The 69,954-nt window shown below is 36.9% G+C and overlaps 8 protein-coding genes across 9 annotated transcripts in view; 2 read left to right on the top strand and 6 right to left on the bottom strand.

The window, feature by feature from the left end:
- The first annotated feature begins 6,322 nt into the window (after nt 1-6,322).
- LOC145638157 (uncharacterized) lies at nt 6,323-7,335 on the top strand. The gene is made up of 2 exons (XM_081689117.1): nt 6,323-6,679; nt 6,830-7,335. The coding sequence occupies exons 1-2, from the start codon at nt 6,410-6,412 to the stop codon at nt 7,280-7,282; spliced, it is 723 nt and encodes a 240-aa protein (XP_081545243.1). The 5' UTR covers nt 6,323-6,409; the 3' UTR covers nt 7,283-7,335.
- Nucleotides 7,336-8,757: 1,422 nt separating this feature from the next.
- LOC145638158 (carbon catabolite repressor protein 4 homolog 2-like) lies at nt 8,758-16,369 on the bottom strand. The gene is made up of 12 exons (XM_081689118.1): nt 16,284-16,369; nt 14,884-15,464; nt 14,609-14,695; nt 14,284-14,376; nt 14,113-14,196; nt 13,918-14,022; nt 13,752-13,805; nt 13,572-13,669; nt 12,564-12,663; nt 12,219-12,375; nt 11,456-11,616; nt 8,758-9,061 (listed from the first exon to the last, which is right to left on the bottom strand). The coding sequence occupies exons 2-11, from the start codon at nt 15,259-15,261 to the stop codon at nt 11,477-11,479; spliced, it is 1,296 nt and encodes a 431-aa protein (XP_081545244.1). The 5' UTR covers nt 15,262-15,464; nt 16,284-16,369; the 3' UTR covers nt 8,758-9,061; nt 11,456-11,476.
- A 2,783-nt stretch (nt 16,370-19,152) lies between these two features.
- Nucleotides 19,153-20,945, top strand: LOC145640553 (uncharacterized). The gene is made up of 2 exons (XM_081691806.1): nt 19,153-20,157; nt 20,289-20,945. Exons 1-2 carry the CDS (start codon nt 19,567-19,569, stop codon nt 20,943-20,945), a joined length of 1,248 nt encoding a protein of 415 aa, XP_081547932.1. The 5' UTR covers nt 19,153-19,566.
- A 10,619-nt stretch (nt 20,946-31,564) lies between these two features.
- Nucleotides 31,565-36,300, bottom strand: LOC145640554 (carbon catabolite repressor protein 4 homolog 1-like). The gene is made up of 11 exons (XM_081691808.1): nt 36,203-36,300; nt 35,469-36,063; nt 35,281-35,367; nt 35,035-35,118; nt 34,865-34,948; nt 34,700-34,780; nt 34,544-34,597; nt 34,374-34,462; nt 33,261-33,369; nt 32,008-32,120; nt 31,565-31,571 (listed from the first exon to the last, which is right to left on the bottom strand). The coding sequence occupies exons 1-11, from the start codon at nt 36,298-36,300 to the stop codon at nt 31,565-31,567; spliced, it is 1,401 nt and encodes a 466-aa protein (XP_081547934.1).
- Nucleotides 36,301-37,864: 1,564 nt separating this feature from the next.
- On the bottom strand, nt 37,865-48,274 carry LOC145638159 (carbon catabolite repressor protein 4 homolog 1-like). Of its 2 annotated transcripts, XM_081689120.1 has the most exons (12): nt 47,920-48,274; nt 46,717-47,425; nt 46,450-46,536; nt 46,112-46,195; nt 45,950-46,033; nt 45,787-45,867; nt 45,611-45,664; nt 45,440-45,528; nt 39,604-39,712; nt 39,269-39,416; nt 38,519-38,679; nt 37,865-38,203 (listed from the first exon to the last, which is right to left on the bottom strand). In XM_081689120.1, the coding sequence occupies exons 1-11, from the start codon at nt 48,012-48,014 to the stop codon at nt 38,540-38,542; spliced, it is 1,680 nt and encodes a 559-aa protein (XP_081545246.1). In that variant the 5' UTR covers nt 48,015-48,274; the 3' UTR covers nt 37,865-38,203; nt 38,519-38,539. The 2 variants fall into 2 exon arrangements, with proteins under 2 accessions (XP_081545246.1, XP_081545247.1); XM_081689121.1 differs by lacking the exons at nt 37,865-38,203; nt 38,519-38,679 and having other exon boundaries at nt 39,279-39,433.
- A 7,487-nt stretch (nt 48,275-55,761) lies between these two features.
- Nucleotides 55,762-59,824, bottom strand: LOC145640555 (pre-mRNA-splicing factor SLU7-like). Its single transcript, XM_081691809.1, has 4 exons — nt 59,665-59,824; nt 57,747-57,910; nt 57,558-57,646; nt 55,762-56,967 (listed from the first exon to the last, which is right to left on the bottom strand). Exons 1-4 carry the CDS (start codon nt 59,822-59,824, stop codon nt 55,770-55,772), a joined length of 1,611 nt encoding a protein of 536 aa, XP_081547935.1. The 3' UTR covers nt 55,762-55,769.
- On the bottom strand, nt 59,558-65,883 carry LOC145638160 (synaptonemal complex protein 1-like). Its single transcript, XM_081689122.1, has 19 exons — nt 65,616-65,883; nt 65,483-65,532; nt 65,174-65,381; nt 64,961-65,086; nt 64,773-64,871; nt 63,656-64,332; nt 63,314-63,574; nt 63,107-63,223; nt 62,935-63,003; nt 62,697-62,807; nt 61,858-61,965; nt 61,660-61,770; nt 61,499-61,585; nt 61,197-61,262; nt 60,980-61,099; nt 60,646-60,732; nt 60,481-60,543; nt 60,092-60,201; nt 59,558-59,824 (listed from the first exon to the last, which is right to left on the bottom strand). Exons 1-18 carry the CDS (start codon nt 65,770-65,772, stop codon nt 60,094-60,096), a joined length of 2,625 nt encoding a protein of 874 aa, XP_081545248.1. The 5' UTR covers nt 65,773-65,883; the 3' UTR covers nt 59,558-59,824; nt 60,092-60,093.
- A 1,416-nt stretch (nt 65,884-67,299) lies between these two features.
- LOC145638161 (monothiol glutaredoxin-S15, mitochondrial-like) overlaps nt 67,300-69,954 on the bottom strand; it is a 5,533-nt gene continuing 2,878 nt past the window's right edge. Inside the window, exons 5-7 of the mRNA XM_081689123.1 lie at nt 69,847-69,913; nt 67,647-67,725; nt 67,300-67,570 (exon numbers count right to left, since the gene is read on the bottom strand). Coding sequence (XP_081545249.1) covers nt 67,511-67,570; nt 67,647-67,725; nt 69,847-69,913 — 206 coding nt within the window. The 3' untranslated portion in view covers nt 67,300-67,510. The remainder of the gene's footprint in view (nt 67,571-67,646; nt 67,726-69,846; nt 69,914-69,954) is intronic.

The raw sequence follows: 69,954 nt of genomic DNA on the forward strand, positions 1-69,954 counted from the left end.
TATGTAAATTGAAATTTTCACCATTTATTAGGCACCTTTTATTACAATATTTTTTCATCAGGTAGTTTCTCATCACAAATTAGAGTTTTATTAGGTAGCTTTTGACAAAAAAAATCCTAATCTTTATTTAGGACATTGCATTGTAATACAATGGCATCTAGGCCGCCAAAATAGATGCTAATCAAACCATGCTTATATACGTAATATCCTGTTAGGTCAAGTGGTTAAGTATATTTTTGCATTAAAGTACAGCTAATATACTGAAGATGCCATACGTATGAATTCCATATATCATTAATGAAAACAACTTATTAATTTGATCTTAAGAATAATAGTTGTCATTCATGGACCAGTACATAGGCCATTGTATGACTAGATAAGATTTCCTTCCCTATCTGGACTTGGGTCACGAACTCATGATTTATGGGGCTTTTTTTTTAATTTTTTTTTTAATATAATTTTTTTTAAGGTAAGGAAAATAACATTAAGAGCCCTCCTCACGAGGGAAATTTCATCCTAACGTATCAGAAGAAAGAATAGAGAATAAGCTATGGCTATTACAAATATTAATATATATCCACATTATTAGACACTAAATGACCTATATTAGCGATCCAATCTGCATACTTGTCTTCAACTTTTTAAACTATGTGATATAATGAGGAGTACATACATATATATACATGATATATACTTCAATTCTTGGGTGCATGATTACTTGGGAACCACAAGATATCTTTCGTCCACCACCTTGTGGTGTGCTCGGATCGGAGCTGGTGGTGGTCCGTGGTCCGTGCTCCTTGCCGAGTTGCATGCTGACATGCAAGCAGCTAGACAAGGTTAGAGTGATTAATAATAGGTCGTGTCTAGCTGCATTCTTATAAATCAGCGAGAGCCAGGACACAGCCGGGCTTGGAGAATTATGAGCTGCATTTTTTTTTTGGCTTCATTTGACTTTCATGGTTTCCAAAACGCGTCTTAAAACGCATATAAATCTTTATTTTCATGCACGTAAAATTAAATTATAAAAACGTGATATTATTAAAATATGCAATGAGCCAATTCTAACAAGATCACTTATGATTATATTATCTTTTACAGATTAATGATAATTTACGGTCAAAATTTACAAAGTTTGATCCAAAAAATGACAATGAGGCATAACTAAAGGGACAAATGAAGTAATTAGTATACGTAGTAGTTATAATAAGTAATAGATTTATACTATTTTTTTTAAAGTACTAATAAGTTTAACAAGCAGAAAGACTTTCTACTACAACATACTCTATTTGTCCCATAATACATGACACAGTCAAACATTGCACACATGCTAATGTATTAGTTTGACTTTATTTTTATATAATTAAATATTAATAAAAGTTATTTTTAAAATTATATTATGAAATTTTATATCAAAACCTATCTAACAACATATTTTATGATATTTTATTATGTTAGTAAAAAATTATGCTCAAACCTAATGCATGAATATTGAAAAAAAGTCCAACGTCTCATGTATTATGGGACAGAAGGAGTATAGTTGATTGCCTCTATAGATGTTGAAATTATTTGAAATTGTTTTTTACAAACACTCTTCAAATATGCAATAAAAGCCTTTCAATTAGAGGAAAGAACATGACAGCTTTAAACAATTATATATGAGTAATATGACTACTCTCTTCCAATTGATTTATAACCAACCACACATGACATAAGAGATGATCCACCAATATTAAGTTGCCAACTATAACATTAAGATATTATTATCAACCAATCACTTTACAAATAAATTGCATTAATCAATTCTATGCTTTTGGTTTCATTAATCAATACATTATACATAATAAGTAGTTAACATACCTTCTAACCAACATACCTTCTAATCCCGTTACAACTTTGGAGTATTTATATCTCACAAATAATACCCCAAAGTTGCAACTAATATAAAACGGAGGCAGTATGTATTATATCGTGAAAGGATGGTGTACATGAGCTCAAACATGAGGTGCCCCTAAACCCGTCAGCAATTTGTAGGATAGTACATGATAAAGAGTAATTTTTTTTTTTTTTAAAAAAGGAAAAAAAAATAAAATCCGGTCTATATCATTTGTTTAATTTAACAATCAATATTCGCAGCTACTACTCCATGAAATATACAATCTCTTGGTTTCTTAAAATTCTTAACACAATATTATCTATTACAAAAGTCTTTAATTAACTATCAAGTTTCTAAATTTTAGATGAATTGGTTGGCTGCTGCTCTTGCATAATTAATTACTGTCTTAATCATGCATTTAATTTTAAAAACGTCGTTATTATATAGTTAGTGTACGAGGGGAATGATCTACTTGAACATTGCTACATTTACTTAAGGAATAATTTATCCGCACAAAATAAAATTCTACGTATTAGGTGTAAAAAATAAAAGATACTCATAAAATAACCCTTGAGTGGCATACAAAAATACAAAAAAAAAAAAAAAAATACAGATTAGATTATTTAAATATTTCCAATCAACGTATGATTTTGTCATGTATTCATGATTAACGTCATATCAGATAGGTACCTATCTATCTACGGACGGGTAAAGAAAGATATTTTGCATGCAGTTACTCACTAACGTAGGAAAGAAAAGAGAGAAGGGGAGAGGGACATGGGAGCAGTACGTATAGGTGGATGTAGTTGTTAATAAAAGCAAAGGGGTGTTGAAAACGAATTAAAGTTTATAGGATGGATGGATATATCATAGATGTTTATTGTGTGTTGAACTAATAAGTATTTAAAGTGTTTGGATTCATAGGTCATGGGGATGTGGTTGTTATAATAGCTGACGATCAAATTTATTAAATTGAAGGCTGTTGAATGCTTTTATTATTAGAAACATTTTTTATTTTTTTCTATTCTATTTATTTATAAATTCTCGCCTTGTATTAAATACATACTTCCTCCGTTTTTAAAAAAGTCGTAAAATAATTGTTAAAATTGGTTAGCTTATTCAGCTAATACAATATATGTTTTTTTTTTATCAACCTGTCATCTGATGTTGCAATTGAAAGAGAACAAATCGATGCTTTATATTTGGCAAATATTCTCTCTATTTTTTTTTTCCTACTTCTCTTATCTCATTACAAACTACACACTCCGCCTGATGACCTTCTATGTTGCAATTAAAAGAGAATAGACTTATGAGTTATGTATGCGCCACCATCCGATTGCGGAAGTTGTATTGATGTTGCTCAATATGAATGTGATAATAATAATAACAATAACAATAATAAAGAAGGAAGTCCTTAATATTGGAATTGAATCCGGCCATTAAAAATGATCAGTAAGGCATTGAAGACACTAGCTCCTTCAACTGTACAACAGACCCTCTATTTAATGACTCTCTCTTTCTCTCTCCTATAACGTCACCGCCTCTATTTACTAAGCTACGTACTATTATTAATTAATATGATCATATTATTAATATTATTATTAATATTATTATTTTCTCTCTCCTAAATTTAGGATGATCCATGATCAATTTTACCTAGGTTCTTAAATCTTAATATACATATTGAACCCAGTCCAGCTACCCCAGTATATTGATATGTGATGGATAGTAAAGTGCTCCTCAAGATATCTATCTGATTTTTTTTTATGAATTGAGTTATTAGAGTAGTTATATGTATTTATGTATTGTTGGATTTAGTAGGCTACATTATTAGCCATATTTATTGTTCGAACAAGTTTCATTCTATTTTTTCCGTTTTATATTAGTTGTAAACTTGTACGAGTAATACTTTACTTTTGTGCATATTGGATTTAAAAAAAAATATATATATATATATTTTCCTTGTTATACACACCAAATTGTTGTAATTTGATAAGTCGTGGCTTATTATTATAATTTGAAGTGAACATAGCCTTAAACACAAAAAAAAAAAAACTCTTACTACAAAGCAGAGGTAGTAATATTTTTAAAGTATATTTCTTCACAATTTGAATTGAGATTTTGTAGGATGGGTGACTTTATTTATTTTGGATCATACCACGTCCACCAACCAAATTCATCTACCATTAAAAAGACATTTTTTTTAAAAATAAAGAGATATGTTTGGAAATTGACACGCATCCATACTGTATAAGATCAATAAACAAGGTCTCATAGTCAAAGTCGTGATAGATGAATGAAATTGACTTTTTAAAATTTAAAGTCAAAGGGACTAACCGATCAAGAAATGCAAAGACTTTTACATTAGGGTTTTTCAAATATACTTATTATTAGTGTGTTAGTTATTACTCCTCCATCCCTAAATTAAAAGCCTATTTCTCTTTATCAAGTGCGTAATAAATGCTTAAAAGAGGTTTTGTATTAAGGGACGGAGGGAGTAAGTCTTTAACACAACAATTACAATCGAGTAAAAATTGAGTATTCGCATGATTAAAAAGTCAGTTCAATAGTCAAAAAACATATACAAGTACTAAAGTTGGGATACATGGTATAAAATTTAAACACTACATCAACTATTTTAATGTCCTTTGCAGTTGTTATACATAAGCGATCGACAACACTAATAATCCATGGAAGATGGGTATAGAGTCTAAATCATCTTAAATAGTATATTGTACAATCGGATATGACACAATTACTTATTGTCTGAATGAATTTTCACATTAGATATATAATAGTTGGTTCGTGGAGGCGGATGCACGATCCACATGGTGCATCCGCTCCAAAATACAAAAAGGCGGAACGAGCATTCAGGTATATACTAATGAACATGGTCATATAAAAGAATATAGTAGTCATTTATAATGTACATGGGCATATACATAAAAGAACATAGTGTTCATTTGTAATGTACATCAGTTTTTTATGCAACAATTTTGTATATATATTTTTTTTAAAAGAAATTTTGTATAATGAAATAGATAAATAGTACTATAATTAATTTTTTTTACCATTACAAATCATTTCAATTTTTTTTTTTACCAAAAGTTCACTTTCTCTCTCCAAACAAAACTTCAAACCCATTCAAATTCCTCAAACCTCAAACAAAATTTCAAGAAATTCGAAATTTTGAGCCCAAGATTGTTCAAGATGACAAATAAAAACGAAAGGTAAGACCAAATTCGACATTTATACTTGTTTATTTGACATTCATACTTGTTTATTTTGAGTTTGAGGGTTTGTTTTTTTATAAATTTGATTGAAAATTGTAATATTTGATTTTATTGAAAATTAATTGCGATTTTGATATAATTTTGTTGTTGCAATGAGAAATAAAATGAAATTCTTGAAGAAGATCAACCGATTAATATATTTTGGAAGAAGAAAGCAAGCAAATAGACAAATTTAGAAAAAGTTGTAGATCCAAATAATACAATGTACATTAAAATACAGTAAAATGTTCTTTTTTCATATACTTATATGATGCAAATAATACAATGTACATAAAACATGTAACCAACATTATAACATATATGTTCATTAGAATATTTTACAATCTACATTATAATACAGTAAAATGTACATTTTCATATACATACATGATCATTTATACCAAATGTACATTTACTATATTAATAATGTTCTTTAATATTATCATGTTCTTTACTAATATTACAAATGTTCTTTAGATTTACAAAAAAAACATATAAAACTAGATGTTCTTTATAAAATAGCTATATGTTCTTTACAAAACAACTATATGTTCTTTATTGAATAGCTAAATGTTCATTCCTCCTTTTTTAAAGAACACTGGATGCACCAAGCATGGTGCATCCGCCTCCACAGAAAAATTTTTATTAGATATAGACAAAATCTTGTATAAAACTAACATACAACATACTAATTCATCACAATACCAAAATATTGAAGTGGGGACTCCGTAGTTCATACTTGGTACTCAATATTATTTAGTGGTAAGTTCAAATGTTTCACAAGAAGTTATTCGAATGTAAGTCCATCTCATCTAAGACTTATCGACACACAAAGTGGCGAGTCATGACTACTAAATAGAGACCGCTAGATAGGTCAGCGGGATCAGGTAATGCAATTTAGTGAGGAGGAATCAATAAATATTGACTAGGAAGAGGAGAAGAGGGAGTTGGTTAGGACTACGCCATCCAAGCTTTAAAAGATGAGCAGCTCCCAAAATACAGTGCAGTAAATTGAATTAAAAACACAACTTCAACTTCAACTTCAATTTGGTTGAGCACGCCAAACGTTTTAAGACTACAGAAAATCGTAGTATTAATATTTAATAAATGTGGGCCACCCAAAATCCACCTTTATATTTGCCCTCTTAGATTCTTCCTTTGCCCTATTTAAACCCCAAATACATTTTCTCACCCCCACTTTATCTCACACCAACACACCCACATAAACTGATTTTGAATACAGAAGAAAAACATCTTAACGATGGTATCATTTCAAACATCTTTCCTTCAACTAAATGATCAACGAAACCCGATTTCGGAAACGACTGATGACTCCAACTCCAAGAGTAATATGAAAAGGAAATGGAATGACACAGAAGATGAAGAGGAGGTCATCCTTCCTTACAAACATTGGAGGAATCCCAAGGCCGCCACCGCAGTTGCGGCCTTTGCCTCTAAATCTTTCTCTGATATTGAGCTTCACCTCGAGACACCGTTGCCATCTGAATGGCAACGGTGCCTCGATATGCAGGTAAATTTTCCCGTGATAAGGCTATTTGGCTAACTGTTAGTTTTATTTTTCGTGCTTATTCTAAATATTTAAATGGTTCATCTATTAGAAAATAATTCATCAATTTTTTTTAAAAAAAAAAATTCTAAACATATTTTATATTGCATGCAGTCAGGGGAAATACACTTCTACAACACAAGAACACAAAAAAGAACACAGAGAGATCCAAGGGAAAGCTCAGAACCATCAAGTCCTAAAGACTGTCACATGAGCTTAGACCTTGAGCTAAACCTGCCTTGTGGTTCACTCAACCATAATATCTCAAAATCAACATCAGAAAAGAACACAACAACTACGATGATCAAGAAGAAATCTAGCCACTCACCACCACCGTCGGCCTCTCCTAACCTATTCAGGAGTCTGAGTACTGCCGGAAAGACGAACACTATCGATGTCGAAACAGCAGATGATGCAGAGGAGATGGTTGCAACCGCTTGCAAACGGTGCCATATGCTCGTGATGCTGTGCAAATCCTCACCTACATGTCCCAACTGCAAATATGTGCACCCTCCATGCCAGAGCCCTCTTGACCTGTTCAAGCCAAGACTTAGCCTCTCTTGTTAATTTTTATTAGTCACAACAACATATGAATTAATGATCATAAGGTTGAGTGTTAATAGCTATTTAGGCCAAAAATAATAATAATAATAATATCAATAATATTGTTTAGTATGTTGCAAAAAAAAAAAAAAAAAAAAAAAAAAATGAAGATCATTAGCAACAATCATGTCAAATTTACTAGTTAGTTGGTTACTTAATCATCATTCTTTCTACTCTAAATGGTCAAACTAAGAGTTTAATTTGTGTAAATAATATGAAGGATACCAAAAATAAATATGCAAATAAATTTAGGATAGTTAAAGCATAAAAATATAATTACTATTGCATTGATAATAAGAATGTAATTATACAAAGGGATGGGCTACCAATAGTCTTACTAGTCTTGTCTTATGGTACTTTCTCATCATAAAAAATAAATGATGTACTACATATCAACCGTAATGGTTTCTTCCCTAAAAAAGGGAAAAATAGTAATCGACGTTTATTAATACACCCAACTTCCACCTAGCTAACAACATTCATGACATTAGATGTAAACATTCACCAAACACTTACCTGAAAACTGAATGAATGAGAGTGAAAGTTTATATGCATGTCCCTCTTAAAGAAAACAGAGCGTAAATTTAATTAAATAATTAAAACTACGCTCTGATTTTCGCCTCGAGGCCGGTGAGTGTATGATCAAGTGAAGGTACATGTTCAAGTGTCAAACTTAAAGATTTCTAACTACTTACAAGTTACAGAAATTTACTCGTACGTTTTTACTGGCTAAGTTATTATATCAGTGATCTAGAATCACAGTTCTTCTTGCACTAATATTTGCAAACTGAACATTCATGCTTTGAACTGTAGACCTATTCATTACTAAGGGGCAGGGTTAATAATAATAGCAGCTTATGATCAAATTTATACCTAAATGAAATAAATGCATGATTTATGGAGGGAATTTATGACCTATATTCATCGTAGCAACTTAGCGGTCTTTTGGTTGACATAAATTTAAACTTAATGAATTATTTTGTTGACAAGAACACATGAAGTGCAACTTCTTCTCTGCTTCACACAAAGCAGGGGAAGTTACTCACCTAGTCGCCTCTAGGTAATTAAAACTTACTCGTAGTATTCTACTCTTTAAAGGAAGTAGAACTCCCTAGAAATTGCAAATGTGAAAACAATATTACTTCCTACATCTAAACAAAAAACCCACTTAGCATTCGCTAACGATAATTAAAACCAGGGAAATTGTGTAGCATGAGTCCTAGCCAAATCAGACACTAATTCAGGTGCTGGGGAGGTCTATTTGTGATGGAGGGTTCTACACTAGTCTTCAAAACTCAAAAGCCTACAAGACAACCTAGCCTTAGGCCCTTAACAAGTAAAACAAACATGGTTAATAGAAAAATAAAGGGTTCAACATTTGAATAAGAGCACTGTAAACACAACAAATGGACAAGCCTAAAATGATCTTGCTTATAACAACAAATAATCATGCTGAAGTTATCTGATCTGAAATCGAATAGCTTACGAAAAGTCCGAGGTTGGATCTTTCACTTGCTATTCCGAAGTATTAGATATTTGAACAGAGTTTTACAAAGTGGCAGGGTGTTCATCTGCTCAATGACTCATAATGAAGTTGAAGTTAGGGTTTGTACAGCATCATGCAAGTCTAAGTCAATAGGATGGTGTTTGAGCAAAGACACTCCCATTAGCTAACGCCAAACAATCGCAACTAGTCCAGAACTCCATTTGCTAGCCTTAAAAGCCATGCCAAACACAGCATCCCTGTCAATATAGAAGATTAGTACTATTAGCATTTTATCATCAAAAGTACTTTCCTGTAAGTATCTTCAGTAAAAATTGTCCCAAAATAAAACAAGAGATAATAGTCATCAAAACTTATTTTTGAAGACTGAGATTTCCAATAGGAATATGGAAAACATGTTTGAGAGGGCATGCACTCCTGTAGTCATGCCTCATACTTCGTATAGTATAACACAACAACCAAAGCCTCAATACTTCCTCTGTTCACTTTTTGCTGCAAACAGTTTGACTAAAAATGTTACGGGTTTTTGGTCATATTGTTGCAACTAAACGTGAATGAAGGAAGTATCATGAAGTATAATATAGCAATATAATATTTTGCACGAGAAAACGAGACTAAGCCACAAAGAGATAGAGATTGCGACAATTGCGTGCATCATGCAAATTAAATAAATTATTAATACCTAAATGGGACAGGAAAGAGATGATAAGCTTAATTGAATAAATATAGTCATAGATTCAATTTTAATTCCCACTTGTCACTTAAAAAAAGAAAAAAAAAAAAAAAAAAAAAAAAGATAAGGAGAGCTACCCACAAATAAAGGCTGGGTCACTACCAGGTAGGAGGGAAGTTCATTTACTATTGGATACGCAGACAAGGTTTTCATTTAAAGCCCAGACTCCAGACTAGTTATTCAATTTAATGACCTCTAACATTTTGCTTGCTTGGAATACTAATACTCATCAGTATTTTCTGCAAAAAACTTATATCAAGCTACTCTTGCATTTATGTCTCAACAATCAAGCCATCTAGGATATGCACGTTTTTCCATAAATGCCGATCCTTCTTTGGATAAAATAGGACTTCTAATTACCATAATCCATTTACCTTGCTTGAAGTGGTCTCTATAAGTAAAATGCTCGAGTAATAAGATTTGGAGTCAAAGCTCGTCTACATCAACTAACTGTTATAACGTAATGTCTATAAGTTATGCACTATATGTTCTCGACTAATTCCCAAGATCCAGGCCTCAAGCACAACCACAAAGGCTATAGGTTATGCACTATGTGTTCTCAACAAAATCATGGCTGATTGAGGAAGAATTAACTACTTAGATTTTCAAAATCAAGACTTTTTCAAACAGAAATACAATGCATCAAATTCAGGTAAAAGTACATAAAATACTGCTAAAAAATATCACTCTTGAGTTAAAAATAATTGCATAAGGTAATGTCTTGAACAACCAGAAAAGAAAATGCCTATTTAAAGGATAAAATTTATTCTGATCCCAACATCTTTGACTGAATTGGCATATAAATCTACTATACTTCATATTCAATTATTGAAAATTTAGTCTAGGTTTTCATAGCTAAAGGTCCACCAAAACACAACTGAGTGGTTCATTCCAAGTATATCTTTATAAAAAAAAAAAAAAAAAAAAAAAAATCTTTCAAACTTTCTCGTACTAAATCAAAATATGGCTCTCCAAATAAGTAATATGAAGAAGAAATTAGTTTGATAGAAACTATTCAACAATATAAATACATAACTAAAGAGGGGGTTTTATGTAGTATTATCTGGATCATAAATTATATTATGACAATCCTATTTAACCTTATCATCTGACATGTTAAGGTATCAACAATACATCACCTAATAGACTTTTATTTATTTATTTATTTTTTTTTGAAAGAAACCTAATGGACTTGAGCACTCATTTGTGAATTGCTCAAACTGGCTTCAAGATATATACAAGTATAATTTTTTCAAATCCAACAAGAAAGCCTGGAAAATGAATATAATACAGCAAATGGTTATATCACCTCATAGCATCAATTAATGTTATTAACTTTTTTTTTTACACAAACGTTATTAACTGAAATAGCCTTTCGACTGAAATTTTTTTCCTCTCAAATTTCACCCTTACTTTCCTTTCTTGATTCCCCTTTGTAACATGTCTTTGTACTTACTTTTTAATGTTCTAGGTTAAATACGTGTTGTCATACTTTAATTCTTATGTAACCTCTAATAAACAGAGATCACTTTTTTAATCAGACAATTGGGAAACATCACAGACACAAGACAGTTATGTGGCTTATTTAGAATATTGCCAATGTTCTAAGATCACAAGTCCATCACTAATTCACTAGGCTAGTGGGCAGCACTACAAAAGCCTTAAATGTTGAGAGTGAGGGATAGCTCAAGTGGTTAGAGCTCCCTCCCGGTTCCAGGAGATTATGAGATCGATTCTCACCCCCGCCCTTGTGGCTCTCTAAACACCAAAAAAAAAAAGCCTTAAATGTTGAAACACATGTAATAATAACACAATCATAACACAACTTCCACGATGAGATCTTTACTAGATGTTTTAGTGCAATTTTATGAACCAGGATATATAATATCTCTAGACATACCATCATATGAACCTTGCGATTTCACCCAAGAAATGGTCTTGTAATTCTAAAACTTCCCATGAGTGCAACATGGTCTGATGTCCAAAAAGGGAAGGGAAGCGATCTACCCACACTCCCAAAGTGAGGGGGCTCCAAGAGGCCTTCAATTTCCAAGCTACCCGCTGTAAAAACAATCAAAATTAGAATTGAAACTATTTTTTCAAGCATAAGTAAATGCAAGTTGATGAATAAATCAGACAGCCATGGCATTTAATTACAATTTAAAACATGATGACTTAACAATATAAAATTTACATAAATATGGTGCTTAACTGCTAGGCATAAGAAAAGAGTAATAAGAAAAGAGTAGCTAGGCTAGCACATGACATGCATATGATAGAGCGAGTTTACAAATCAATGAATAACTATTGAACAAACATATAGGTGAAACAAATCATTCAGCAGGAAATTTTTTTACTAGCAACTACCAATCAACATAACCACATAGCAACAACATTCCTCAGGTACAGAATTATGATTATCTACTCCAAAATGTCACGTGCAGTCTAAAGTAAGGTGATCTTTATAAGAAAGCAGATTCGAGGTTGAGAAACCCACAATTTTATTTATTTATTTTTTTATTTTTTTGACGGGAACAATGTAGAAGATAATTACTATCTATACCATCAACCCATTGGATAAGGCTCCTCCATGGAAGATTGGCAGGGTCTGGAATATTAGATCTTGGCGAACAATGTGACAAAGGCATAATTTGAAACAATACCTGTGTAAAAGATATAATCCAAAGTAGTACCACCAAAAAGTGACGGATAGATGAAAGCACGTGACAAATTGGTGAAAAAAGGTTCCCCTGTTTCTGAATGCTTCATTTTCATCCTTCGTCCTTCGTCCTTTGGTATCATTGACACATATGCACTTGCCTGCAATTAAGTACCCACTAACAGTATAATTATAGGAGAGAATTTGGGATAGAAGAGAAATGCAACAGCTAATCAGTACCATACTACCTTCAGAAGCATCACAACTACTACACATATGTTGTCCATACAAAAATTAAGTATTACGTCAAAAGTCATTAAAAATGTAAGGACTTCGAATATGAAGTTACCAAATTCATGGTATGTTGAAGTTTGAGGTGCTGAAGTTGGTCTAGTGCCTGTGCACATACAACATTTACCCCATGCTTTGTGAGTGGAACGTAAGGATCACTGCAAAAACAGATATTTTCCTAAGAAACAGATCATGAGAATAAATTGTTTCTAAATAGAACTTCTTCTATTCAATTTGATTATAGCTGTTAAGTCTATAATAAGAGCATGGTAAGAAGCTATATTTGCTAAGATCTGCTGAGAACGCTTATTCACAAGTAAATCTTTCTTTCACTTTTTTTTAATGGTCCGGTGTTTGATTCAGGGTGCCTATCCTCAGTTAACTTTAAAATTCACTCCCATTTACACTATATACTGCCAATGAGCCAAGCACCCAAGAAAAACTAATTATTTTATCTATCTTTTGCTCAATGTAGAGCAGTAACGATTCAGAAACAATCACTGTAACAGTGTAACTAAGCCCTTTTTCTCCTTGTCGGAGTATGCAGTCTTTTACAAGCTAACAAAAATCATAAAGGTCCCATCAAAACTCACAACTACTTCTGCCAATTAACTCATCAGTTGAGGTCTGAAAGATAGCAGGAAGGGCAACTATATAGGCTTGCAAGGAAGAGATTCTATAACAATCCACTTTAAAATTGGAAGCAAGAAGTTCAGTAAATACCCACTCATGTACAGCAACTCATAACTATCACATCTTCAGGGACTGGTGGCAGACTAGTTGTATCATACAAGCATTTTTTAAGCACAATAGAAAATAAGATATAGTGCAAAAGATGTTGGATTGTTAAAAGCATGGATCATATTAATAGTAGTTCAACATGAGATTCAAGACTAAATATTCTCCATGAACAAACTTAACAACTGCTGGAATAGGCACCATTAGATATATCGACAAGTATTGTCAGCTAAGACTAATATACAAACAAGAAAGCCCAGTATACACCATGAAATTCATGTCAACAAAATTCAAAATCTAGTCCTCGTGCTGAATTTAGGTGGCTCACCTTCCAGGAATAGAGTTCATATCCCCACAGATAAAGAGAGGCATTCTTGGGTCAATAGTCTTTTGGCTCAATTCTATCGCATTGACAAGATCAGAAACCTTTGCATACAAAAAGATCCCAAAGTCAAGGTTCTGTATCCCAACATCAAAATATAGATATAATGCCAAAATCTAAATCTACCTGGAGCAACTTCACTTCAGCGAAATTCACATCAGCAAATATGTGAGTATTAACCTGCATATTAAGAAAGTAATCTGTTGGAAACATGATCATTAGCCTACATTGGGCATCTAATAATCAAACAGCATCTAACACAAACAATGAGTAATATAAATTTAAACAGCACCACACAGAGTCTAGAAGAGGATGCAGCACAGAGTCTAGAAGAAGATGCAGCACTCTTAGCAAAATTGCCCACCACCTCCAATATGACAACAAGAGCTACATTGCCCTGCCAAAGAAAAATTCAAAAGGAAACAATGATTACGAGGAAAAAAAATCCAGCTCCACACAATTTAGCAAACAAAATATGAATATAGACCTTTATCAGACGCTTTTCAGCATATCTCCTCAAACCCGGTTCTAGTTTGTTGATCAGCGATAATGTAGATTGACTGAACTCAGGCTATAACCAAGAGAAAAATATCATATAAAAAAAATGTATAAACATCCTTATAAATCAAGAAAAGCCCCTGGAACATCTTTACGTTACCTCATATGATTTAACCTCCTTAAATATATCATTGCGATAAAACGTGGCACATCCATCAAATGTATAATCACTACCCAACGTATGCGTGTATAGCTGGGCAACATTCATAAAATAAAAGACATGAGAATAGCATTAGTATATTATTGACCAGTTGATTCATCTATCTTCCCCAAAGCCTATACATATTCTCATTCAAACTGATGAATGAATAGTTGCACACAAGAGTAAGAGTGGTCCAATTATTTTCTCATGTTGCCAGCCAGAAGCAGAAAAGACCAGAGTCTTTAGCATGCAAAGAAGAAAAACAACAAAATTGGAAATATACCCCTGTAGTCTTTTTCTTGTAGGCAACAGAATAGCCAACTTTCTCTAGCTCTGGCTTGAAGAAATCCTCAAAGTGATCGCTCTGAACCTGTTAAAGACACAATATATAAATTCAATGATCTTAGTTTATGATAAGATAAATAAATAAAAATATTCACCGTAGCAATTATTCACTTCATATATGACAAATTTTGCTATACGACTAATAGGGTAACAGGTATATCAAGCATAAACAAGAAGGATGACAAATGTCCATGACAATCTGTGAGCCATTACCTCTTGAAGGCACATAATATCTGCATCATATTGTTTCAATTCATGAAGCAGATTTTTCCGGCGGTATTCCCATTTTAGAGCCCATTCAGGACAGTAAAAAGGTGTGTTCATATTAACACAGAGGTGGGACAAAATGTTACAAGTTAGAACAGTAAAATTGCCAACTTTAGAAACCTTATCAGTAAGGCCATGCTTCTCAGTATTCAGTGAATCTGGTAGCCAAATAAGAGAACAATACGGAAAGTTTAGCCTCTGAATGGTAGGGTCTTTCACAAAGGTCTCTTCTGCACACACTGCAGTTTGTACATGGTGTGGGCTAGTAGATTGGAGCTTAAAACTAAAGCCAACACCATCAGTTGATGGCATTAAAGCCCACATCCTCCCAGTTGGTACAGCATTATGATGACGCAAATTATGATACTTCCATGCATTTAGGAAACACTTATTTGAGCAATGATAACTGTGTTCGAAAGGCAGTATTTTTTTTTTTTACACATTCTTTACACTGTACAGTTGCTACATCATTGCTGTGTATAGAACAATAAGGTATGTTATCGGTATCAGTACCTTCTCCTGGAAGCCTGTGTATAGTTAATTGCAGCTTTAGTGACAATAGCAATTAAATTTCAGAATAAAACAAGATGGAGGGAATAAAGAAAATTTGAAAAACTAGCCCAACTAAAATATGAAACAAAGGGCAGTTAATTTTTTGCCCATTCATATAATATTCACAATCACATACTTCGTATTCCTATAAAAATAAATAAAGAAAACTGTCCAAAATTCATATGAATGATTATATCCTAACTGTATATACAATAAATATTGGTTTTGTGTAATATTAATAAACTCATACTTTTAATTTAATTTCCTCCATGTTTAACAAACTGTTTGCAGTAATCCTATTCCACAATCTTTGAGGAACTCAGAAAAATTACTACCTCCATTTTCTTGAATATTTACCACTTCGTACCTACCTTTTAAATTCGTACGTTACACGGAATATTTAATAAATCTCACTTCTTGAGTTCTCTACGGTTTCTATTGCTAGTTCATGAAAACGGAAGTAGTACATTGTTAATTTAATCACAGTACTCCATCAAACAGAAAGTTATAGTATAATTCAAATACCTTAATTCCAAAAAATTCAGAAGTTACAACTCAAATTCTTGAAGTATTTAACACAAAATTTAATCAAATTTACCGAAAATTGCAGCATACATTATAATAATAAACGCAAATAAACTAATCAAAAAACTTCAGAAGTTAGAACTCAAATTCTTTAACCATATAACACAATATTTAATCAAATTCACTTAAAACTACAGCATACATTATAAAATAAACTGATCAAAATTGCTCAAAAACAAAGAAGTGAGGATTATTTAAAGGGAACTAACCCATTAAAGAATTTAGCCATTTTGATGATTGAATTGAAGGAAAATTGATGTTTGATGATTGAATTGAAGGAAAATTAATGTTTGATTGTTTCCAACTGATCCCGACTCCACAGAGAACTTGGACTTGAGATCCTGATACTCCTATCGGCAAGCTGAGAACCTACACAATGAGAAGAAGTTAGCTAACCCCGGGGAGATCCGGGGATAACCACTCCGATGATAAAGTCAGAAAGGTGTTTAAGAAAAAGAAAGTAAGAGAGAGAGAAAGTAGAGAGAGATTAGAGAGATAAAGAGTGTAATTAATGTCCTCATTAATGAGGTCTTACCTACTATTTATAATGGTTTATCTTGACAGGTGGCTCTCATCCATGCAGAGCCTTTTGTGCCAAGTGTCGAGCTTCTGTTGCCACGTGTTACATTTCGGTGGGCCGACATGTCTTCAATCTGTGACATATCAGCATCTTCTCCATGATTACTAAAACCTGATCATGTTTTCATAAGATATCGGTCATGCCAGATATCATCCCATACAATTAGCCCCCCAAGTGAGGACGTATGATTACTCATCGTCGTGCTCAGTTTATACCAATAACAAGCTGATTCCGACGAAACAAACTTTGGGTTCCACATCTCATTCTTTAGAGTTTTCCTTGTGGTGTAAATTCTACTGTAGCAACGTTTCTTGTACTCTGTCAAGCACCACTTGTTAACAAAGTTTTACTACTGATGTTGTTGTCTTGGCTTCGTCACAATTCATCTTACTTGCTTGCTTGATTTATATTCAGATAAATTAGCTTGCACATATGTATTGTAGGTCTATATTTAAGCTCTATGTTCTTTTGCTGAGAAGTTTTATACTTGTATAAACTCCATTTCCCCCCCAAGTGACCTTGTGTGCTGATAGCAGACAAGGTCTACTTTCTGTAAACTATCTGGGAGCGAAAAACTCCGTTTTCCCCCCCAAGTGACCTTGTGTGCTGATAGCATACAAGGTCTACTTGCTGTAAACTATCTGGGAGCGAAAAACTCCGTTTTCCCCCCCAAGTGACCTTGTGTGCTGATAGCAGACAAGGTCTACTTGCAATAAAATTGAAGTGTAACCGTTCCTAAAAATATATTTTACTAATTTTTTTTTAGGCGGGAAAATATTTACACGTGTCACAAATCCTGCCGTTGCTTTTTGAAAGGGCTTGTTAATTAACAGCCGTAGGATTCCTGAACCGCCTTTCATTTCAATTGGCGATTCAGTTTTTCCTTTTTAGATCAAAAATCCACCATTTTTACCATTTCACACCTCTTCTCCTTCTTAATTTTCTCCCGAAAGAAATTCTTATCAATCTTGCGCTTAGTTTGTGCATTTCGTCTCGTCGGGCGTTCCTTCTCTTTCTTCGTCGCTTTCATCTGTAAAAGGCGTTCCTTCTTTTTGCGATTTTCTTCGAAGGTATTTTCGTACCCTAACCCTTGATTTTTATGCTGTTTTATGTGCTTATATTCAATTAAATGTCTGAGGATAGTGTTGAAGAGAACTTTCCTAACCTTAGTACTGCTAGGCGTCGTTTAATTAGGCAGTCTTTAGGTAAAGAAACTGGTAGTAATAGGGGCAATTCATCTTCCCTTTCTGACAATATCGACTATCCCTTTGAGACGTTAACTTCTGAAGAAGAAAAACGTGCTTTTATGATACATAGGACTATTGCTCACCGTGAAAGTGCCTTTCACCCCTTTAACCCTGATATTCCTGCCGATACTGAAATTCTTGACGTTGAGCCTGTTAGTGTCCGTTATCACTTACGCAACTTTACTGGGAGACGCTATTTTAACCAATACGGCACTAACGTTGGCAATATAGGTATTAACACTATGCCAAGGGTAAGGAGTACCAGTTATCAGCCTGAAGTTGCTGCTCGTGAAGCCGCCGAGGCTGCCAAAGCAGCTAAGGCAGCTGAGGCCGCTAAGGTGGCGGAATCTAGTAAAAGACCTGGTCAAGGTCAGGTTATAAGTTCTTCTTCAGAAGAACTTGGGGACGACATCCCACCAAACCCCCAGGAAGGTCAGGTATCTCCTGTGCATGATTCTGCCGTCAACTCAGTTTTAGGAGATGACGAAGCTCAGGAAGATAGTGTAAATAACGAGAGTAGGGATAACATTGTTGATTTAACGGCTGAGGTTATCCAAGAGGAGAGTTTGGACGAAGGATACAATTCCGAGACTGACAGGGCTGAATTCCGACAACCCATAGTCCTTGCCAACGATGGAAAAGTTGCGAAGGAAACAATAAGTGAAGCTTTTAGGAAAACGGCAATTACAAAAGATTACTGCCGTCGTGCGAAGAGGTTTTTTAATCTTCCTGACGGCTATGAGTTGTCTCTTCCTCCATCTGGTGCTTCAGTATTGGATTGCCCAGCCGGGTCCGTGGCCGTTTATCTGAGACATCTAGACTTCGGTCTCCGTTTTCCCCTACACCCATTTGTAGCCAAAATTTTGAAGGCCTGGAACGTTTGCTTAGTTCAGCTAACCCCTCAAACTATTCGTGCCGTTATTGCCACAGTTTGGGTTATGCTTTATCGGAACTACCCTTTGACCCTTAATGTATTTCGGCGGCTAATTACCCTGAAGAGAGATGGACAGTCTGATGGGTGGTGGTCTTTGTACACTCAACCTCACAAATATACCGTCCATCCAAAACTTTCTAGCTGCAAAAACTGGAAGGACAAGTTTTTCTTCATGTCTGTTCCAGATGATTATCCCTTGAGAAGGACTTTTTTCAAGCCTCATCCTCATTTTGACTCAATCCCCGAGAGAGATCTCGGGAAACATGAAGAGAGGGCCGTCAACCATTTTGACGTTTCCGAATTCGACGAAGGTGACGGCAAAGTCCGTCTCATTCCTGCGGTGTGGGTGCCGAATGTGAGTTACATTCTGGGCAACGCGCCGCTATCACGCGTCGGTCTCTGTTGGACTGACCAGCATGGTATAACTTACTTTTCCTTTTACTCCTATGCACTCTCTTATTTCTATGACGAAGACGGCATAGCTTACATGCTACTTTCCTCGTCCTTTCTTTATTGTCATTTGTATCTCTCTCCTTTTTTTTTTGCATTTTACCGATTTTTTTTTATTTCTTTTTCTAGGTACCGATAAGTTGGATAATAGGCTACTCGGCCTATCTGCTGACGGGACTAGGGTTATCAGGCGGTGTCCCAAAGCTTGCGATCCGTACGACACCCTTGCTACTGTTTGCGGTCGCGCTCCAGCCATCAGTGCTAAAAGAAGAGCTGAGATCATGGCCGATGAGAATGCTAAGAAAAGAAAACTTACACCTCTTGCCAATCGGCGGGGTGGGATCGTGATCTCAAGCCCTCGGCAACCTGAAGGGCGTGCCGAGAAGAGAAGGGATCAACCGGCGCCCGAGAAAAATAAAGAGCAGTCGGTTCCTGAGAAGACCCCGACTGCCAGCCAAGTTAAAAGCCCCGAGGCCATTGTGAAGAAGGTCATTCAGGGTATTGAGATTGAAGATCTCACCTCTGCCGAGTCTCCCCCTCAGCCTCAGGTTACAACCGTAATCGCTCCTATGACAGTTGGGTCGGACTCCAGCATTCCGGCCTTGACTTATCGATCCAATCAGTGGATCGAACGAGTGTCTGGACGGTTTCCAGAGGAAGTTTTAAGGGGGTTTTCTGTCCCTCCTGGCCATTCCGGCGACCGCTGGCAACCAGCCATGGATGTCGGCCGGAATGAATCCATGATAACCGACGACCCTATGCAAGGTGGGAATCTCGGTTACCGGCTGCTGAGTAACCTGACGCTGCCAATGGACAGACCCGCTGGTCCAATCGGCCCCCTTGCTGCGTCTCATATGCATAATTTGATGAAGGTTAGTGTATTACTTACGCGTATATACTTATCGTCTTTATCTCTTATTACTATTGGTATTTCTATATATATATTTCAAGTACTGATATCGGTTTTTTTTTTTTTTTTTTTTTTTTTGTATGTATCGTACAGGCCGTCATGTCTGGCACAGAATTGGTTGAGATGTACCGCTATTACCAGGAAAAACATCATCAAGCATCTGCCAACGAAAGCGCCATGCAGGAGGCCATCAAGAATGCTGAAAAGGCCCTCAGTGATCTGAGGAAGATAAAAGAAAATGACGACAAGGAGATGTCGGCCTTGAAGATCAAGGCTGAGAAAGTTGCTGGGTTAGAGTCGGAAGTGCAGAGTCTGAAGACTCAAATTGCCAAAAAAGATGAAGCCATCCAACGTCTTCCTTCCGTCGAGAAGAACCTCGAAGATGCCAAAACCAAAATTAAGAGCCTTGAAGAGAAGGTTCAAAAAATGGAGGCTGACAAACCTGGTATTCGTCAGCGTGCGGTTGGCCGTTATCTAGCGTCCGATGAGTTCTGCTCCAAACTCCAGGACCGTTTCGATGGGGGTTGGACTGCTGCTCAGAGGTGTATTGCCCACGCCGCCGGTTGGAAGAAGGATGATTGGGCAAAAGTTGAGAAGGCTTTCAGCGAGGAAGCCTATAAGATTCCTTCCGGCTTTGAGGCGCAGCAATTCTCCGAAGAAGACTTATATAACTTGGCGCCAACTGCTGATGACGGCCCCAGCAACCCCAGTATTCTGGACTCCCCGGTGCCTGAAAACGGTCAATCTTGAAGGGGCGGGCAGTCATCACCGACATCTTCTTGTGGGTCTTGTATCATTGGGCCTTATCAGCTATAACTTTACTTGTTTTTGGTATGTATGGACATTTCTTTTGACAGTGCTGTTTTATCGGCATATACCCTTTTTTTGTGGTGATGCCTGTCGATTGTTATTTTTATCTATTATGTATTAACTGTGTATAAATTTGTACACTTTTCGCTATAACTGTATTGCTCTCTATCTGCTATTTTCTAACTTGTTTACAATTATTCCAGTATGATAACTGCATAATCTTGCAAATTAAGCATATATATAGAGAAGAACTTGTAAAAAATAAAACTTACTTGGTAGTTTGCTTGAAATCTGCCACTGAAAGCTCTCTAAAGAATGTCGGCCTCTGTAGATACCAGACTTCGAAACTTCATCCTTGGTGGACACTTTATCAAGACTGCATTTTAAAAGGTGCCGACATACTATGGATACCATTATTGTACTGAAAACTTTAAACATTTTTTGAAATTTTAAATATTCTTCAAATAACATATCATCATGCAAGCAACATACCATACAACCTCCAATAGCATATAATATATCCAAATAACATATCCAAATAACATATCATCATGCAAGCAACATAATATATCATTATGGTACTCCTTGCCCCCCTTAGTATACATAGTTCTTCTCGGAGCTATGTATACTGATTCGTAACCGGCTGTTGGTGGTTCAGATTATAACAACGGTCACCCACTGCTTTGATATTACAGTCAGTTAGGTACCCTCTCGGCGATCACATTCTGAGCTATGCCTCATGTCGGCATATACTCGAATTGATTTGGCCGGTATTTATACTTTGAACCAGCAACCTCATGAGTTAACGTATACAACTGATCAGGTTGTACAACTGTTAACTGCATGGAAGCGGTTTTGAGCTGTCCGTCCCATTTAACGATGTTTTGTTAAATGGAGGATGCCTATTGAAATGCACATTGTCTGAATACTTCTTCATTCATCACCGATATCTTTGTCCGATATCAGCTTCAAAAAGTGAGGTTTATTCTCTACACATAATATTTTTTCAATACAGCTGAATTCCATACATTCTTTAGAGGAGTCCCATCCAAAGTTTCCAAGTAGAATGACCCTTGGACGATGATAGCTTTAATCCGATAAGGTCCTTCCCAGTTTGCAGTCAGTTTCCCGTCTTCATTTCCCTTACCGGTTGCGGCGGTTCTTCGTAGCACCAGATCCCCTATCTGTAACGGCCGATGGGATACCCTTCTATTATATGCCCTAGACATTCTTTCCTTGAATGCAGCTGACTTAACGGCTGCTTTTTCTCTTAGTTCTGGCAAGAAATCCAGTTGTTGTCGTAGGAGTAAATCATTTTGATCTTCACAGTAATGCTGAACTCTGAATGTCGGCAGTCCAACTTCTGCCGGTATGACTGCTTCTGTCCCAAAAACCAGGTTATATGGTGACTCTCCTGTGGCCTCTCTTATTGTTGTCCTATTTGCCCACAATATCTCCGGTATCAAATCTGCCCACAAACCCTTTGCATCTTCGATTTTCTTCTTTATGGCCGTTATGATCTGCTTGTTTGCTGCTTCTGCCTGGCCGTTTGATTGTGGATGGCATACTGCTGCATATGCAAACTTCACTTTATACATCATCAGAAGATCTTTGACTGGCTTGCAATCAAATTGAGTTCCATGATCAAAAACCATCGCCATCGGCAACCCAAACCTTGTAAAGATATTTTTCCATATAAACTTCTTCACTTCTGCTGCCGTGATCTTTGCTACCGGCTCTGCTTCTATCCACTTTGTGAAGTAGTCAATTCCTACTATCAGATATTTTCTGCCTCCTGTGGCTGATGGGAACGGCCCTACTATATCCATTCCCCACTGGGCAAATGGAACTGGGTTTAATATCGGCGTAAGGTCATTTGGGGGGAGGTTGATAACTGGGGCATACTTTTGGCACTTCTCACATTTTCTAACATAAGCCAAAGCATCGGCGTTCATTGTCGGCCAATAGTATCCCCTTCTCATAGCTTCTCTGGACAGGGCTCTTGCCCCAAGATGATTTCCACAACTTCCTTCATGCAATTCTTCCATTAACTTTACCGATTCAGATCCTGTTATGCATCTCTGTAACGGCAGTGAAAACCCTCTTTTATATAACTGGCCTTGATACATAACAAACCACACACTATCCTTCTGTAACTTCTTTAACTCCCCCTTGTCTGTCGGCCCTACACCATGAACAATGTATGCCAGTATTTTATCATACCACTGATCCCCTATCTCAACAGAACAGACAGTTGCCGGTATCTCATCTATGCTTCTCTGCCTGAGTATCTCAACCATTACTGTTCTCTCCAAGTCATTAAAACTTGAACTTGCCAATCTTGCCAGTGCGTCTGCTTGAGCATTTTTCAATCTGGGAACCAATTTAATCTCAAAGTATTGCAGCTGAGCCGCTAACTGCTTCATTTTCTCCAAATACTTCACCATTGCCGGCTCTCGAGTTTCATATTCCCCACTGAACTGGCTTGACACCAGCTGTGAGTCAGTTGTCAGAACTAGCCGTTTTGCCTCTGCCGCTATCGATAGCTGCATTCCAGCCACTGCAGCTTCGTACTCGGCCTCATTATTTGTTGCCTTGAACTTGAATTTCATGGCGTATTCAAATATTTTTCCGTCTGGGGCTGTTATCACAATTCCAGCGCCTGCCCCCGTTGCTGTGGCTGACCCATCAACGGATACCTGCCACGTCCCCAACTCTTCTTCTTCATCTGTGTATGTGGTTTCTACAATGAAATCTGATAGTGCTTGAGCCTTAATTGATGTTCTAGGCTTGTAACTTATCTCATACTCCGACAACTCTACTGCCCATGCAAGTAACCTTCCAGACGTATCCATTTTTCGCAATGATTTCTCCAAGGGATGGTTGGTGAGGACTTCTATCGGATGTGCGTCAAAGTAAGGTCTTAACTTCCTGGCCGCTATTAATACAGATAAAGCCATCTTCTCTATAACTGGATATCTTCGTTCTGCCGCATTCAGAACATGGCTGACAAAGTAAATCGGTTGTTGACGTCTCTTCCTTTCAACCAACAAAACGGCTGCTACCGTTTTTGGTGACGCCGAGATGTATAACTGCAATACTTCTCCCTTCTCAGGCCTGGCAATTGTGGGAAGAGATTTGAGATGATTCCTCACTACTTCCAAGGCATCACTTTGTTCTTTTCCCCACTCAAACGCCTTATTCTTTCTCAGCACCATAAAAAACGGAAGAGCCTTATCAGCTGATTTGCTGATGAATCTGGTTAACCCTGCCATCCTGCCCGTTAACCTCTGTATATCACGAATGGTTTGTGGTTGTTTCATTTGAAGCACTGCATTCACCTTATCTGGATTCGCATCTATCCCTCGTTCACTGACCATAAAGCCCAGAAACTTCCCTGATCTCACTCCAAAAACACACTTCTCCGGATTCAGCTTCATTTGATACTTTCTCAAGGTTTCAAATGTTTCCTTCAAATCGGCTACATGGTCTTCTGTGCTCTTGCTCTTAACTATCGTATCATCTACATATACCTCAACATTCCGCCCTTTCTGTTTCTCAAAAATCTTATCTACCAACTTCTGATAAGTTGCCCCAGCATTTTTCAGTCCGAACGGCATTGCCTTATAACAATACACACCTGCATCCGTTATGAAGGCCGTTTTATTCCTGTCGGCTCTATGCATGCTGACCTGATGATACCCTGAAAAAGCGTCTAGAAAACTAAGCATTGCATGACCGGAGGTTGAATCAACCAGTCTATCAATCCGAGGTAGCGGATAGCAATCTTTTGGGCAAGCTTTATTCAAGTCTGTAAAATCTACGCACATCCGCCATTTCCCTGTCGGCTTTCTCACCATAACTACATTTGCCAACCATTCTGGATACGTGCAGGGCTCTATAAACCCTGCCGCCAAGAGCTTATTCACCTCGGCCTGGATCGCCTCTATTTTCTCAGTCGAGAAGTTGCGCTTCTTCTGCCTTATCGGCCTGAATTTTCTGTCAACATTCAGCTTATGTTCCATTACCTCAGGATGTATTCCTGGCATCTCACTGGCCGAGAACGCAAAGACATCAGCGTTCTCGCGCAATAAACTTATCAGATTGCACCTAGTCTCCACATCCATATCAGCCCCAACTTTCACTGTTCTACTGGGGTTGCCTGGCTGTAACTCAACTTGGATGGTTTCTCCTCCTGGCAACGGCCTTGGTGTTTCTTCGGGCCTTGCATCGAAGTTTTTCATGGCCAGATCTTGCACTGTCGGCTCACTCTCCTTTGCTGGGTTACATGGAACTGCAGTACTTCCAACTGGGTTCTTCAACGCTGTTACATAACAGGCTTTTGACATAACCTGGCCTCCATACACCTTTTCCACGGCTCCCAGGTTTGACACATAGGCTATAGCCAAATGGTATGTTGATACCACAGCCTGCATGTCATGAATTATCGGTCTGCCGATAATTGCATTATAAGCCGACTTGACATCCACCACTAAAAATTCTGCCATCACATCCCTTGCTTGTGGCCCATCACCCATCCTTACAGGCAACACAATACTCCCCTCTGGCCTCACTGTCGACCCATTAAAACCAATTACGGGATATGATACCGGCTTCAAGTATTGTCTTCCGATATTCATCTCTTTAAAGGCTTGAATGAACAGGACATTTGCCGAGCTACCCCCATCTACTAGTACTCTTTTGACATCAGCACCATTTATCCTGGTTATCAGGACTAACGGATCGTCATGCGGGAATACTACACCTCGTGCATCCTCTTCTGTAAATACAACTTGCGGTATTGATGCCGGCCGAGGACGATTGTCTATATCTAGAGCACACACCAGATGTCGGTGCTCCGCCAAATGTTTCTTTGCTCCACTAATCGTTCCCCCATGAATCGGCCCGCCCGTTATCACATCTACTCTTCCAGTAGATAACGGCGGCATTCCCGTGTCCCCTTGTCGGACTATCCTCCCTTGAGTCCTTTCGGGCCTCGCTTCTATTTGTTGCCTCTCAGCTATTTGCGCTGGTTGTTGATTTCTACCAGTATTCAACCGATACTGTGCTAAGTGCCCTTTTCTAATCAACTCCTCAATATTATCCTTCAACTGAGTACATTCCTCTGTGTAATGTCCCACATCCCTATGAAACATACAATACTTCTTTACATCTCTAGACTTCGCCTTCATCGGAGTCGGCCTTGACCAATCTTCTCTATTCTGATTCACTGAGTAGATTGCGGCCCTTGGTGCATTCAGGGGAGTGTAGGTGCTGTATCTCATTGGGAGTCTTGTCGGCCTGGTATCTTGCCGACTTCCTCCTCCCCTTCCTGGGGCAGGAGCTCTTGACCTGTTTCCTCCAGATGAAGTCCCTTCATACTGACTTGGTCCCTTTCCAGCTGCCACATGTCTACTACTTGTTTTCATCAGCTCTTCACTTTTTATGTAATCATGGGCTTTACTGAACGCCGCTGCCAATGTCGGCAGGCTTTTTCTTGTTAGATATCTTTTGAAATCCGAATCAACCAACCCATTCATCAAAGCCATCACGGCTATCTCCTGTTGCAACCTCGGAATTGTGTTTGCCTCATTATTAAATCTCCTGATATAATCCCTCAAAGATTCATCCGGTTTCTGCTCTACAGCCATCAATTCTCCAGAAGTTCTCTGCCTTACACTATTACTGACATATTGCCCTACAAACATCTCAGTCAGTCTTTCAAAGCTGTCTACTGACCCAATTTCAAGGTTGTTGAACCAATCGGCTGCAGCCCCAATCAGAGTTGTCGGAAATACCTTGCACCAAACTGCATCCGAGTTTGTGTATAGCATCATGTGTCCCTCATAGGACGTTATGAATCTTGCTGGATCCCCTCTTCCATCATACCTACAAGTCGGCATTTTCACCTTCTCCATTGGTTGATCCAAGATGTGCTGGGCAAACGGGGATGCCCTTAACTGCACCACCGTGCGCACTGCTTGCCCTTCCACTTGCGAACTCCTTTGTTGCTGAGTTCTGGTGCTCATGGCACGGCTCGAGGATTGTTCATCCTGCCGTAATGTTGTATGCGTCCTTACCGGCGACTCATGTCGGGGCCTCCTTGACGGGTTCTCCAACTGATTATACTGTTCTTCTTGGTTTCGGTGCAATACTCCTCTTTCTGCCTGAGCAGCTTCTCTTTCAGCTCGTGCTGCCTCTGCTTCCTTCCTTTTCCTACTCATTGCACTCATCACCCTGGCAGCCGTTTCCAACTCATCCGGGGTGAATGCTGCCATAGGATCCTCTGCCTCCCCTCCTCCTGCTGGGGGAGTTATCGGCATATGGAACTGGTTATCCTCTAGGGTATGGGTTTCATCTACTATCTCCACCTGGGGTTGTCCTACTGGTGTTCCATTGTTTCCAGTCATGATTGTTGTTGTTATACACGTGTTTTATTTTTGTGTGAGGTTCTTAGGCGATAGAAGTGATCAACTGCTACCCTCCTTCTAGCGCCAAATTGTTTCCAACTGATCCCGACTCCACAGAGAACTTGGACTTGAGATCCTGATACTCCTATCGGCAAGCTGAGAACCTACACAATGAGAAGAAGTTAGCTAACCCCGGGGAGATCCGGGGATAACCACTCCGATGATAAAGTCAGAAAGGTGTTTAAGAAAAAGAAAGTAAGAGAGAGAGAAAGTAGAGAGAGATTAGAGAGATAAAGAGTGTAATTAATGTCCTCATTAATGAGGTCTTACCTACTATTTATAATGGTTTATCTTGACAGGTGGCTCTCATCCATGCAGAGCCTTTTGTGCCAAGTGTCGAGCTTCTGTTGCCACGTGTTACATTTCGGTGGGCCGACATGTCTTCAATCTGTGACATATCAGCATCTTCTCCATGATTACTAAAACCTGATCATGTTTTCATAAGATATCGGTCATGCCAGATATCATCCCATACATTGATGATTGAATAGAAGGAATTTTGATGAAATTGGCAACATTAATATCCAAGAAGAAGATGGAAGAAATTTTTGCGAAATTGGACAAATTGTTGCAGTGAAATTTATACTACTTGGTGGCACCATCGAAAGAATTAAGGGGTTTTTAAATCACGAGAGAAATTTCGTTTGTTTGGTTGAAATTTGCAGGTTTTGCAATGGTTAGTGTTGGCGGGGAAATGAGAGGAGAATGGGAGAGAGTATGAGAAGTTGAGAGCAAAACTGGTTCTTGACTTAAGAGTGTAGGGGTTGACCTAGGGGTGGCAATTCGGGTCAGGTTCGGGTCAGATTTCGGGTTGTGCTTAAAAACTATCAAAAATATTTTAAAACTTAATATTATAACGATATATGACATTTTGGTCAAATCGGGTCGAGTTAGGGTTGTTCGGGTTCGGGTTGGGTCGGGTTCGGGTTTCTCTCAGTAACTTTGGGCCGGGTTCGGGTCGAGTCAGGGATTGCCAGCCCATTGACCCTTGAGTGAGGTGTCAAAACTACACCAGACCCAATCCGAAACTGACCCGAAAAATATTTATTTCAGATTTCGACTCGCGTAGACATAATAATTTAAAATGACTCAACTTTAAAATTGATTCAACCCGACCTCATCAAACCTGATCCAACATCCAAATTGAAACCTCTACCCTTAACCGTCAATGTCTTGGTTCAAAAAAAAAAAAAAAGTATGAGTTTGGATAATAAAAAAACGAAGCAAATTATAGATGTCAATTCGGATATTTCGGTTAGGTTTGATGAGAAAAAATCGGGTCTATTTCATATTTGAGTTATATTAAATTATTCACTCCATACAAAATTTAATCTAAATCGTGATTTATTTAGGTCGGTTTTAAATTTCGTCACTAGGATTAGCTTTTTGCATTGAATTTTTTTTTGGTTACTCTGGATTGAAATCATGGTCCAACTTTCCAAGTTATTGGTACTTGTATTTACTAGTATTGGGCATGACATGACTATCGTTATTTGATAGGGAAAAAAAGGGAGATATAGGGGATTCCAACTTATTAAGGGTGAAATTTGATTTATTGAAGTTTTGGAGTTGAAAAGGATGTTCTAACCAAATTGAGATATCCCTCAAAATTATATTAAGCAGGGATGGAGGGAGAAGAAATAGCTAATAACCTCTATTACAATTTCTTTCATAAACCACAACTCTATTAGGGGGCGTTTGGTTCACATAATTAAGGTATAAGGTATGGGTTTAAAATGATTTAAACTCATACCATATGTTTGTTTTATGATTTTATTAAGAGTTTCAAACCCATACCTCAAATCCCCAAGGTATGGGGTTTAAAAACCTTGGGGGAGGTGGATTTGGCTCATTCCCATACTTTTAGGTATCAAATAAAAGAAAAAATTGGCATTCCATAAGCATACCAAACATATGGTTTTAAGAATCAAGTTCCAAACTCATACCACTATGGTTTCATTCATGATTCCAATCTCATACCAGTTTGCGAACCAAACACCCCCTTATATTAATCAAAACATGGGTTTGTAGTGTTCCCTAGAATATCAAAATGATGGTTGGTGATTTGAGGTGGGTTCGGCTTAAGGTAAATGGTGGTGGTGGGTGGGTTCGATGGTTGGTGATTTGCGGTGGGTTCGGCTTAAGGTAGAGGTGGTGATGGGTGGGCTCGGTGGACGACTGGACGGTGGGGTCGGTGGGGTGGCGTGAGGATTTGTGACTGATTTGAGAAAGAAAGAGAGGAAGAGGGGGAAAGATGAGAGAGAAGGAAATGAAATAAACCCCATTCTCATTTAAAACAAGAGAAAAAAAGATTGGAAGAGGGGGAATGAGGAAAGAGAAGTAAATGAAAACATTGTAGGTTGTTAGTTTTATTAGCCAACAAATAACGCATAACGCATATAAGTTATTAAAATGAACATATCAGCCAATTGATTTATGATATCAGTAAACATTAGGGACATATTAAACATTAATAAAAATGTATCAGCCAACAAAAGAAATATATCAGCCAACAAAAGATACATATTAGCCAACAAGAGGAATATATCTGCCAATAAAAGGTACTTATCAACCAAAAGAAGAAACATATCAACCACAAAATGAAGCATATCAGCTAACAAAAGAATGAAATCAACAAATAAAAGCAACAGGTAAGCCAACAAAGTAAACATACCAGTCAACAAAATGAAACATATAAGCCAACAATCAAAATATACATATCAGCGAACAAAATAAAGATATCAGCCAAAACTAAAGAAACATATTAGCCAACTGATGTCTGTTAGCATCCAACAAAAGGAACATATCAAAAAAAAAAAATTATATTAGCAACAAAAGAAATATATTAGTCAACACAAAAATCATATCAGCCAACACATGAAACATATCAGTCAACACATGAAATATATCAGTCAACACATGAAACAAGTAAATGTATCAGCTAAGCCTGCTGCACGCAAATTTTCGTGCGTAGTCCGCACACAATACCTTCTCTAAGTCTTTTAAAATATCTAATATAAAACTGAAATTATTTAAAGTATCATCCCAAGTAAAGCCTAAATCACACACTAGTTTAGGAGCTTAAATCAAGTACAGTATGAGAAGTACTTGAGAAAAAGCCTTGCTATCTTTTCGTTTAAAAAAAAATAATAAAATCTCTACTATCTTTTCTTCTTAAAAAAAATGAAAAGAAAAGGGTATGTGGTATTAAAATATTATCAACCAAAATCTTTGGCGGTCCTTCCACATTTTTGAACTTCCAGAGAGAAAATAACAGAGTAAAATGGAGGATGATGACAGAAGGAATTCAGACTTGACAGCGCCACACGCTGTGCCAAAGCTGCTCTGCTACTTCCTCCCTCCAAACTTGCATCTGAACTCCGAAGCCAGGTTTCTCCTTTTTCCTCTTTTTCTCTCTAATACAAAGTATCTGAAACAAGAATGAAAATGATTGATTTAGGAGATTACTATCATCATCAGATGGTCTTTAAAGGCCAATTGGGAAACATCACAGACACCAAATGAATATATATGTGGTTTCTTTAGGATATCACGATTGTTCTAAGATAACAAGTCCATCAATTGGCCAGTGGAGAGCACCACTAAAGCCTTCCATGTTTAGTGGAGAAACACATAATAATAATACATTCATAACACAGTTTCTATGATAGAAATCTTTACTACTTTATCTGTTTTTTTAAGTTGTATCAATTGTAAAACATGGATTCTCAAGTGATTTTTGGAGATGAGGAAATAAAGAGTTAGAAATAAAAAACACGTGATGCGAAAATATAAAAAAGAAAGTGATGCATCTAATTTTAAACTTCCACTTTTCAAAAGTGATGTAACTGCAACTACAAAGAAACAGAGGAAGTAGATGTTAGAATGCAGTTTTATTCACCAGGGTACATAATATTTTTTGACATACCATCATATGAACCATGCAAATGCGCAACTTCACCATAATATGGTTTTGTGATTCGAAAACTTCCCATGAGTGCAATGTGATCTGACGACCACAAATTGGAGGGAAGCGCTATACCCATACTCTCAAAGTCAGGGAGGTCCAAGAGCCAGTCAACTTCCATACTATCTTCTGTAAGAACAAAATACGAGTATAGAATTAACTAAAACTATTTTTTAAAGCTGAAGTAAATGCAATCTGATGAATAAATCAGCCAGCAATGGCAATTAATTACAGTTTATATCATGGTGACTTAATTACAATAGGTAGGATAGCACATGGCACGCCTCTGGTAGGGTGAGATTAATAACATATACTCCCTCTGTCCCAAAATCAAGTGCTCGTTTCTAAAATTTTGCGGTTTTTAAGGTAATTGAATAAAGCATGTTATGATTCTTGAGGAAGATAACAATATGTACCATCAATCCATTGGATAAGGCTCGTGAACAGGAAGATTTGCAGGGTCTGGGAGTTTAGGAACCACGACACTACCTTACCCCTTCGAAGAATCAAGAAAAGATGACTTTGTAAATAGCAAGAAGGGGGACACAACAGAGAAATTACAGACCTTGAGTCCTTGACAAACAATACGACAAAGGCAGAACCTGAAAGAATACCTGTGTAAAAGATATAATCCAAAGTGGTAAGAGGCTCCGCCCCTATTACAGAATAAGCACTTGCCTGCAATGAAGAAACTCACTGTAACAAAATATAATCATAGGTGAAAATATTTTGGGATAAAAGAGAAATGCAGCAGCTAATCAGTAGCATCAGACGCAACATAATTACAACAAGAATGCCGTACATACAAGAGTTGAAGTCATAAAAAATTGGAAATTTTAGATTTTAACACCTCACAAAAACGCAAAAATTGATTTTAACACCCCCATAAAAAAAAAAAAAATGGATTTTAACACCAGATAAATTTCTAAAAATTTGATATTACCACCACTTAACTGATTCTGTTTAGGAATCCGTTAAGTGGGTCCATAAGCCACGTGTCGTGTTATTATTGGCCAAAAAAATAAAAAAAAAAAAATAAAAAATTTTAAAAAAAAAGAGTAAAAACCTAAAACTACCCAGCCACACCACATCACCACCCCCGCGCCACCGCCGGCTTCCCCCCAACTCACCACATCCCTCCACGAAACCACCGCCCGTGTCGCACCACCGCCCCCAACCCACCTGAACCCTCCCCCTCCCTTTCCCGCAACCGTATCGCCCCCAAAAACCACCAAACCCAAAACCCTTGTTCCCCAAAACGGCCACGAATCTGGCCAAAAATGGCCGAAATTGGCCGGTTTTAGGGATTAGTGGCCTTAACCGGCCGATTTCGGCCTTTTAAGGGTGGATTCGTGGCCGTTTAGGGGGGACGAGGGTTTTGGGTTTGGTGGTTTTTGGGGGCGTTACGGTTGCGGGAAAGGGAGGGGGAGTGTTCAGGTGGGTTGGGGGTGGTGGTGTGACACGGGTGGTGGTTTCGAGGAGGGCTGTGGTGAGTTGGGGGGGAGGCGGCGGTGGCACAGGGGTGGTGCTGTGGTGGTGGCTGGGTAGTTTTAGGTTTTTATTTTTTTTATTTTTTAATTTCTCTTTTTTTTTTTTAACAAATAAAATGCTGACACGTGTTAACGTGGGCCACACTTAACGGAATTTTTGGATGGAAACCGTTAAGTGGTAGTAATACCAATTTTTTGGAAATTTATCTGGTGTTAAAATCAATTTTTTTTTTTTTTATGGGGGTGTTAAAATCAATTTTCGTGTTTTTGTGAGGTGTTAAAATCTAAAATAACCTAAAAAATATAAGAATTTCAAATCTGAAGTTACCAATTGCATTGAATGGTGAAGTTTGAGATGCTGAAATATACGTAGTGGATCAGGAGCCTGTGCACGTGCAATATCCACTGCACGCTCTGTGAGCAGAACATAAGGATCACTGCAACAACAGATCATTTGTAAGAAACAGATCATGAGAAGCTATATATTCATGACTGATATAATAGATTTTAATGGATCTTTTTCTACTCAATTTGAAGTTGTAATAAGTGGAGAGCATGAGCTAATTACCTCCGTCAACAATAATTATCACTCCCATTTTACAAAAGTAAACAGCAATTAGCCTGTCAAAATTTTGCTAAATACAGAGCAGTGACAATTCACAAACAGTCACTGTAACTAAGCTCTTTTTTCTTCTTTTGGACTTGAACCATCAGAATAAGTCATCGAGGTCTCGTCACAACTAACAACTAATTCTGCAAGTTAATTCATCAGTTAAGGACTGAAAGATAGGAGGAAGGGCAACTTAATAAGGCATGTGATAAAATTTGATAAACAGAAGAAAATTTGAGAGAGAAATTTAGAGAGAGAAAGGAGAGTTTCATTCATCAATCAAAATAAAATGAATGAAGAGATACAAACAATATATTCCTTCTATTACAGCAGAAAGTACTAGAAGAAGTTTGTTACAGGGGAAAACAAACACTAACAGAATTCTGTTATTGGTAAGCTGAGCTGGAAGACATGCTGGCAATCTGTGTGAAGCTCAAGGTTGTTAAACATCATCATCATCTTCAATAGCATGCAAGCAAGAAGTTCAATAGAATCCACTTCAAATTTGGAAGCAAGAAATACAGTAGAAACTCACTCATGCAACAGCAGCTCATTTTATCTAATAATAAGTTTTGAGTAGCAGATTAACAGTATCATACAAGCATTTTTCAAGAACAATGGAAATTAAGGTTTAGTGCAGAGGATCATTGAAAGCATGGATCAAATAAGCCGAGATCAGCATTAGCAAATGCTGGAATGGGCGCAATCAGATATATTTACAAGTACTGTCAGCTAATACTCATATAAAAAAATGAAATCCCATTATTCACCATGAAATCCATGTCAGAAAAATTCAAAATCTCATCCTCATGCTGAATTTAGGTGTCTCACCTTCCAGGATGAGAGTTCATATCCCCACAGATAAAGAGTGGCATTCTTGGGTCAATAGTCTTCTCTATCTCATTGACAAGATTAGAAACCTTTGCATACAAAACATCCTCAAGTCAATGTTTTGTATGCCAACATCAAAATATAGAGATAATACCAAAATCCCAACATACCTGGAGTAACTTCACATCTGGGAATCCCCTACCAGCATATATGTGAGTATTAACCTGTGCATTAAGAAAGTAATTTGTTGAAAATGAAAAACACATGGTCATTAACCTTAAAATTGAGCATCTCATAAAAAAAAGTGTCAGAAATTCAGGCGGCACCACACAGAATTTTGAAGAAGATGCAGCACTCTGAGCAGAGTTGCCCACCACCTCCAATATGACAGCAAGAGCTACATTGTCCTGCATACGAAAGTTTCTGATTACCAGGAATCCAAAAATCCAATTCTACACCATTTCATGAACAAACAAAAGAAGATTATAGACCTTAACCAATCGAATTGTAGCCTGTTTCCTCAAGCTCGGTTCCAACTTTTCCATCAGTGACAATGCAGGCATCCCATACTCAAGCTATAACCAAGGGGAAAAAGATCATAAACATGATGTATCACCATCCTTATAAGTCCACCAAATCCCCTGGAAAGAGTTGATGTTACCTGATAAGATTCGACTTCATTAAATTTGTCATTGCGGTAAAACGTGGCACATCCATCAATGGTATAACCGCTATCTGTGTAAAACTGGGTAAATACAAAATAAAAGGCATGAGAATAGCCTAAGAGCCACTGAACACTAACTCTTAAGAAGATAAGTCAAATTATATCCTAATGCAGCCAGCCAGAAGCAGAAAAGATCAGTCTTTAGCACAACAATAAGGAAAAGTGACAAATTTGGAAAAATACCATGTTATTCTTGCTCTTGTAGACAGCAGAATAGCCAAAACTTTCTAGCTTTGGCTTGAAGAATTTCACAAAGTGATCAATCTGAACCTGCCAAAAACACAATATATGACATTTTGCAGATGTGACTAACAGGTAAGTCAAGCTTAAACAAGTAGGATGGAAAATTCATGAAAAATCTGAGTCATTACCTCTTGAAGGCACAAAATATCGGCGTCATATTGTATCAATTCATGAAGCAGATTTTCCCCGCGGTATTTCCATTCTAGAAACTCTTTAGGACAGTGAGGATAGTTGTGCGGATAGACATAGATTTCGGACAACATATTATAAGTTAGAACAGTAATATTGCCAACCTCAGTAATATCAGTATTCAGTGAATCTGGAATCCAACAAAGAGAAGGAGACAGCAAGTTTTGGCTCTGAATGACAGGGTCTGTCACGAAGGTCTCATCTGCATACACTGCAGTTTCAAATTGTCGCTTAATAAACTCTTCTACAATTTTATCAGGCCTTAAAACCATATCAGCAGGTGACCAAAAATCAAATCTATTCAGATTTCCCCTTGCTTCAGCATCCTCATTGCAAGAATTGCTAACAATTTCATTACGATGATCCAAACAATGGTTCTTCCATGCATCTTGGAAGCACTTGTTTGAGCAGTAGTAGCTGTTTTTGACAGGCAATCCGTTTTTCACACATTCTATACACTGCACAGTCGCTACATCATTGATGTGTATAGAACAATAACGTATGTCAGCGTTATCAACACCTTGTTCTGGAAACCTGTGTAAACTTAATGGTATTGACAATAACAATCAGATATCAGAAAAGTAATGATGTTATCGATGAAATTAATTTGAGTCTAACTATGTTATCGATTCACAGCAGTTCAAAAGTAGAAACAAAGATCATTTAAACTAACCGATGTAAGAAAATACAAGTAGCTTCTTTAGAACCATCAAAACCAGAAAAAAATGGTGTCGATTCACAGTGGATCTTTTGTAAAGTTTGATGATGCATTTTGATGATTTTGTTTGCAAAAACAATAAAGACTTGGTGTTGTTTACTTGTTTGATCACTTAAAAACCTGTTTTAGTAAAAAGTTGCAAATTGCAATTGTTTAATATTTGGCGGGGGAAAATGATGTCATGATAATGAATAGAATGCCGAGTTGACTACGAGATTGATTGTTGACTATTTTCTGTTTTTCATGTTAATTTATCAATAAATTTAATACAATGTTATTGACTTGGTTCGTTGCCTTCCATTGTTTAGAGATGATAATCCAATGATTTGGTAGGTCTGAATATATGTCTGATAACCAAATCCCCCTATATATTAAAACATACAGTACTATTTTTTATTTATTTTCTTATTTTTCTTAGCCTTCAAGGAAACACACCATTTCGTTATTTAGCGTTCTTATATAGAACGCGCTCTCCCCTTTTTCTTTCATTCCCAATCATAAATTTTTGGGAAGTAATTAAACAAATTTCTTTCTTCAAAAATAAATAAATAAATAAATTATTTAAAAAAAAAAACAAAATACTTGCAATTTTATGGTATCTCGTTTTGTATTTTTAATATTTTATTTAGCTACCGCTTGCTTTAACACAATCACATTATACATTTATGCTTACTTGCTTAGGTATTCAATTATTACGGGCGATTGTTGATTAAGAAGGTAAGAATAATGAGAGTATATTTATAAACACAATCTAATGATCAACGTACTAGTGTGTTAAAGGCTTAAAATTTTAGAAAAAAAAGTCTGAATTAATGAAGTATGACATCAATTTGCGTTATTTATTATTAGTTGCACCTGAGAAGCTAAGAGCAACAAAATATACACATCATAAAGTTATGTTGGATTATAGATTTTGGAAATGAGAGACAAAACTATGTAAAATAGAAATTAGAAAACCCATGTAGATTCTTGAAATAAAAGGAATTATTACTTTAACAATTATCTCATTTACTCCATATACAAAATACGGAGTAATATATACTCTGTAAACTATAAAGTACTTTATCATTATTATTAGTTAACTAGCCTTCTGGCCCGTTCCATGCACGAGTTATTACGTAGAATATTTTCATTGTAATGTGTTGCTTATTTGTGTTATATGAGTCATTATTGTTTTATCATACTTTATATATATATATATATATATATATATATATATATATATATAATGTGGACTAATTAGCTCAACTTTTTTTTTTTTTTTACTATTACTTTATTTTAAGTTTAGGAGATGAAACGACTACGACTTTATTTTGGTGTAGTTGAAACGCTTAATTTCCTTACTTAAATTTGCAAGTTACATAATGCATAAAGACATGAACTTTATTTTTTGATAAAGAAGGTGGTATGTGGCATATGAGTGATTTGTAGTGACATGTGGCATATGAGTAATGTGTGGTTTGTGTTTTTAAATACTAAGTATAGAAGATATAGATTACTGTATTTTACAAGTAGATAAGGAGTAAGTTGATTGAATTGAATTTCTTCAAAAAAAAAAAAAAAAAAAAAAAAAAAAAAAAAAAAGTTGATTGAATTGAGCCAATTGACACCTCTAAAAAGTGCAACCAGACTTTTTAAATTAAATTCAACAAAACTTTGAAGGAAGTTGCATCATAAGTTCATAACACAAACACAAAACGAAAATGTTTCACCAATCCGAAATTTCATACTTGCCTTCAACGCCATTTCATTAATTAGCATTGATTGTATAATAACGTGTGCTCTCCTCATTCTCGCCTTTCCCAATTAAAAAAACTTGCGCGTTCCTTCGAAGATGATGGTGGAAGCAATTCAGACTCTCACAACACCATACGCTGTGCCAAAGCTGCTATGGCTGCTATCTGACACAAGTTTACTTCTTCTTCTTCTCTTTCTCTTTCTCTCTCTAAACAGTCTCTGAAAAAAGTAAAGTGAAAATGATTAAGAAGAATACTATCATCTTAGATATCTAGATCTCGTGAGATGATCTTTAAAGAACCAATTGGTTAACATCAGACACCAGATGAATATGTAGTTACTTTAGGATATATACGCCGATGTTCTAAGATCAAAAGTCCATCATTGGCTAGCGGACAACACTACTAAAGCCTTCAATGTTCAATGTGAAACACATGTAATAAAAAAATACATTCATATGGAATCATAACACAACTTTCATAATGTATTTTTTACTAGATGTTTAAGTGCAACTTTACGAGCTACTAAACATACCATCGTGTGCAACTTCCTATTTCACCCAAGAAATGGTCTTGTAATTCGAAAACTTCCCATGAGCGCAATATGGTCTGATGACCAAAAAGGGGAGGGAAGCGCTCTACCCACACTCTCAAATTCAGGGAGCTCCAAGAGGCCTTCGACTTCCAAGCTATCCACTGTAAGAACAAAATATAAAATCAACTAAAACTATTTTCTAAAGCAGAAGTAAATACATGTAGATGAATATATCAGACTGCAGCAATTAATTAAAGTTTAAAGCACGGTGACTTAATGTTATTAATGAAGTTAAAAAAAATGTAGGTAGGTTAGCACATGGCACGCCTTTGGTAGAGTGAGTTTAGAAACCAATGAATAACTAGCGACAGACATGTCAATAAAATCATTCAGCAGCAAATTCTTTGACTAGCAACGTACCAGTCAGTATTACTGCATAGATGTAAAGAATTATGATCATGTGCTCCCAAATGAAAACGTGTACAGTCTAAAGAAAGGTGATGTTTATACTAAAGTGGATTATGAGGTTGTGAAAAGTTAATGACTCTTGAAGAAGATATCAATCTATACCATCAATCCATTGGATAAGGCTCCTGAAAAGAAGATGGCAGGGTCTGGAAGTTTAGGAATCACACAACCTTAGCCCTTCCAAGAATCGAGAAAAGATGACTTTGTAAATAGCAGGAAGGGGAACAAAACAAATTTAGACCTTGGCAAACAATGCGACAAAGGCATAATATGAAAGAATACCTGTGTAAAAGATATAATCCAAGGTGCTACCATAAAAAGGTGTCAAACTGGTGAAAAGAGGCTCCCCTGTTTTAGAATGCTTCATTTTCATCCTTCTTCTTTTGATATCATTGAGAGGCTTGAGAAATGCTGACGCATATGCACTGGCCTGCAATGAAGTACTCACTGTAACAAAATATATTCATAGGTGAAATTTTTTTGGGATAAAGAGAAATGCAGCAGCTAATCAGTACCATCAGGCACAACATAAGTACTACAAAAACGGCATACATACAAGAATTGAGGTATAGTGTCAAAAGTCATAAAAAGATACAAGAATATCAATCTGAAGTTACCAATTTCATTGAATGCTGAAGTTTGAGATGCTGAAATATACATAGTGGATCAGGTGCCTCTGCACATGCAATATCCACCTCATGCTTTGTGAGCAGAACATAAGGATCACTGCAACAACAGATCTTTTTCTAAGAAACAGATCATGAGAAACAATATATTCATGATTGATATAAATGAATTTTGAATTGATCTTTTTCTGATCAATTTAAAATAGTTGTAATAGGTGGAGAGCATGGTAACTAGCTAATTTCCTAACAGCCTAACATCTGATGAGAACTCCAGTTCACAGATAATCTTTCTTTCCTTTTTTTTTTGGTCCACTTGTGCAGTCTTTAAAAAGCTACCAACAAATCATCAAGGTACCATCACAACTTACAACTTCTGCAAGTTAAGTCATCAGTTGAAGACTGACAGATAGCAGGAAGGGCAACTTTATAGGTTTGCAAGCATTAAGTTCAATAACAATCCACTTCATAATTGGAAGCAAGTTGTTCAGTAAAAAGGCAATCATGTGCTAGGAATCAACTCAACCTGTAAAAGATATTCACACACAACCAGAAATTAAAGGAAGAGGAAGGGATAGAATGTATTGATAATCAGCCTAATGCAACCAATACACCTTTCTTTCGAGAGGAAAGGACTCTCCCACAAAGCAAAGCTTATCAAAATTCTTAGCATGATTATTACAACTGATATTCCCTCCTTAAATATACTTAGCCAGCTAAACCCAAACTAAAAGATTCTTTCCTATCCATAACAAACTTCTCATAACAGAATTATAAAAATAATGGACTCTTCTGCCCTTGCAAAATCAGTTACTGATGCTACCCTTGCCATGCTTCTTCCTTGCATAGGTGAATATCACAGGAGGCCTAGAAGGATCTCTAGCAATACCCCCCCCCCCCCCCCAACAAGTTTCACCTTGTCCTCAAGGTGGAATTCTGGCAGCAATATCCTCAAAGGGTTCCCAGGTAGCCTCTAACTCAGGCAGGTGTTGCCACTTGATTAGAACCTCTGCCACAGTCAGGTTGCCATGCTATTTCTGACACCCAACACCGTCTCAGGCAGCACCTCAAGGACCAAGTCAGAGGACAACTGAACAGGTAATGGAGAAGGAACATGACCCTGACCAATCGACTTTTTAAGCTGAGAGCAATGAAAAACAGGGTGAATCCTAGCCCCCTCTGGTAGCAGAAGTTTATAGGCTACCTCCCCTACTCTCTGAAGAATCGGATATGGCCCATAGTATCTCGGAGACAATTTCTCATTAGTCCTTTTACCCACTGAATGCTGACGGTAAGGCTGGAGTTTCAAGAATACCAGATCTCCTACCTCAAAATGTCCCATCCTTCTGCCTTTGTCCTCATAATGGCGCATGGACTCTTGGGCCCTCACCAGATGAAATTTCAAGTCATCCAGCACCGCATCCCGCTCCAATAGCTGATCTTCCACCGATGCCACTGAAGTGTCACCCGAGGAATAACGGACAAGATGGGGAGGGTCCCGACCATACAACACCTTAAAGGGAGTGTAATTTGTAGCTGTGTGGAAAGAAGTGTTGTAGCAGTACTCGGAATCCAGGTGGACCACGACCGTGGTTTTCCATTGGCAAAACAACGAAGATATGCCTCTACCCCCTTATTCACCACCTCCGTTTGCCCGTCCGATTGCGGGTGATATGCTGTACTTCTAGCCAATTGGGAGCCTTGCAGCCGGAAGAGCTCATTCCAGAAAACGCTGAGAAACACCTTATCTCTGACACAATAGTGGAAGGAACACCATGTAAACGCACTACTTCCCGAACAAAGGCTTGGGCTACCATTGGGGCAGTGAAGGGATGCTTGAGGAGAATAAAGTGCCCATACTTCGAGAGTCTGTCAACGACCACTAATATGGTGTCCCAACCGGCTGATTTCGGAAGGCCTTCAATGAAGTCCATCGAGATGTCCTCCCAAACCTTGTCGGGGATGGGGAGAGGTTGCAAAAGTCCCATTGGGCTGACTGTAGAGGCCTTGTTTTGCTGACATGTAAGGCAAGCTTGAACATAGCGGGAAACATCTTTCCGCATTCCCATCCAATACCACTCCGCGGACAGCCTCTGGTAAGTCTTAAAGTCCCCTGCGTGACCCCCCAAAGGAGAATCATGATACTCTCTGAGTAAGGCGGAGGTGAGAACCGAGACCTTGGGAATGACCACTCTCCCTTTGTACTTGAGGACCTCGTTGTCAAGAGTAAACCATCTAGGAACTTTTTCGCCTTTCCTGATGTTGCTGGAAAGTTTGCTAATCAGGGGGTCCTTCTGGATGTGAAGCTGAAAAGTAGCCCATGGCACCCCACAAGAAGACACTAAGGTGGCACACGAAACGGTAGGTACCAATTCCCGAGACAAGGCATCCGCCACAATGTTACTCGAGCCGGGTTATACTGGATATCAAAAGTGTATCCCAATAGTTTACCAACCCACTTTTGATAAGCCTGACCAACCTCCCGTTGTTCTAGCAGGAACTTCAAACTTTTCTGGTCAGTCCGCACAATGAAATGACGTCCCAGCAAGTAGTGGCGCCACTTCTCAACCGCAAACACAATAGCCATTAGCTCTTTTTCATAAATCGGTTTATTCCAAGCACGAGTACCCAATAGCTTGCTAAAATAAGCTATAGGGTGTCCTGACTGAAGAAGCACAACCCCAACTCCCTGACCACAAGCGTCCGTTTCCAAGATGAATGGTTGAGAAAAATCGGGCATAGCGAGAATAGGTTCTTTGGTCATGGCTACCTTGAGAGTGTCAAAGGCATGCGTGGCAGCCTCACTCCACCCAAAGATATCTTTCTTCAACTGGTCAGTTAAAGGACGGGCAAGTTGAGCAAAATTTTTGATGAATTTCCGGTAGTACCCTGTCAACCCCAAGAAACCCCGTAATTCTTTCAAATTCCTTGGCTGCGGCCAAGCCAACATAGCTTGCACTTTGCTCTGGTCCACCTCCACCCCATGACCTGAGATGATGTGACCCAAATATGCCACCCGTTCTTGCCCGAATTCACACTTCTTCTGGTTGGCATATAATTTATGAGATTGCAGTACCCTCAAAACCTCAGTCAAGTGACACTTATGCTCCTCAAAAGTCTTACTATAAACCAGCACATCATAAAAAAAAACAGCACAAATTTACGGAGAAATGGCCTGAAAACCGAGTTCATTAAAGACTGAAAAGTAGCAGGAGCATTTGTTAAGCCGAAGGGCATTACGAGAAATTCGTAATGTCCTTCGTGTGTGCGGAATGCTGTCTTATGCACATCATTTTCCCTGACCCGAATCTGGTGATAACCTGATTTCAGGTCTAATTTAGAAAAAACACAGGCACCAAACAATTCGTCTAACAGTTCATCAATGACGGGGATGGGAAATTTATCAGGCACCGTGCATTTATTTAAGGCCCTATAGTCTACACAGAAACGCCATGACCCATCACGCTTTCTAACCAACAACACGGGACTTGAATAAGGGCTGGAAGAAGGTTGGATAATACCTGCTGTCAGCATGTCTTGAACCAAGCGTTCGATCTCATCCTTTTGGCTCTGTGGGTATCTATAAGGGCGGACACTCACGGGATTAGAGCCCTCCTTTAAGACGATAGCATGTTCGATGGGTCGACGAGGTGGCAGTCCCTCCGGCATGTCAAACACATCTTTGAAATCCTCCAAAAGTTGCTGTAAACCCCGAGGAGTTTCACCCAAGTGGTTGTCCTGCTCCGGTCCTACCAGGTGGTTTAGCTCCACCAAGTATCCCTGTTTCTCCCTCCAAAGTGATTTGATCATGGCTTTGAGTGAGACCCCTGTCCGGCCCAGAGATTGATCATCATTGAGGGTCACTGAGGTGTCGCCCAACTGGAATTTCATCATTTGAGTTTTCCAGTTGGTGGCAATAGTACCCAACTTCTCGAGCCATTGAATGCCCAAGATCAAATCGGAGCTACCCAGAGGAAGTATGAGGAAATCCTCGATTATGGTGACGCCCTGCAGCTCCAACACCACCCCCCTACATAAACCTTCCCCTTGCACCGCCTCGCCGGTGCCTAAGGTCACCGCAAAATTTTTTGAAACCGAGGGGAGTACGCCTAACTTCTGAGAGGACGAGGTGGATATGAAATTGTGTGTCGCGCTGGGGTCAATCATCACCACCATGGGTTGTCCGTTCACCGTTCCGGCCATTCTCATCGTCTTTGGGCTAGTAAGCCCCATCACCGAACTGAGAGAAACACCAGGGGTGGCGTCTCCCAGCGAAACTTCCGCCAGACCACCGTTGGCCTGTGTCTCCACCAAAGAAAATTCCCCGGTGGCCGAGTCACCGGAGTTCTCCCCATCATCATCCTCCTCGACGGTTAAAAGGACACTTAAGCCGCGCTTGAGACAACGGTGGTTGAAGGTCCATTTTTCGTCACAACGAAAACAAAGGCCCTGCTCGCGTTTCTGTTGTAATTCCGACTCCGACAGACGCCTTATCTCTCCGATGGGTTTGGTGGGTAGGCGGTTTGTGTTTGGCTGGGTAGTGGGCGAATTCGAGTGAGCTGGGTTCGTGTTTGAGAGTGGAAGATTCTGGGTTTGGGTAGTGGGGTTAAAACGGGTTGTTGGATATGGGGTTCTCCAAGTGGGCAGGTGTCCAGTAGACTTGGGCCGTGGGCCCAATCGAAGCTTCTCTTCAATTCTCATGGACAGATCCATGGCATGATCCAAAGAGACCGGGTCCAAGATCCGAACCTCAACTTTTATCTCCTCCCTTAACCCATTTATATACTGACCCTTGGCAATCTCCTCTGGCACCCCCTCAATCGGAGCAAGCAGCTCAATAAATCGGCGTCGATAATCCGCCACCGCACCTGTTTGCCGGTGAGCCAGCCACTGCTCATGGAGCGTTCCGGTGGCGGTGGTGCGAAACCTTCTGAGGACCAGCTTCTTCATTGCTTCCCACGTCAACACCGGTTGACGCCTATGCTCCCACTGATACCTGAGCAAGGCGTCGCCCTCAAGCGCGACGATCGCCGCCTCCAACTGGTCGTCAGCCGACAACCTGTAAAAGTGGAAGAAACGCTCCGCACGGAGGATCCATCCGTCAGGGGTTGTTCTGATACCAACTGCTAGGAATCAGCTCAACCTGTAAAAGATATTCACACACAACCAGAAATTAAAGGAAGAGGAAGGGATAGAATGTATTGATAATCAGTCTAATGCAACCAATACACCTTTCTTTCGAGAGGAAAGGACTCTCCCACTAAGCAAAGCTTATCAAAATTCTTAGCATGCTTATTACAACTGATATTCCCTCCTTAAAGATACTTAGCCAGCTAAACCCAAACTAAAAGATTCTTTCCTATCCATAACAAACTTCTCATAACAGAATTATAAAAATAATGGACTCTTCTGCCCTTGCAAAATCAGTTACTGATGCTACCCTTGCCATGCTTCTTCCTTGCATAGGTGAATATCACAGGAGGCCTAGAAGGATCTCTAGCATCATGCAACATCAGCTCATTACTATCTCATAATCAGTTAGGGGTAGCAAACTAGTAGTATCATACAAGCATTTTACAAGCACAATGGAAATTAACTAATTAAGGTTTAGCACAGAAGATGTTTAGAGTTTTAGACCGTTGAAAGGTATGAAAGCATGGATCAAATAATAAGTAGATCAGTATTAGCAACTGCTGGAATGGGCACAGTCAAATATATTAACAAGTACTGTCAGCTAAGACTCTTATACAAACAAGAAAGCCCATTATTCACCATGAAATCCATGTCAGTGAAATTCAATTCGTCCTCATGTTGAATGTAGTTGTCTCACCTTCCAGGAAAAGAGTTCATATCCCCACAGATAAAGAGAGGCATCTTTGAGTCAATAGTCTTTTCTATTTCATTGACAAGATCAGAAACCTTTGCGTACAAAAACATCCTCAAGTCAAGGTTCTGTAAGACAACATCAAATTATAGAGATAATAGCAAAATCTAAACATACCTGGAGTAACTTCACATCTGGGAATCCCTTACCAGCATATATGTGAGTATTAACCTGCGTATTAAGAAAGAAATATCTTGGAAATGCAAAAAATATGGTCATTAACCTAAAATTGAGCATCTAATAATCAAACTGTATCCAACACAATCAATAAATAACAGAAATTCGAGCAGCACCACACAGAGTCTGGAAAAAGATGCAGCACTATCAGCAAAATTGCCCACCACCTCCAATATGACAGCAAGAGCTATGTTGTCCTGAAAACAAAATTTTCTCATTTTTAAGGAAAAAAATCCAAATCGACACGATTTCACGAACAGACAAAATAAGAATATAGACCTTTATCAGTCGAACTCTAGCATAATCCCTCAAGCCTGGTTCCAGTTTTTCCATAAGTGACAATGCAGACTTACTGTACTCAAGCTATAACCAAGGGCGGAAAGATCATAAACATAGCATCCTTACAAGTCCACAAAATCCCCTAGAAAAGGTCAACATTACCTCATAGGACATAACCTCCTTAAATATGTCATTGCGGTAAAACGTGGCACATCCATCAATTGTATAACCACTACCTGTGTAAACCTGGGTAAAATACATAAAATAAAAGACATAAGAATAGCCTAAGGGCCACCCAACACTAACTCTTAAGAAGATGTTATTGACCAGTTGATTCATTGATCATCCCCAGAGTCTAGACATATATTCTTATTCAAACTCAAGAATGCATTTTAGCACATAAGAGTCTAAGAGTAGTCCAATAATATCCTAATGCAGCCAGCCAGAAGCAGAAAAGATGAGTCTTTACCATAACAAGAAGTAAAAACAACAAAAAATACCTCTTTAGTCTTTTTCTTGTAGGCAACAGAATAGCCAAAACTTTCTAGCTCTGGCTTGAAGAAATTCTCAAAGTGATCACTCTGAACCTGCATAAGACACAATATATATATGATAACAATTTTCATCCTTTCCAAGTAATGCATACAAGTAAAGATATTATTCACTTCATACAGTATGACAAATTTTGCAGACATGACTAACACTCTTATCAGTATCAAGCATAAACAAGTAGGATAGCAAATGTCCATGGAAATCTGAGTCATTACCTCTTGAAGGCACAAAATATCTGCATTATACTTTAGCAATTCACGAAGCAGATTTTTTCGGCGGTATTCCCATGTTAGAGCCCATTCAGGACAGTAAGGATATTTGTCCACATAAACATAGATGTCAGACAATATATTATAAGTTAGAACATTGAAATTGCCAGCTTTAGAAACCATGTTAGTCAGGTCATGCTTCTCAGTTTTCGGTGAATCTGGTAGACAAATAAGAGAACGAGACGACAAATTTAGCCTCTGAATGGTAGGGTCTGTCACAGCAAAGGTTTCATCTGCACACACTGCAGCTTCAGATTGGAGTTTAAAACTAAAGCCAACACCATCAGCTGATGGTATTAAAGCATTTGAAGGGCCCAACTTATTAACCCACATCCTCCCTGTTGGTATAACCACTTCTATCTTTTCATCAAACCATGACACCATATCACCAGGTGGCCAAGAATTACATCTATTTAGAGTTCCCCGTGTTTCATTATCCTCGATACAAGCATTGCTAACATTTGCACTATGATGATGCAAATAATGGTTCTTCCATGCATCTCGAAAACACTTGTTTGAGCAGTGATAACTGTGTTTGACAGGCAGTCCATTATTGACACATTCTATACACTGTACAGTTGCAACATCATTGCTGTGTATAGAACAATAACTTATGTCAGCGTGGTCAACGGAATCAGTACCTTGTTCTGGAAACCTGTGTATAGTTAATCGCAGCTTTAGTGACAGTAATAATTTAGCTTTCAAGAAATATACTACCTCCGTTTCATATTATTTGCAACGATATGACATAAAGTAAAGAGGAAAAATGTCTAATCGTTGCAAATAATATGTAACGGAGGTAAAATTCTTTTCAAGTTTTGAGAAACTCTGTAGTTAGTAAACATCTGCTAACTGTGAAAAATAGTTTGTACTACGTACAAAATCATAGGGTATTTGAATTGTAGTTGCTAATGTAGTAAATGAAAGTAATACATTGCTAATGTAATCACAGTACTTCATAAAACATAAATTTGAACTACAATTCAAATACCCTAATTCCCAATACCTTACAAATTTAAACTTTAGATTCAAATTCTGTAAGCAAATAACACAAAATTTCATCCAATTTACAAAAAAAAATTACATCATACAATAATAAACTGATCAAAATTGTTCAATAAAAAGGAAATGGAGATTATTTAAACTAACCGATGAAAGAAAAGAGCATTTCTGGGAACATCAGAACCAGAAGAAATTGGAATCGATTCACAGCGGATCTCTTGTAAAGTTTGAAAATCCTCCATTTTGATGAAATTGGCAACATTAAAATCCAAGAAAAAAGTAGAAATTTTTTTGGCGAAATTAAAATTGTTGCAGAGAAATTTATAGTTGATAACAACATAGAAAGAATTAGGGGTTTTTGATCAAGAAACAAGTTTTGGTGGAAAGTTGCAAATTGCAATTGTTTATAGTTTGGCGGGGAAATGAGGATGAATAGAATGAGAAGTTGAGGACGAGACTGGATTGTTTATTGACAAAGTTGAATTAATCTCACTATTTTCTTTTTTTCTTTTCTTTTTTTTTAAAAAAATTTGACTTAATCAAATAAATACAATTGATATTGACTTGGTTCGAAAACAATTGTTTAGAGTTTATAATCAATTTATTTACTAGTATTAGATTTGTAGAAATCATTAATGGGATTGGTTGTATGGACTTTGTTTTTAAGAAAGCGAATTGAACATATGCTAATTGGATGGATAAAACATACTTTTACTTATTGCTAGTAGTAAAATTATAATTGATCTATATTAGATTTCAAAATTATCTGTTTTAAAAAAAAAAAAATAAAAAAAATAAAAAAAAAAAATTAAAATTATCTATGTCCTCTTTTACATTATCTTTTTATTTCATGTAGCCTTCTATGATGATTTATTGATCTGTTGTAGTTTTGATTTTGATTTTGATTTTTGTTTGGTTCAATTGGCAGTAAGGAGAAATGAGGCATTAATCGACAAAACTTGATTAATGATACTGAAAACAAGCCCATATTGAAGATTAATAAACAAAAATAAACTCAAACAACAATCAAATCATAACATGAGATAAATAAAAACACAAACGCATATAATGAATCAAATAAGATCGTTTGAAATTAGCCAATTAATGAGAATATATACTTAAATAATAGCATAGAAATTAAAACCACAAAAACAAAAGGACATAAATAATATCATCATTGTATAATTATTTGTCATTATACAAAGATCTACATATCTTGTATCTTATCTTTTTGACTTGGTAATAATCTTTAAAGATGGTTGAGGATTATGTCAAGTTATTTCCCGTGTCAAGTGCACATGACTCGGAGCTAGCTAGACCTATACCACTAGCAACGTGGTTACCCAACACAATCTAAGTCTACATATTATAAAAATGGTAAGCCAACACAATCTAAGGGCATGTTCCCATTGACTGAACTGAACTGAACTGAACTTATTAGAGCTGAGCTAAACTGAACTGAACTTATTAGAGCTGAACTGAACTTATTAGAGCTAAACTGAACTGAGCTGAAAATAATCGTATGAGAACAGACCCTATATCACAACACAAAAAAGTGAAAAGAATTTCATATACTCTGAATATATTTTGTTTCGCGTAATTAAGTTAGTATCACAAGTTCCAAGTTTCCAAGAGTTCCAAGTTCCTAGCTGTTCTTGAGTTTCTACGTACTAGAGTTTAATCTATTATTGAGTTGTGTAATTTCATAAAAAGTTTGAATTATCTTTTGTTGAGAATTAGAAATGAGTCTTGAGTTTTCAAGCTTCGGGGTTGAAGCTGCAAAGAACATTTGGGGTAGATTGAGGTTCTAATGGAACTTAAATTCTTGTTGAGTTCCAATAGGTTGTAATAGTATTGCCTATGTAGTGAAGTCGATTTAGAAAATCCCAAGTGGTTGTGGTTTTCCTTCTTGTTGGTTGTTGGGCACAAGAAGTTTCCACGTAAAAATCTCTCTTGCACTTTTATTTGTTCCATAGCATTAAAAGTTTTTAATTTCCACAAAACTTTGAAACACTAGTTCCTAAACAATTCACCCCCCTCTTGTCTGCTCCATCTAAATAACAATATATATGTGCAGATGTGATCATTTCAAATTAAAAGTTGAAAAATACTTTCAATTCTCCATTATCTTGATAACAATGACAAAGCTCATCTTACTTTAGAAAAAGAGAGGATAAAAGCATACCTTCGGGATCTTTCCAAGGGTAGAGAGTTTTTGATCTAAACTCTCGGACATGTGAAATAACATGTCTAAGAATTCAAGCACTCCATCTCCACTGCAAAGTAACCAAAACCGGAGTTAATTTTGACATATAATCTCATACACTATGAAATTTTGCAAAACAATACGATTTATCTATTCAAAAATGTAATTTTACATTAATAATCTTACACAAAATGCTTTCATTGAAAATTTTTAAAAAATAAATATCTTCCACCATACTCCATAAAAAATTATACAAAGTTCATATTTAAAAACTATCGCTTTTAGATAAATATAAGAAGATATTATATGAATATGTTTTTTTCTTGTGTATAATGAAGATTTTTCATGATTTAAGTTTATCTCCTTGTACCAAATATTCCAAACGTAACAAACATTTTGAAATGGAACAACTAGTAAACAATATTTCGGACTAGTACACCAGGTTGCACCGTGTGCATGGTATTAGGGATTTTGTATTTACAAGGGTCACAAAGAAAAGCAAACGAAAATAAACTTAAAAATCTTCGAGGCGTGAACGGAATCACTTTCCCAAAAATATAATTCCGACCCTATACTACAACCGGGTATCACGGAAATTTACTTAGGAGATACAACGAAGAACAATTGCAATCACAAGTAGGATTATTACAATACAATGTAGATAAGTGTATGTGATTTGTGATAATGATAATTGAATAACCTTTGCAAAACCAAGAGAATGAAAATGGAAATTACTGTCACTTTGATACCCATTTATTCTTTTTCTTCCATCATATATATATATAGTGCATAATTATAGAGCAAAAACCACCGATAATAACCGTCAAGCATAGCAGCCCCAAACCAGAAAATGGTCAGGACCGATCGGGCTAACAGCCGCCCGATCGGCCGAATATAATACACTGAAATCGCAAGCACTCGGACCCGATTGAGCGGCGACTGCCCAATCGAACCACAAGGCTGCCAATTTCCAGTTGAATTTAATTTCATCGCGTTGCGATAGCGGCTGTACGATAGAAATCTTACGGATTCCATCTTCCAATTGAATTTTTTTTTTTGTTTTTTGAAAACCCCTCTCAAAGGGAACTAGATTATAAGATCATCGGAAGCCAAAGACAAAATACTATCCGGAACATCATTTACCCATACTCTTCGACCCAACTCCCAAGGTTGGAAGTGAGCTAAAGTATGCGCTACCCGATTACCACTATGCTTAACAAAAGACCAAGAAAAAGACTCAAAACTAGAACATAAAACAAGAATATCTTCTAAAAGAAGATGAAAAATGCTCTGCCCTCTTGAACCATCACGCAAAGCTTGCACCAGCATCAAACAATCGCTCTCGATAACAATCCTCTTGTATCCCACCTCAATTGCCCAGCTTAATCCCCATGAAAGAGTCTTTTTCATACTTCCTTGCATTGATACGAAGCACAACCCAGCACCTGCCCATCACAATCACGCGCAGTAACACCAAAACCCGAGCCAATATCCCCCAACAAACCAGCATCCACATTCAATTTGATGCTTCCCACCGCAGGCTTAGACCAGGACACGAGATGACAAGCAACTTGTTGCCCCAATTTTGACCCAACATCATTATCCTCCTCCCTCACTTCCCCACTGATCTTCAATGCATAACTAATTATGCTTGCAGGGTGCGGTTGCTCACCTTCCAATTGAATTTGGTTAAATAAAGTCCATATTTATCTTTTATTAAATCAGATTTAATCCTTTTAAAACCTTTGTTTTATTCCAAATAAAATCCTTTATCTTTTGAAAAATAAGATAATTAACAAATTACGTAAAAGTTATCCGTAAACTTATTCGTGAATTAACAAATAAAAGTGAATGACAACAAGAAAAAAAAAGGTAGATGCAATAGTCGAGCACAAACAAACGGGAAAAAATGAAGTTTAGACTTCAAATGTCTCACTTGGTGAAAGGTCAAATTGAGAAGTTTCTGAAAGCTAAGGAATAACAAAAAATGGAGGGTTTTCTTTTAGTTGAACTTCTAGAAAATGATAGAAGACATGAATAGGAGCAAGTTATCGGATTTTCAGATCTTGTGATTTTTGTCGTTGATGCATGTTGTCACGTGACATCCTGCGCATACGAGTTCTTGAGGCTTATTAAAGAGAAAAAAGATCAATTAGTGTTGTTTTTAACAAAATAGATCTTCTAGAACAATCAATAGATGTTACTTAGGTGTCTTACATGCATCTTTTTGCTCTGATAATTTTGTTGTAAATTTTTATTTTATTTCTTTGAAAACAGAAATGCTTAGTTTTGTATTTTGTTATATAGCTAGGCAGTTTAAGGAAAAAGGGTTGATTGAATCTTCAAAGATTGTAATTGTGAGCGCAGTCAAGGATGGGGTTTTACTTGTTGCTAAACTATGTAGTGATATAACCCTATCACTTAAAATAAAAACAAGCACTTGTATAGTTGTATTATATAATAGTCTATATTCCATTATCTCCCATTTCTTTATTTGGTATAATGCATGATCTGTGCACAAGGGCACACCATACACATGGTGCACCCGTTTAAATAAAAAAAGACATAAAGAACCTTCAGGTGTTTGAAAAAGAACATTTAGTTGTTTGAAAAAGAACATGTTTATGTTTGACAAAAAACATGCATTACTAAAGAACATGAAGATATTACTAAAAGAATATGATAAAAACTTATTAAAATTTCATAAAAAATCACACATTAATGAAAAAATCTTTACCAAAGATAATATTTCTCCAAAAGTAGTTTTCTCTCTCCAAAAATTCAATTTTCCATAATAATTTTAGTTTTCTCTCTCTAAAATTATTTTCAACTAAAAATAATTGAAGATTTTATTTTCAAATTGAATTTCAAAATAACATATGTTAAATGAACATAAGTTATAATGTACATAATATATAATTCATATCCAAAGAATACACGCACTCATCACTTGGCATTCCAGCTTATAGGGGACTCGTCGGCCCCTCTTTTAGCCAGGTCACGAGGCAACGACACTTGGCATTTCAGCTTTTCGCCAAGTGTCGCACTACCTTGGATAGATTTAAATAGTTTTCATAAGATGAAAAAGTTAGTTAAAAATTCTTTCAAATTAGGATAGAATTTTAGAATAAGATGGTTAGTTTAGAGTTTTATTTTCGATAAAATACCAAATAATAAACTTATAATTAGGACACAAAACAACATCGTATAACATTTTAACTTTTCCCCAAGTGTCGAACCACGTTGGATAAATATAGATAGACTTTGTAGCAAAAAAAAGTTAATTTAGGATTCTATTTTCAATCAATTAAATTGAATTATAATATAATTTTATCTTAAAATTCCATAAACAACCCGGGCATCGCACGGGGCACAAACCATATATATATATATATATATATATATATATATATATATGCTAGCGTACGGTTGGTTTCCGCAGCACACTTTGTCAGATCGACTGTTTGTCCGTTGGCTGGTGGAGACAATCTCAGCCTTTTACTCCTCTAAACACTTGAATAGCCTAGTGGTTTTGTTCGTTGTCCTTTGGACAATTTGGCTCACGAGGAATAATTGTCGGTTCCGTCAGCATGATATGTCTCCTTCGGACATCTTGGGTCTTGCTTCTCATTAGGAGGACAGATGCCATTCGGCTCAAGACTTCCTTGTTTCCACCACTCGCATTGCCCCTCAGTGTTCTTCTGTTCCCCTTTAAATCCTCGCACTAGCTTATAGGGGACTCGTCGGCCCCTCTTGAGATTTGCTTGATCCTTGATGGTTCTTGGTCGACTAAGGATTGGATAATACGACTGGTATAGGATGGTTTTTCCGGCCTCTAGATTCCCCCATTGTCTAGGGGGGGGGGGGGCTTATGCTACTTGTGCTTCATCGACCATTCATGCAGAATTATTGGCTTGCTATTGGGGACTGCAAATTGCGACCAGAAGAGGTTACCGAAGGATTCTTCTTTACACGAACTGTGCTACCATGTGTTTTCTGCTTGCAAAGGAATGTTGGGAAGATATCTCACTAATCTGGTTACTGCGGGATCTTCACTCCTTATTAGGTTCGTTTGAGGCATGCAGGATTGAGAAGGTGCCTAGACTTTGGGTCTCTCCAACGCACTGGTTAGCTGGGAAGGCTAGGCGTCGTGAATTTCTTTGTTGGTCTTTCTAGTTTGTTTGTTTTTCTTGTTTATTAGTTCTCACTGTAAAAAAAAAAAAGATAAATAAATAAAAAATAATGAGAGTGAGGGATAAGTGGTTAGAGCTTCTTTCCCGGTTTTAGTATCTTGGGATCGATTTTCACCCCGCCCATGTGGGCTTGTGGCTCTCTAAACACCAAAAAAAAAAAAAAAAAAAAAAAAAAAAAACTGTTAATTAAACAAGTAAATACAACACTTTTTTTTTTAGAGAGGACAATAGAGCATCAAATTATTTTTTAGGTCATTTCATGCAAACGCATCAAGATATTGATCCTTTTTTAGATAGTAAATTTTCTTTTTTTATAACTTCACACGGGTTGGGTTATGGTCTTTTTTTATAACAATTCTCATGGGAATATGACAATAATAAACAAAAAACTAAAAAATACTAACATATAAAACATATAACAATTTTTTTTAGGATTTTTAGTGAAAAACTACTACCTTTTATGTACAACTTTTTATGAAAAACTACCTTTTAAAAAAATTCTTGTAAATGACTACCTCTTCAAAAAAATGTTGTAAGGGATTACCACTTGCCGGAATCTGGCCGTTGACTCACTTTTCCAGCGTTGACCACCCCAATTGTTTTTAATTTATTTTTGAGTTAGCCTTGAAGAGTCAAGACATGAACACACCGTTTCGTTAATTAGCACTCTTATATAAACGCGCTCTCCCTTCATTTCCTCTTCTCAATAAAAACATTTGGCGGTCATTTACTTTTTCAAACTGTAAACAGAGAAGAGGAGAGAGAAAATAACATCAATGGAGAAGGAAGATGGCGGAACCAATTCAACCTCTCACAACGCCATTCGCTGCGCTAAAGCTGCTATTCTGCTCTCCTCACTCGGCAATCGCATCCAACACCAGGTTTCTTCTTCTTCTTCATCTCCTTCTCTCTCTACTTTCTCTCTCTAAAACAGAGTATCTCAAACAAAAAATTGAATACGATTGATTTAGGAAAAGGAGATGATGAAGCAAACGATCGAACAATTGAAGATGGAGGTTGTTCAAGAGCGTTTCAAGAGGAAGAAATTCAACTTCTGTAATCTTCTGGAGTTTACGGTTCAGATCGTCTTGCTGTTCTCTTTGCTCACTTTCTTCGTCTTGCGTGCCTTCGATTTCAAGATGCATTGAGCATCAGTGTTGGAGTTTAATTTCTCTTTTATGTCTTTCTTCAATTGAAGAAGAAAAAATCAATTGATTTTTTCGATCAATTTGATTATGTTGAAATGAATGCTTGTTTTCAACTGTAATAAATTCTAGTAGTTCAAATATTCTTAATGTCAAGTAATCAAACAAATTTCTTGCAATTATATGGTATTGGTCTCGTTTTGTATTAGGTTTTCCATTTATTCTCTCTCGTTTCTTTCGCTTAAACACAATCACATTATGCTTATGTTAAAAGGAAAGTCCAAAAATACAGTCCGAAATCATGGAGCAGCAGTTCAGCACCATGCCCTCATTCTTACTAGAAAAAAAATAATACTAGTAAGATCTTAATAAACTACAGCAAAAAATAATATAGTAAGATCTTAATTCTACTGATACAAATGTTATGTATATAAGGACTATAACAGAATAGATTTACAGGTAATCCTTCATAGGATCATCATGGTGGATCTTCTTCATTCTGAAAGCTTCGATCTCTTCTGGTGTCACGTCGTAATCATATGTCATGTTATACTTCCGTTTCCTTTCTGAACACCAAGTAGGCAGCCTTTTCTCCTCAGTCAATTCCGGCTTTTCTTCTGAAGTCTCTTTGAGAGCAATGTTAGCTTTCATCAGCTCTCCCATTGCTTCTGCAGCCTCAATCCCGGCAGCACCTGTACAATAGCTGTTTCGAATTGCCTGCTTGCAGCATTTGTAGCCCCATTGGAAATCACTCCACCATGACCCCCAAACAGCTGTGTGATTATTAGTGTACACGACGTCTTCTTCATATTTACTCTTGGGGACAGCCATCTCCTGCCCCTTGATTATCCGGCCAGAGCGATCATATTCAACTTGTCTATCACTTTGGCCAAGTAGAAGTTCCCGTGGCATCTCCTCTTCTGCTGCAGCATTGCCATACTTCTTCATTATGGTATCCTTCACCTGAGTTTTCAACTTCTCTTTATTGACCTTAAAGTTCTTGTGAAGCAACTCGACTTGTGTAGGAGCTGCTTGCATATGCACATCCTGTCCCTTATCAAATGCCTCAAAAGCATGTAAATTGAGCTGCTTCAACTCCAAAGCTTGACCACTGAGTCGACTTTGATTATCACCAGCATAAAACTTCTCATTTGGATCAGCATCAGGAAGAGGATCCTCACGCATGGACCGGGTTTTAGGATCATAGTAGGCCGAATCAACATCAAGGTTCAGTAAGTATTTGGCTGTATCTTCTCGGATACGCAAGTTTCTTACAGTTCCAGTACTTCCTCCACCAGTTGTACGTACACGTTTTTCAACCTTTGCAAAATCCATTTGTTTACTCTCATCAACCTTCAAAGCATCTTCCTTGCCCTCACCTTCTTCACAGGTGTTACTTTTCTCCTCGAGCTTTTTCAACTGTTGTTCCTTCTTGTGTTTATCTATTGCTTCCTCCATTAGCTCAAATTTATGAACAACATAGACATAACTTGCAGAATCAAAACCATTATATCTGTCATGTTTCCCATCGTAATCCAGCTTAATTTCCTCTATTATTTCATCAGGTGCAATGTTCTTCCCTGTCCACTTTGCTCCAACTCTTTGAGGTCTGTCCGTGCAAGACTTTGCATCATGGGTCTTAGCGCCACAACTACAGAAAACACAATAAACTTTAATCACATGTTCAATGTTTAAGACAACAATGAAGATAATTACACAAGAAAAAGCTCTTCATCTAAGAAATACAGTGAGCATATATGAAAGGAACTTTTAAGGGCTCCAAGAAATTGTAAGTGTACTCATCCCATAATTTGGAAAGCATGTTGAATAAAGCCATGGCCTCTAAATGTGCATAATTTTCTCAAAAAATTCTAACAAACACTCTACCCTCAGGACGATTTGAGATGGTTATCAAAAACTATGAGAAAAACCTAAGTAGTTCACAGAGATTGTATAAAACATTAAAGAATCCATTTAATTCCTCACTTACACTTAATCATCCTCAACTAATAGTGTCAAGTTCCAAATAAAAAGAAACATTTGAATTTTAGCTTATTAAATTTTGAAACAAATATTAGAATTTCCTAAGGTTCAAGGTACACATCATAGGGCAAATACGAGCACACAAGCGCGCGTACACACACAAATGGTATTAACAGGTTCTACTTACTTAATGCCAAGTTCCAAAACAAACTTCTGAACTTTTAACTTATATTAAGTGTTTCATCAATATCGAGTAACTTGTCAGCCTGGAAACCCTTTTCACCTCTTCGATACCACGCCTTGGAGGGATTCAGCTCCGATTTCCACTTCTTTTGATGCTTCAAACTCTGAAAAACAACCAATGTTAGTTCTTAAATCTTGCACAACACTGCCAATGAATTCAAAAAAAAAAAAAAAAAAAAAAAAAAACAAACAAATAAAACATACCGGTTTATTTGAATTGAGATACCAAGGGGCAGAAGACATATAGTGTGGAATATGAGGATTAATTTCTTTTCCATCTTCATCAACTTCTGCTGGCACAAGTCCAGCTTTTCGAGCTTCCTCTAATTCTAACTGCTTCCTATGATCTTCCCTAGACTTAAACGCCCCTGCAAATATTTCCTCAAATTTAATACATAATTTAATCGAAAATAAAATCACTCGATTCCATTATATCTTCAATTTAATTACTACTATCAATTCAAAAACAGCACCAATTCAAAATAATCAAAATCCATAATAATCAGGAATTATAAACATTTTATCACGAATTATTAAATTAGAAAAAATATTATATAATCGAACCTAACCTAAACAAAAGAAATCAAACAGTAGAAAAAATTCAATAATTTTTCAAAAAAATACCCGGAGGAATCGCCATTGGGAGAGAAAAAAATTTGGTTTGAGAAGAAAAGGGAATTTGTTTGCAAGATAAGAAAGCAGAATAATTCTTGGTTTTCTGGGAAATTGAGAATGTAGTGAATAATTTGAAGGATTCGAAAGAATTTGAAGAATGAACAGGAGTTATTCGTGAATAAGAAAGTTTCAGAGAAAGAGAAAAAAAAGAGTAGGGAGAAAGGGATTATATACATTTTGGAAGGAGTGATATAAGACGCGGTAATACGGTAAGTTAGTGCAAATTACCGACCTAAAGCTTGGGGATTAAGTAATTCGTACATCTTATCGGAGTAATATTTATGTTATCTAATGTCCTAAATCTATTTCATCCGTTCTTTTAATACCGTAACGTAAATTTTACATTGATAGCAAAATAAAACTCCACGATTATATTTGAGAAAATACGAGTTCATCTTCATGATAATAAACAAAAAAAAAGTGTTTATGACATTTTTTATTTTTTGTAAATAAATCAACAATTTTTAATAAAATGCGAATCTCACACATATTAATTTATTTACAAAATTGTGATGTTGACTGGGATATTTGTTGATTTATTTGAAAATGTCACTAAATAAATAATTTTTTATTATCTTGATGATAATTTGGGGCTCCCTCATTATATTTTGTTGAGAACAGCCAGCCACATCAATAGAGTAAAAGGAAATTCCATTAGAACAAACTTTGCCAGCTCATCAGTTTGTTATAACTAATTAGTTGAAGTAATTAATGCTATTTACTTGTATAAATACTCAGCTGTAATCGTTTACTCTTTAATCTAAATATACACAAATTACTTCTCTCAAACACTTTCTATCTCTAGATTTTCTCTCTGGTTTTTGCTAAGCTTCAATGGTGAAATTAACTTGATTCTGCCATGCCCATTGATGATTGTTTGAGCTCAGAACTTCAATTTCTGACATATTTTACGAGTATCTATTCTAGATCAACATTCACATGAGTGACAAGGCTTATACATATGTTGAATAACTAGTTAGCATCCATGCGATGTACGATTTTAGACAAATACATTTATGAATAAGAATTTTTTTTATAACAGGATGTACGTGAATACATGACTAATTTCTAAAATACTATTAACCGGATATATCTGTTTGTGATGGGGATGTGCTTGGAGGGTCAAATCTAAGACAAAACAACTATGAATAAACAGACGAAAAAGTTGCAGTTACCAGTGCACCAGCTTTTGGGTTCCTAAATTAGTTGCAGTTTATAATATCGGGCATTGGCAGAATTGAATGCTCACTTAAAGCTCAAGCACAAAAATGATCCACGACAAAGAATTAACAAGTCTTTAAGACAGCCTTAGCTGATTGTAAAAAGAAGCAGGTGGAACAATGAGTTTCAAAATTTGATAGGACACTAATGTCCATGACATCTAGCCAATATTTTTTTACAAACATGGACATTATATTTCGACATTGTTCTAAATTCTCTATACGACCTGTACTATGCAAAAGAAACCTTACACTTGATCCTGAAGTTAAAAGCTGCACACCAGTATATTGCGTATCTGCATTGGGTAAATCGGTCTGGCACTCTACAACCAGTTGAATCAATGTACATCTGTCAGCCTGTACAAGAAAGGAACTCTCTGCTGTCATCTGCAAAAATTGTGCAAAACTGGTTCAGTAAAAAAGATGCAGCAGTAAGTTGCAGTCAATACACCACATGATGCCTAGTTGTTTAATATTGCAATCAAATTTCCTGTGGACAATATAAAAACCCTCAGATGGAAGTTTTTCATATTTTTCTTTGATGCATAATGAGAACTCGCCCAAGAGAATTCTAGATTATAGCTACTAAGCCAGAGTAAAAAGAATTAAATAGCATGATTTTATGTAGAAAGACATAAGGATATAATTGTCTACCTTTAATCGAATGCATAAGGATCATCTCCATCAGCGTATGGATTCAGAGACCCTTCAGAAAACAATTCACCGATATTGGTAGGCTGAGAGTAACCCACTGCCCTAACTCCCTGCATTAAGAGATTATGCCATCAATTATTTTTTGTCCTGTAATTAATTGGTGACTTACAAAAGCAGGAACCAAAACAATTAAACTAAAAATCCAAACCACAAGTAGAAACTAACAATCCAAACCACGAGTAGAATAGCAATCAACAGCCTATAGGACAATTCTATGAGCCCCAGTAAGAAAACAGAACTCATCTCTATTTATTCCGATTAAATACTCAGCGCATATGGCACAGACTACAGAAACAACCAGAACAAATGAAAATGATAGCTTTCATTACCTTGATAGAGCTTTTAGGAGTATTGACTTTAGGAGTAGCAACCTTCTTATGTTTTCTTGGATCCTAAGAAAAAACAGGAATAAAAGTTTCAGATTTTTCAGTAGTCACATTTTCTTAACTCCTAAGTTCACCCATTTCTATAGAATAATTCTCTTAAGGGTATACCGCAAGCATAGCAGTACTCCTAGTTTTCCTTCGTTTGGTGATGCCTCCTCCACTGGTTGTTTCCTCTTCGAATTCGCGGTTGCTTACCTGTGATTTTACTCAGTTAACATCCAAGAAGACATATATATAAAGCAACATGTACTGTCAGAACTAACTCAAAATAAACACTCTATACACAATAGGTTACTGTCAGAAATAAACACTCTATACACAGTAGGCCAACTAATATAGCTTCCTTTTGTCAGATAAACATCGAATAAAAACTTCATTTATGGAAATGATCTCCAATTGAACAGTCAAGCAACAAAGTTTGGGGGAACTTTAAACAACTCACCTTCCTTCCATGCTTTGACATATTCATCACATTTCCTGCATTTTCTTTCCCTACTTTCCTAAGTAAGGTTGATACTGGAGATTGGACTGGAGATTGCACAGTAGCTTCGTAACGTGATTCCTAAATGCAAACATTGTCAATGTAATGACAAAAATGGCATAGATCCATGATTTAATTTATGGAGGAGAAGCTTTTTCACGACTCTTAGCTCACTCACTGGAGGAGGCATGCGTCTTTTAGTGCCATCTGGATCTCTCCTCCTGATTGATGAAACAGAGTATTCCTAAAGGAAGGAAACAGAGATTGTGATTCAACCACTTTCTATCCAAAATATAAGTAATTTATTATAAGGCATTCACATTTGCGATATTCATCATAGAGATGTGCTTATAAGTTATAACAAAATGGAAGTCAAATAGATACTTGCAAGTTTCTGGACCATACATATTATACTCATCCATGGAGAGAGAGGGGATGGGAGAAACTAGGAGAGTGAGTAGAGAGATATCAACATCAAACCTTCTTTGAGTTCGCTTCTTGATCCTCTTGGGGTATGTCGCTCATCACTTTCCACTGTAGCTGCAACAAAGCCCTTTGCCTTTCTTCCTGTAATATGATGAGATCCCAGTCAATTTTATCAGAATAAACCTATCTGCTGAATGTGAAGTATTGACACACACTTTAGATTTCTGAAGATCCAGCTCCTGCTGAAACTGTTTACATTCATCCTCATGCTGCAATCTTAAGGCTCTAATCTGGGATTCATGCTCATTCCTGAGTGTCATTGTTTTCTGGAAATTTCAAACTGGTTAGAAAGAGAAATTGATACGTCAATAAGAACTTGAATGCTCAAATGCCTAAATGTGAAGTTTCACAACCTCTCTGAGTTCGTTCTCAGCATGTAGTTGGATATTTTTCATTTCTTCAAGGTGCTCAGATTTGAGATTGGATTCTTTTCTTTCATGCTCCTTCTTCATGCGATCAATCTAAGAACATGACAAAATAAAGCTTAGTCAGGAATATGATATTGAATGAGCGGACATTCATTTAATCACATCCAGACTAGAATAACCTGCCCCTTTAAGAAGATACAGAGATGCTTGCCAAATGTGTCTTTCTAAAGTGCAACTTATGCTGTTAAGCAAGTCCAGGTAGTTAAGAACAAAATGTTCTAACATCAAATCACTAGTCAAGATAATCTATTACTGACATTTAGTGTTTCTGTACCACATCCATCATCCTAATGATTCTAACACAACTCCTACCTACCTCAGATAAAGATTAGGGTCAGATGTACGCAGCCCTATGGCCCTATCTACACAATAACAAAGAGGCCTTTCTAGGACTAATTTATTAAAGCTGCTGTTCCTGATTGACCTTTGAATGGAAAGACAACCAATTGGAAATTGGCATACTACTACACACAATCAATATTAAATAAGGGCATGTTTCATGAATTGTTTGATTTAGTCTATCTTTATCCAATTTCAAAATTTAACGCATCAGTGATTTAGCCAGCTTAGTTGTGAATGAATTGTATGCGTTTGCAATAAGCAGACATAAATTGCATCCATAACCAAGCAAATGAAAAGAAAAAAAAAATTACAGCATCTTGTCCGAAAGCAGATATTCAATTGCATTTTGACAAGACAGGAGAATCATTTAATCATTACTATATTGGTTCAACTATGAATTGGTTTATAATTTTAGCACATACCAAAGCGGTATGCTCTTCTTGGATGCGAGCTAAATTCTGCCTTGATTCTTCATTGCACTTGTCAAGTCTTTGCTCACAAGACCTTTCCATCTCTGCAACAGTCTTGTCTGCCTAAAGTAATAAACAAGCAACATCATTCTCTAGATCTATTCTATCTTCTAGATATTGAAACAAAATAATGTAACAATTCCTCAATTATTCTCGAAAATAACCATGATGAATATTGACAATTGCCAACCTTCTCTTTCTCATGATTAATGATTTCTTGCTTTTCAACCTCATACTTCTTCCTGATGTCATTTATTGCCTGTATGACGGTAGCCAATGCCAATTTTGTCAACAGAAAATGCCACAAAAATTTCTGATGAAATAATATGTATCTTGTAATATCCAGGGAAAGAAGATACTACCTGATCATTCCTCTGAGAGATCTCCTTTAAATGCCTTGACAGCTCCGACTGTTTAGACTCAAGCATAGCATCATATTGCTTCTTAGCTTCTCCAAGCTTGCCTTCTGCAGCTACTAACTGCCCCTGAATCTGTGAAAATCCTTATGCGATTTACATGCACATCCCAGGGTTCATAGTTATTCCATCCAAAATAATAATTAACAAGACAGTTTCAGAAACCTCTGCTTTTTGGTTGTTCAGTTCCTTCTCTTTGTCCATGTATTGCAAGATTAGCTGTTCCTTTTCCTCCAGAGTAGAAGAAAGCTTGTTCACTTGCTCCTCTAAAGATTTCACCTCCTGATTGATCTTCAAAATCTCCTTCTGAAAACCATCAATTTCATCCTCCTTTTTATGTATATCTTCCTGTAGCTTCTCCATGTTCTCCTTCTTTTCCAACTCTAGCTCTGACAATTTTATCAACAAATCTTTCTGCAGATTTACAAATGGTCATTGAGATTATGACTTATGATGCTAGAGTAAAACATAGATCATCGTTATTAGCTAAAAGACCTTTTCATTCTGAGATGACCCTAAGCTCTCAGAAAGATTGCGAACTTGCTTCTCTAAGTCTGCAACTAACTTTTCTGCTTCAGTTTTCTTAGAAAGAAGAGCCTCTACTTCAGACTCTAACGTTCGTATCCTCTCTTCTGATAATCGACACTCTTCAGCATGCTGCACCATTGCAGATTCTTGTGCGCTCTGAAGCTCATCTACCTTATCCCTCAATCCCTGATTAACTGATTGAAGTTCATCCATTTCTGATTTTAACTGCATGTGCTGATGATGCAGAAGACCATACTGCCCTTGAGCACGCTTGGCAGTGAGATCCTTCTCCTGTTCAGCCAACTTAGAAGCTTTATCATACACAGAGAAGAGCTGAGAAATCTTCTCGGAAACAGCCACACTGTGCTCATCCAATTCAATCAGTTTTGAAGCGAAAGCATTAACCACATCCTTAAGATTTTGAGTCTCCTGCACTGATGTTGCTAATCTTTTGGCAAACTCATCATTGTTGGATTGAAGACCAACTTTCTCCCTCTCCAAGTTTTCAAGAGTAATTCTCATCCGAGTAAGATCCTCTTCTTTCGATTTCAGTTCTATTCTCACATCATCAAATTTTGACTTCAAATTTTCACCAGTCAGTCTGCTTGTGGTAAGGTCAGATTCAAGGCATTTTATCAAAGAATCTGCATGCAATACAGTGCATGTAAATCCTCAGTAAGCAATATCTCATTTTGAAACAGTTCACTGAATCTCAAGTGTTTATACCATTCAGGAATGGTAAAGATTTCCTCAAGACCACAATCCACACGTAACAATCATAGACTATTGCAATGCATTAAAAGATAAAGTAAAACAAGTAAACAATATTAGAAATTCATGGACTGAACTTGTTTGAGTTATGAATGTGAATCTGTTGATAACAAATAATCAGTTCTGTAAACTATTGATAAGGTACTTGCAATAAAATCCCAGTTTAAATTGACAAAACAAGCTTATAGCTTAGATTAAGTGACAATACAAAATCCACATAAAATCAATTCTACAATGTTATACAACCATTCATATTTACTCAAACATTGGAAATATGGGAGGATCATATAAATATTGTATAGTTTTTTACTACCTTTTTCCTCCATAAGCTTGGTAGTTTTGGATCGTTCATCTTCATAAAGCACCTCTTGTTCCTCTTTCTGCTCTTTTAGTTCCTTAAATGCCTGGTCACCTGAGTACAAAATTCAAACAAATTGACATTACACAAAAACAATCATTATCATAAACATAATGTTAATTCTAACAGGTTCAGAAGCTTACGTTCTCTTATGTTTTCCTCTGCTGAATCCAACTTAAGAGATAAACTCTTCATTTGATCATTCAATGTATCCAATGCAGCCGAATTCACAGTTAATTTTTCTCCAATTAACTGCTTATCCTTCTCCGCTGTTCAAACAAGCACAATTCTATTAAGAACTTGGAACAGAATCGAAACACAAGTTGCGAAACAGTCGAAAACGAAGGTATTCTTACCATCCTGAACTTGACAGGCCAAGAGCTGCAACGTCTCAGTGAGTTGATCACATAACGTTTTCGTCGAAGAGAACTTTGATTCGAGACCTTGCCATAGCTTCTCATCTTCTTTCTGCTTCACTTTCAGCTTCGCATTCTCATTACAAGCTGCCTGTAGCTTCTCTTCCAGCACATGAATATGCTCAAGAGATTTCTTCAACTTCGAATTCTACAAAATTGATCAAAAATCAAGGTTGAAACAAATTCTTCAGCATTTCACTAATCACAACTTCAGAATTGAACTAATCGTAAAATCGAGAGAATAATTACCGCTAAATCTAGGTCGGTTCTCACGGACGCTTGTTCCTTCACCAATTTCTCTAAAAATCATCATTATTAGATTGAATACAACATCAAAAATCGGCGAATTTCTGAAATTAAGACTGAAAATTAGATGACAAACCAGCAGTGAGCTTCAAGCTCGCGAAACCTCCTGAAGTAATTGAATCGGAAGTTGAACGTGAAGAAATTGATAAGGTTTTCGCAGTTCCTGAAGCAGATCCTGTTAAGGATTTGAATTGATCTAAGCCTTTCATGCCGAAAAACCCTAATTTCTGCATTTTGTAGTGTCAAAATATCGTTTGATTGAAGCTTTAGGCCACAATTAGGTTATGACGACCTCAAATTTCTGTAACAATGGCGGACGACAAATCCAGAAACTTCGAGAATTTACAGTTTTTCTCTGTCTTTCGCTCTTTCTCTCAAAGCTCTCAGAGAGAAATGAGTATTTGAAAAATGGAATTCGCGCCATGTAACAGTATTTATAGGTTTCGTTTCGCGGATAATCTTTCTTTGTGTTTGGCCTTTTGTGGGTTGGTTGGTTGGTTCAATCATCCAAATGAAATAAGAAGTGATTTGAGCATTGATTTATTTGTAATGAAATGAAAAATTAATTAATTAATTACCAATAAGGCAACAAGCCAACAACTCATTAGATTACATGGTGAGGGAATTGTTCTAGTTTAACTAACGGGCCGTTGGATTGTGGGAATGGGAGTTTGGAAATTAAAAGGTGAGAATGGGAGTTTGGAAATTAAAAGGTGAGAATGAGATTGAGAATTAATTGATGGGAATACATGAAAATATGTCAATACTTTGTTTGGATGGTGAGTAAGAATGTATAGGGAATAAATAATAATTTTACCAAAATACCCTTATTAATTTATTATTTCATTCTTTCCATTAATGGCAAAAATGTCATTTTCCCCCTATTCTCATTCTCATCCATTTATTACCTACCCTCCCTAGGTAATAAAATGGTGTGAATTCACCCCTAAATAATCTCATTCCCAAACTCTTTTTTATTCCCATTTCCACCAAACAAACAAGGCTTTTTTTTCAATTGGGATTAAAATTCTCAATTCCCACTTGTCAAACACCCCCTAAGGATTTTGGGTTTGAGATTTGGGAGCACAATAATATTTGTTGAGTCTAGTAAACTCTGGATTATAAGATATATATACTCCATAAGATTTTAGAATGATCCGCAAGAACTATTGACTAAATGCAACAAGTAAATAGGCCTACGTTATCCTTGATTGTCACTAACTTAAAAAGTTTTTACTAAAAATCTCTATATCAACTCCTTTTGTATCAAAAACACGTTTCTTTCAATGATTGTTTATATATCTCTACTGCATTTTTATTTTTTTTAATATGCTCACAAGGTGGGAAAAAAGAGCTTACCTCAGCACTAAAGGTAATGCAATGAAGAAGTTTTATTCTCTTCACTGCCCTGACACATGAAAATAAGGAGTAGTGATACATCTTCAAGTGTCATCGGGAGTAAACCTAAATCCATTCGTCTACTTAAACCTTAAATATGGAGTAAGAAAACAAAAGGCTAGAGAATTGTGTGAAGTTTATAGATACAATTTCATTGATGGCTCTATTTTTACCTGCTCACTTTCCCATTTATTTAAACCCAACTCTAATTTATTCCAATTTTGGAAAACATTTTTTTACCATCTTACCCCCCTTTTTTTTTCAAATGTTTCTCTGCAAATGAGAAATGGTTCAATATGAAAAACAAGAGTGCTCATCCTCCAGATGAATCAAGAAAGTTGAGATACCTTTGTTTAAAAAGTAAAAAATTTGAGATACCAAAAATTCACTTGCTTCCCATTATTATGGAAAATTATTGATTATTATTTGCAAAATATTTCTATCTAGGTCACACTGAATGATACATCCACTCATCTTTTGGTGCAAAATGAAAAAAATTACACACTCAACGTCACCTAAAGAGAGAAATAATCTCTCTTCTCATAACTGAGATTGAATCAAGAAGCAACACAATCATTCCGCTTTCTTCTTGTTAGGAACTATTTCTTTCAGCTTTTGCTCCAATTCACCAGTCTGCAGAGGAAGAGAGTGTCAAATCACAACTCAACTTATTAGCATTAGTAGGCTTGATGATGCGACGAGAATTTACCTGGTGCATGTTAAGAATGATATCTGATCCTCCAATGAATTCTCCCTTGATAAATATCTGCGGAAAAGTAGGCCAGTGGCTGCAGAGAAGAGCAAAGGTTCATCATACAGATATATTAATATTTGAAACAACTATTTAATGTGAATAATATACAATGCGGATTTTCTAATGTGAAAAGTCTCGGTGATAGTATGATGGTTGACAACCTCCTGCTTAAGAGTTAAGAATAATGGCCCCAAATGCAAAATAACAATAGATGAAGCAATGACAAACTAAGTAAAAGAAAGCATAATAAGACAATGAGCTCAAAAACAAAGCAACACCACCAAAAGGAGAAACCTAGTAAAACAATATTGTTTCAGAAGACGATCTGAAAAGGTACTTGTTTGCCCCCCAAAAGCCTTGATACACCACAACCATCATTGTAGATGATCTTAGGTTGCATTATGCTTGCCTACATGCAAGTATCCATGAGTACCATTAAGGCCAACATTGCTAATTGTACAACATTTCACCAAATGTCACACCCCAATTTTTATCGCTACACTCGTACAACGAGATAAGTTGTGTAACTCTAACACTCATGCTCATGACTTATGCCCACATGGGGAGGAGGGGAGCTGGTTTTTACCTATGAAGCACAGGAACATCTGGTACCCTGCATTTCGACAATTATCAAAGCATTTTTGCTAAAGAGATATCCCAAAAATAGGTTAAAAGTGAGCTGGTGTAGAAACATTTCATCCACCAGAAAAATCTATATAAGCTAATGACTGAATCCCAATTACCTTGCCAACTTCATAAGAGATATTTCCCAACCAACTTTGAAAGAGGAACTTTCCATCCACCCACACTCTCTATCTTGGTCGAGTTGTTAGAGTGACCATCAGTGTGTCACAGATTGTTACCAAAAAGAAATTTGGGTTGGATGACTGCATCAGAGCAAAAAGGGTTGTCTGACTTGTCTCTGCCTCTCTGGGGGTCTGGGGCAGGCCAGCAGAGAGGAGAAGAGAGGGGGGGGGGGGGGGGAGGGGGGGATGGTGAGGACCTATAACATGAGAAAATAGCTGACCAACATGAGGCAATGTCAGAGTTCCAACATGCCCAGAGGTGAAAGTGACGCTGAGCACATGCAAATGATGAGACCTGGTTTGCATTGAGGGTCCAATATGGAGGTATATAGCAACCATGAAAATGATGTTGTGGAAAAGGTTGCCTGCTAGCAAGATTTCCCAGGAAGGACAATTTGCATACATTGAGGGTGTGGAAGTGCACGCTTATAAGATGGGCTTGGAGCCTGTGACAATGAGGCTGGATAAAAAAATCACAATTCACATACACGCATACATACTCCATTCCACATTAACACTTTATGCTATCAAGGACAGTTAGCTTAAGCAATTATAAATGACCCATTCACCCAAGGTGTTCCTTATATGTTATTGAGTAACTCAGGAAACATGTGAATAGATTCAACAAATAGTGTTTTGACGGCAGAGTGATGGGGACAGGAGGAAGCATATCAATGACAGTGATGTGAGGACATGCCAATATGCCATGGGATGTGGAAACTAGGAAACAAACAGTATTCTGAGTGTAGGATCAATGGTATTAGAGGTCTCAAGTGACAGTGGTATAGTCTTGTCATACCTGTAGCTCATAAAGTACAGCAGAACAGATTTAGAGAAACCTAGGGGAATTATCAAGGGCACCTGTCAATGTCCACTGGATAACGATAGAGATTACATATACTATCCTTATCCAGCTATAAAAGTGTTGTAAAAGCCAATCTATTTAAGCTAATATGATTAGCCTAATAACCAATCACTTTGTCAACAATTACAGGTGAGACAACAATGCAGTGAATTTAAGATTAATGATTGCAACAACTAACAAAAAGCTGATCCAAGACTATTGAAGGACCAAGAAGAAAGGATAGCTGCATCTTAACAATATAGAGTGAGAAATGTTTTTGGAAATCTCAATTTAAAACTCAGAATTCAGAAAGGAGGAAAGTGTCAAAGTAAACCCATAGCAAGTCGAGCCACCACAAGCATAACCAATACAGCATGAATCAGAAAACTGCTAGCATGTCAGTTAAATCATTGAACATTTCAAAAAGTAAATCAAGCTATATCATGAATCCTGATGAATTTGTGAGAAGTAGCAACTCAAACAATAAAATTAATAGGCAATGCACCTGTAAGATTTGACAGCATCCTTTAGCTCCAAGTCTTCCAAGATATTTCTTGAACCAAAAGGAACACCTGCACAGTAAACATTAAGAGCAGGATGAGGCAACCAGCTT

Source organism: Chenopodium album, chromosome 7 (assembly GCF_948465745.1).
Source record: "Chenopodium album chromosome 7, dcCheAlbu1.1, whole genome shotgun sequence".
NCBI classification, from domain to species: Eukaryota; Viridiplantae; Streptophyta; class Magnoliopsida; order Caryophyllales; family Amaranthaceae; genus Chenopodium; species Chenopodium album.

What these genes read in the sequence shown, in the direction of transcription:
- LOC145640553 (XM_081691806.1), top strand. Translation starts at nt 19,567, where the DNA reads ATGGCCGATGAGAATGCTAAGAAAAGAAAACTTACACCTCTTGCCAAT. An exon ending in ATATGCATAATTTGATGAAG is followed by an intron (nt 20,158 to 20,288) that starts GTTAGTGTATTA and finishes TGTATCGTACAG; the next exon opens with GCCGTCATGTCTGGCACAGA.
- LOC145638157 (XM_081689117.1), top strand. Translation starts at nt 6,410, where the DNA reads ATGGTATCATTTCAAACATCTTTCCTTCAACTAAATGATCAACGAAAC. An exon ending in AACGGTGCCTCGATATGCAG is followed by an intron (nt 6,680 to 6,829) that starts GTAAATTTTCCC and finishes TATTGCATGCAG; the next exon opens with TCAGGGGAAATACACTTCTA.
- LOC145638160 (XM_081689122.1), bottom strand. Translation starts at nt 65,772, where the DNA reads ATGCAGAAATTAGGGTTTTTCGGCATGAAAGGCTTAGATCAATTCAAA. An exon ending in GGCCTGTCAAGTTCAGGATG is followed by an intron (nt 65,087 to 65,173) that starts GTAAGAATACCT and finishes TTGTTTGAACAG; the next exon opens with CGGAGAAGGATAAGCAGTTA. An exon ending in AAAGACGCATGCCTCCTCCA is followed by an intron (nt 61,100 to 61,196) that starts GTGAGTGAGCTA and finishes GTTTGCATTTAG; the next exon opens with GAATCACGTTACGAAGCTAC.
- LOC145638158 (XM_081689118.1), bottom strand. Translation starts at nt 15,261, where the DNA reads ATGTGGGCTTTAATGCCATCAACTGATGGTGTTGGCTTTAGTTTTAAG. An exon ending in CCTCTTCTAGACTCTGTGTG is followed by an intron (nt 13,806 to 13,917) that starts GTGCTGTTTAAA and finishes CTTAATATGCAG; the next exon opens with GTTAATACTCACATATTTGC. An exon ending in TTCAACATACCATGAATTTG is followed by an intron (nt 12,376 to 12,563) that starts GTAACTTCATAT and finishes ACTTAATTGCAG; the next exon opens with GCAAGTGCATATGTGTCAAT.
- LOC145638159 (XM_081689120.1), bottom strand. Translation starts at nt 48,014, where the DNA reads ATGGAGGATTTTCAAACTTTACAAGAGATCCGCTGTGAATCGATTCCA. An exon ending in CAGATGTGAAGTTACTCCAG is followed by an intron (nt 45,529 to 45,610) that starts GTATGTTTAGAT and finishes TTGTACGCAAAG; the next exon opens with GTTTCTGATCTTGTCAATGA. An exon ending in ATGAACTCTTTTCCTGGAAG is followed by an intron (nt 39,713 to 45,439) that starts GTGAGACAACTA and finishes CTGTTGTTGCAG; the next exon opens with TGATCCTTATGTTCTGCTCA.
- LOC145640554 (XM_081691808.1), bottom strand. Translation starts at nt 36,300, where the DNA reads ATGCATCATCAAACTTTACAAAAGATCCACTGTGAATCGACACCATTT. An exon ending in ATGAACTCTCATCCTGGAAG is followed by an intron (nt 33,370 to 34,373) that starts GTGAGACACCTA and finishes CTGTTGTTGCAG; the next exon opens with TGATCCTTATGTTCTGCTCA. An exon ending in TTCACCATTCAATGCAATTG is followed by an intron (nt 32,121 to 33,260) that starts GTAACTTCAGAT and finishes TCTTCATTGCAG; the next exon opens with GCAAGTGCTTATTCTGTAAT.
- LOC145640555 (XM_081691809.1), bottom strand. Translation starts at nt 59,824, where the DNA reads ATGACAGCAGAGAGTTCCTTTCTTGTACAGGCTGACAGATGTACATTG. An exon ending in GTTTCTTTTGCATAGTACAG is followed by an intron (nt 57,911 to 59,664) that starts GTCGTATAGAGA and finishes AAATATTTGCAG; the next exon opens with GGGCGTTTAAGTCTAGGGAA. An exon ending in ATCTCAATTCAAATAAACCG is followed by an intron (nt 57,647 to 57,746) that starts GTATGTTTTATT and finishes GTTGTTTTTCAG; the next exon opens with AGTTTGAAGCATCAAAAGAA.